Consider the following 72,089-nt stretch of genomic DNA (forward strand, 5'->3'; position numbering starts at 1 on the left):
CATCATTACAAAAAGTCATAACATAATAAGAAAATATAACAATCAAAAGGTATGACACTTGCAACCGTCACTATGCATGTGCTACTCACACTTCAAACAATTCATATAAACCAAATAGTACATCATGGGGTTTCCTATTATTTTCTCGTGCGTGCTAAGTACATCATGCACGGGGTTTCCTATTATTTTCTCGTGCGTGCTAAGTACATCATGCACGGGGTTTCCTATTATTTTCTCGTGCGTGCTAAGTACATCATGCACGGGAGTTCCTATTATTTTCTCGTATGTTTTTCCTTGGCGACATTGTTCATAAATTATAGTGCCGGCTTCAGTTCATTTAGAGTAGGTAAAAATTTCCACAATCGTAAGGAATGACTCATTCCCATCGCTAGAAGGAGGGTTTGAACCTCCGACCTTGTGGTTAACAGCCACACGCTCTAACCAACTGAGCTATTCCAGCTAATTATTTATAATAGCTCAAGCCCACCATACCCTTATAAGGAATGTTTCATCCCCTCTCCAACCAATGTTGGATCTCATAATCTACCCTCCGTGGGGGCCAACATCATCGCTGGCACACCACTTGGTGACTAACTCTAATAGCTTTTGCAATAGCTCAAACCCACCGCTAGCAAATATTGTCTGCTTTTGCCCATTACATATCGTCATCACCTAACAATTCTAAAACAAGTCTACTAGGGAGAGGTTTCCACACTCTTCTAAGGAATGCTTCGTTCCCATTTCCAGCCGCTAAAAAATATTGTCCATTTTTGCCCGTAACAAATCGTCGTCAGAATCACAGTTTTAAAACACGTAGGTAAGGTTGAGTTTCCATCCAACCCTTTGATGCCAAATTGGAGTTAATAAAGTGTAACGCCCCTAATTTTCTTTAACCTAATTAGTGACGTCACCCATGCATACATAATTCATTTCGCGGAAGCTCATCATAAATAACCTTCGAAACAAAACAAACTCTTTCGTAAACATTCAATAATCCAAAACAACCCATCTCCAAAAATAAACCTTCAATAATTGAATTTAAAAATAAATCTAAATAAAGCAATACTCAATGCTATAACTTAAAACAGTCCAAGGAAGGTAAACTTCTAAAAATATCCCATCTCCAACTTCCATGGTGTCCTCAGCTCCACCGTCAATCATACATTGGCGCCTTGCCTTTACCTAAAAAATGTAGGTAGCACGTGGCTTGAGTATTTTATGAAATACTCAGTAAGTCACCCCACTGTTGGGGTCAGGAATGCAAACACATGCAACATATGAGCGGGACCAAATTTTTCATAACATAGCCTTGGGCACTTTTCTATTCCGAGTAGGGTTGGATGTGTGGTACTCCTTCACACATGGCCCATGTACGCGTACATGGACCCACCAGGCGAGCTCATATACGTACCCCCTGGGCCTGGCTTGGTTGGGCACAACGTGTTGCACTTCGCCGGACACCACATAACAGAGAAGGGCCCGCATGATATCATTGCGAACATAAATATCGTAATTCATTCTTTCGTATCATAAAGGGGAAGAATCCCGATGCACGTGACATACATATATGCATGAGGTCCCTTAACATATCTAACATGGCATTACATAAGAATTGTTAACATATTTACGTTTCTTACATCACATGGCATCTCACATGACCTACATTACATGGCATACTACATAACATGAAAGTACACTCTAGTTGCATAAACATCTCATGACATGACTTGATAATTCTATCTATGATATCGATCAACATATTCATTGCATATAATACTAACATCTCATTCATAACTTCACATAACATAAACAGTCAAGAGTCAACATAATTCATACATCACATAACATACACAATCTACAGTCAACACAATCTATACATCACATAATCATATCACATAAATATGGTGCATGCAGGGGCCACAGGGCACGCACCATCATACAACACGTAGTAAGCTAACTCGAACAGTAAGGTCACTTACCTCGATGGTCTTGGTTGAAGTCACTCACAACGAGATAATTCCAGCGGTTAAATACGTCCTATGATAACCACATAAAAACTTAGGAACCTTTCATAACATACCCTAGCTAAACCTCATGCTATTATCAAAGTAAACCCCCGACCTAATCTGTCTTTAACATTTAGGAACCATACTGACTTCGGATGGTAAAACTAAGGTCAGAAACTGCTTCGGAAGGGCCAAAAACCTTGGAATCGATATATTATAGTCATACCTTGCCGCTAAGCCTAGTTGCTGAGCTGGCCAACTAAGCCGCCAAGTCGAGCTGCGGGAATTGACAGAACCGGGTCGATTTCGTACACGTGCGAGCCGACCCGCACTGTGTATGCGTGCGAAGCTGCCAGAGCTGCTGGGTGTGCGTCTGCGGCTCGACCCTATTCCAAAAACCTTGCCTTCCTTACCCGATTCTTCCTCCGAAGAGCAACCCCAAGGTTCCGGAGGAATGTTTGGAGAGAAAACAGTTTTCAAGGGAGGTAAAAAGTTGGGCATAGGAATATAAAAATAATCTTAAGACAATTGCATTCTAGGGTTTTAGGATAAGGAAACTCAGAGATATAGGAATGTTCACGAATCCTTCCGGGGAGATTACATTTAATTATTTATTTTATATTTAGGTAATGACTTCCTTGTTGAAAATTGCACCTTTTATAATAAATGCATAACGTAATATCTTGTCATATATGGAAATAAAAATAACAATCAACCAAATAAGGCAAAAATTGGAAGTGGTGATTTGGAACAATCCTTCGAATCCCCTCTTCCGCCTCATTGAAAATTTAAAGAGAAGATTTAGGTTAGTAGAGAATATATATAATATCTACATAGAGTGGAATTCACGTTTTTATTTTAAGTTTTGAGACTTAAAAAACAAAAAATTAAACTATTTAATTTTTACATAATATTTATTAGGTTTTTAATGGTTTTATTTTTGTATTTTAATGTTTTTATTTTCGTATACTTCTTAAAATTTATATGTATATATTTATCTTAGTTTGGGGGTATCTAACCTAAAATTTTGGAATAAACCTCTGTGAGAACAACCAAGAAAATAAAGTTGTTTCAGTTATTTACTATGTGAATAAAACGCGGAAGGTAAAATAATTATAGAAAATGAAAACATGTACGACTCCCGCGTACAACCAAGAAAATAAAGTTATTTCATTACTACATCATGAAATTCTTGTCACTAAACTATAGCTACTTATTGGCAAAGTTTTCACGATCACAACATAAAATTCTCCCTATTAAACTATGACTTAGATTATCTTTTAAATTTGTTATTAAATTACTCTAAATACTTTGAATTAAATTCTGATCCTTGATTTTGATGGGCAATATCAAGACCGTTATGAATTGGATTCAAATTATAAATCTAGGTCAAATTTTTAGAGGCATTACACCCTTAAATGAAGCAATGACCAATTTCAAGCTCTCTCCTTAAAACAAATAATAACCATTGATAAAACAATCTCAAAATGAATATTAATATCTTCCTAAACTTTCTTTAATCTCACAAGTTTATGAAACATTTGCTGGGAAAGTGTCTAAAATACAAGTGAAAGGTATCTCAAATTAAGCAGGGAGGAATGACATATCATGGATCTAAATTAAATGAGTGAAGTATTTTTCTTCAATCTGGCATGGACATTTGGATTCACGAGAATTCTCACAACTCGTCATGATTTCCATTCCTTCCACTTGGACTTCCACTGGGACTTTTGTTTTTATTTTTAACTATTACATGAACAATTTGATACACCATAAAATATATCTAATTTATTATATTATTAAAGTTTATCAATTGATGTACTTGAATGCATTTTAAATGAGTACGAGAATTAAAAAAATTTAGATTATATATCAAGTACAATCGATTACTTATTGTCTAACGACTCTAATTTTCCATTAAAAAGTAAGGTCCCTACGACATACATGTCATGATTACCAAGTGCATAAATCCTTTCAAATAATTTACTAAAACAATGTTATGGACTCAAAGATTCATAAAAAACCATTTAAACCAACAAATATCCAAATGAAAATACAATAATTTAAAATAATGCAACACACTTATCAAATCCAAGGGCTATTACATCAAATGCAAATGCAACTACCTTGACTCACTTCCATGGTCTCCACAGTGACGCCGTCATTCATACATTGTTGACTTACTTTTACCTAAAAAAGAAGTAGCACTTGACTTGAGTATTTAAAAATACTTAGTAAGTAACCCCACTATTCAGGTTAAAAAATGCAATCACATACAATCATGGTGGGATCTATCTTTTCTAAAGACATCCTGACCTTATTCTCTACTTCAAGTTCGAGTAAGGTTTTGATGTGTAGTACTTTTCTATACACGAAACACACATGCGTACATGGATCCCTTAAGTGAGCTCGTATACATACCTCATGGGTCTGATGGCAGGCTAGCGAACACTAACGTTGCCAGAAACCACAAAGGGAAAGGAGCATGCATAATATCATAGTGTACATAATAAGAAAGTGGACACACGTGTACTAATCATAACGAGAAAGTCTCTCGATGCATTTGACATGCGAAATGAATGAGGTCCTATAGTTTCGAATCATGATACATAGTTATGATGCAAATCATACATCCATTTTACTTTTCATGACATAGCATTCCTATGAGACATACATACGTATACTCGACAAATATTTTATGGTTAATATGCATGGTTTGTCAATGTCTCATAGGCAAACGTGAACATGTTAACAATAATACGCGTGGTGTAATATGTGAAGATTCAAGCATTATATATCATTCATATCGCAACGTAGATTCATAACATATATTTCATTCATATCATAACATAAAATGTAACACCCCTAAGTTTCTTAAGCTAATTAGTGTCGTCAACTCATGCCTACTTAAATCATAAATGCGGAAATTCATAATAGACATTTTTAAAATAAGGTCATGGACTTATATAATCAATTCAAAACATGAAATTCAACCGTTTTAAAGGAAAATCAAGCTTCACACAAACACCTAACAAAATTGACTGAAATCCAATATGCCTTATCATGTACTAACTTAAAGTACGTGGCTTGAGTATTTTATAAAATACTCAGTGAGTGACCCAACTATTAAAGTTTGATACGTAAACACATGCAATATATGAGTGAGACCTATCTTTTATAAACATAACATAGCCTTGGGCTATTATAGTTTGGGAAGGATTGGATGCATGGTACTTCTTCATACACGGCCTACGTCGATGCACATGGGCCCACAGGGTGGGCTTGTATCGTACCCCTGGGCTTGACTTGGTCGGGCACAACACATTATACGTCACCACATGCCACAGAAAAAAAATGCTAGCATGATAACACGGCGAACATAAATATCAAACGTACACGCCCATACTAACATAACATAATGAAAAAGTATCCCAATGCATATGATATACAAACATGCATAAGGTTCCATAATTTACATTTCATAACATAACATTTAATATCTTTCATTTCTTTTTCCTTTCATAACAGAGTTCATTTATGTAACATGTATGCATGACATCTCACAATTCATCACAAACTTTACATGTAAGATATACATTTCATTCATGACGTTTCAGTTCATTCATAAAAATAGTGTAATGGGTTTACATGCATACGTGACTTTCATAGCAATACAAAGATACATAAACATCTCATAACATAAATATAACACATATTTATGGTACAATTATAAGCCACATGACATGCACCCTCATAGATCAAACAATAGCCTAACTCAAACAATAAGGTCACTTACTTGGTTGGTCTTTGCCAAAATCATTAACAATTTGGTAGACACCTCGAAACAACAATCCAACGTCTAACTCTTACCTATTGCAATTAATATAACATGCTTAGGACCTACTAATAACTTAACTTAACTAAACATTATGATCAATTCCAATATAACTGACGAGATGCATGTCCTTTAACTAATGAGATGTATAGGCTATGACCTTCCAATGTTGTATCCACATACACTCGAACCCTTTCTTGGAGGCATCACTACAAACAATATAACCTCCTAAATCTTTAGAACGGTAAATACTGGCATCGACACTAACCTGTGCTTCAAACCTTGGAAGCTCGCTTTAAATGTCTTAGCCCACACAAATGGAACACCCATCGTAGTCTGGTGCATGAGTGGTGAAACTATATTGGCAAAATCTCGCTTTAAAGATGTATTTTGTGAATTTTTTGTATTCATACAAGAAGTCATCAATATAAATATCTAACACATTCTTTTTTTTATTTTCTCTCTCCTATTATTTGTTTTAATATAAATGTGAGATATTGTGCAATCCTAAAAAAAATATGCCAAAAAAGAACGTGCTGGTAAGGTTGAGTTTCCATCCAACCCTTCTACGCCAAATTGGAGTTAATAAAGAGTACTCGAAAACGACTTATAATTGATAATCTATATTTTATTTACCTGTCCTTGGAATGCGAGTTTTTTTTTCTTTTCTCACTATTAACTTTGTATTTATTAGAGATTTATTAACAAGTTGAGAATGACAACACTAAGTAACTGTTTAGGTCTAAATAGTCATTGATATATTAATACGTAGCACATGGGTTTCATTATTGTCTTCTTTTTATAAAAATAGAGTAAACATAAATAATTTGATTTTTTTTTACTTCGGTAATGTTACCTAGAATATTCAAATACACTTTTAAAAAATATGGATGGAAAAAACTTATTAAATAAGTATCTTTTTTCAACGTTAAATTTGTTTCAAAATAACCTTTGTGTGAACTCTATTAAAGTAGGATGGAAATGAGTGAAGGAGAATGGTTGAATAATTGTACAAATGATCTAATAAATTAATTAATAATCAAATACAGTACAAAAAAACAAAAACACAAATCATTAAGAAACATATTCTTTTTAAAGTTCATACATTTATGACACAAATCTTTATAAATTAGTGGTCCCATGGTCTAGTGGTTAGGACATTGGACTCTGAATCCAATAACCCGAGTTCAAACCTCGGTAGGACCTCTTCTACATTTCTTTCTTCTACATTTCTTTACTTAAAATTCACATACATAATAGATAAAAAGTTAGAACTACATTAGGAGATTGTCCCATGGTCTTCGCCTTGAGCATTTCTCCCCTCAATTTCTTTATGAAACTTAAAGCGCGTGGTCTTAATTTTGGAATTTGATCCTCGTCTTTGCAACTTTTTTCAAGAAAGCATAATTTTGTTTCCTTAGGCAACCTTATCTAAGATGTATTAACTCTCGATTTCTTCATTAAAAGCGCTCAACTTAATATTCGAAAGCTAAAGAAAGGGTCAATTTTGAAGAAAATGGATTGTAAGTAAGACTTCGATCCTTACTCCCAAATTTTAAACGAAAGTGATTATCTTCAATTGGACTTGCTCTGAGTCTTGTTAACCTTCGTGGTCTTCTACGGAAATATTCCTTGGAGGTTCGAAAATCGAACATGAATCCTAGTTCTCCAAAACGACTTATAATTGACAATCTTTCGAGGTTTTTTTAAGTCTTATTCATCATTGACTCCTAGTTCTCTTACTAGGGTCATCTGTTCGTTAATGAGGTATCTCAGCTATCTCCAGCTTAGGTTATTGACTCTCTTTTGACATGCTTATCTAGAATTTTCGGACTCGTATGTAAGACTGGCTCTCGGTCAAATACGGCTCGTCTACTAATTTCTCTGGCGGCCTGTTTATCTCATATACCAACGGTCAGGAGTACTCATACTCCTTGACTTAGCACACAGCGCGTTGGCCAGGAACTCCGTGGGAATTAGTAGACTATCATACTCATATAAATAAGCCATAGCTCAACAACCAATAAGCATATCTTAGAGTCATAACCTTTCCATTAACATGCATAACATACTCACAGTTACTGCATGCTTTCATACATGTATCATGTTCAACACATAGAACATTCTGACAATCATTTATATCATGCTTACATCACATGCAAGCAGTCACAATATACAATAAACACTCAATATAATCAAAGCTCATCATAACATACTAAGCTCTTAATCAGGTAAACAACATACTCACATGTTGTAAAACAAGTTAAGAACTAGTTCAAAGATCGATACGCTACTTACTTGGTTTCGAACTCCTTTTCCCCCTTGAATGTACGTTTAATAGTATTTCAACACAATTCCTTCCTATTAGACCTATATTTTATCAATTTAAACATAAGTATAGACCAATTTTGATAGGACAGGTCAAAAGGAGTCGAACGGGACAAACCGGGAGCCAAAATACCTGCTCACGCGCCCTCACGCGCCAACACAAGATCGGGGTTCGTTTCTCACGCGTCTGATCCGCGCACAGTCGCACTTCCACTCGCGGCCTCCCACGCGCCTCGCGTGTCCTTCACACGCTCGTCTTCAACCTCTCCTTCCTGCAATTTTTCCCAATCTTTTCCTTTAATACCCGTTGTGTCCCGAAGCAAAAATTTAATCTCTACAGCTCGAATTTCGTTCTGATTTCTTCTACAACTTTATAGATCTCGTAACTATGGTTCTAACAAGCCCTATTTCATAATTTATTATGCAGTATGAACCAAGATATCGAGATTTAAAGGTTTGGTGATATGGGTTTTTCGTTACCTTTGAATCACCGTCCGATTCAGCTCGTGGCCGTATCCCCTTCCTCAAAGGATTCCTCAGCAACAACCTCTCTTCCTTTACCCTCGATTGACAACCAATCTTAAGCAACCAAACTCGAATTCTCATAATTTTTCCTCCTCTGTTTTCTGGGTTTTTCCCTAATTGCTATTCTTCGTTTTTCTTCCTTTTTAAAGTCTAATCAAGGCCTAATACGCTTCCACACCCTCTACTAATCCATTCATCATTCCCACGCCTCCAGCCTACACGTCCGTCGCCCCTCATCCCCCTTTACAGCAGCTGCTTCGTTTTCATTTTTCGTTTTTTTTTTTAATTATTATTATTATTATTATTATTATTATTATTATTATTATTATTATCATTATTATTATTATTATGATTATTATTAACAAACACACAACAAATAAATACAAAATACATATTATCATTATTTTAGGTTATTACAATTCTACCCTCCTTTTAAGAACTTTCGTCCTCGAAAGTTTCCAACTCCCTAAACAAGTATGGATACTCTCGTTTAAACTCCTCATCTCTTTCCCAAGTAGCTTCACTAGCTTGCTGATTCTTCCATAAAACTTTAACAAAGGGAATATCTCTGCTACGCAAGATCTCACTTCCCGTGTTAAAATTTTCATGGGCTGTTCTTCATAGCTTAAGTCCTCCTTTAACTCCAAGTCTTCATAATGAAGAATATGCATAGGGTCTGCAACATACTTCCTCAGCATCGAAACATGAAAAACATTATGTACAACATCCAACGCTGGTGGTAATGCCAATCTATAGGCTACTGGGCCAACTCTTTCGAGGATCTCAAAAGGTCCAATAAAACGTGGGCTAAGCTTCCCCTTTTTACCGAATCGCAAAACACAACGAACTGGTGCAATCTTCAGGAACACATGATCCCCCACCTCAAACTCTAGTCCTTCCTTCTAATATCTGCATAAATCTTCTGACGACTTTCGGCGGTCAAAATTCTCTTCCTAATCTTCTGAATCGCCTCATTGGTCGTTCGTAGCAAATCTGGACCTAACAACGGTTTACTACCTACCTCCTCCCAATAAATTGGAGTTCGACAGTGCTTCAAAAGGAGCCATCTGGATGGTTGCGTGATAACTATTATTATAGGCCAATTCCACCAAATATAGGTAGGTGTCTCAACTGCCAACAAAATCAAGTACACATGCACGCAACATGTCCTCGAGAATTTGATTTAATCTCTCTGTCTATCCATCTGTCTGAGGATGGAACGCTACACTAAACTTCAGTTGTGTACCAAGGGCATCCTGAAGACTCTTCCAGAATCGAGAAGTAAACTGCGTATCCCTATCTGACACAACAGAAACTGGTACACCGTGCAACCTTACAATCTCCTTTAAATACAATTGTGCCCACTTGTCAACCGAATATGTAGACTTACCCGGTATAAAATGGGCTGTCTTAGTTAATCTATCCATAACCACCCATATCACTGTAAATCCCAATTGGGTTCTAGGTAGTCCTATAATGAAATCCATAGTCACTTCTTCCCACTTCCACTGAGGCACATTTAAAGGTTGCAATAATCCAGCTGGTTTCTGTCTAGGTGCCTTAACTTGTTGACAAGTTAAACACCTACTCACACACTCAGCAACATCTTTCTTCATCCCAGGCCACCAAAAGCATGTTTTCAAATCCCGATACATCTTTGTGGCACCTAGATGCACAGTATAGGGAGACTCATACGCCTTAGATAGAATCTTCTTCTTGATCTCTACATTGTTTGGCACACAAGTTCGGTTCTGCCACTTCAAACATCCATCACCCGTTATCAAGAAATCCTTGATTTGTTCAGTCTCAAGTTGCTTCACAACTTTTGAAAAATAAGGGTCCCTCTGTTGACCCTGAATAATTTGTTCTTACAACGTCGGACAAATAGTCATAAGAGCTAGCTGAGCTGCTGCTTTCCTGACCAACACAGCTATCTGAGCTCGTTCAAACTCCATCTGAATGTTGGGTTGTCTCGTTAGCATTGCAGATGAGTGAGCTGTCTTACGACTCAAGGCATCAGCTACCACATTAGCTTTACCAGGATGATGTAGGATCTCCACATCATAATCTTTTACCAACTCCAACCATCGACGTTGCCTCATGTTGAGCTCTTTCTGGGTGAACAGATATTTAAGACTCTTATGATCCGTATAAACTTGTATCCTCTCACCGTACAGATAATGTCTCCATATCTTCAGAGCAAACACCACAACAGCTAACTCTAAATCATGAGTTGGGTAATTGCGTTCATAATCCTTCAATTGCCGAGAGGCATAAGCAATAACTCTCCCGTTTTGCATAAGTACGCACCCCAACCCATGCTTAGAGGCATCCCTATAAATTACTAGGTTCCCAGTACCGTCAGGTACAATAAGCACTGGGGCTGACGCTAGTCTTTCCTTGAGTTCCTGAAAACTACTTTCACAAGCTCGACTCCAATCAAATTTCTTTCCTTTTCGGGTTAACTGAGTCAATGGTGCGGCAATACTTGCGAAGTCTTTAATAAAGCGCCTGTAATATCCGGCTAAACCCAGAAAACTTCTCACCTCAGTAACTGTAGTTGGTCGAGCCCGACCTATAATTACCTCCACCTTTGCTGGATCAACAGTTATACCATCATTGGATACCACATGACCAAGGAATACTACCTTTTGAAGCCAAAACTCACATTTTGAGAACTTGGTATACAATCTTTGTTTACGTAGAACCAACAAAACCTTCCTCAAATGTTCTGCATGTTCATCGTTTGTCTTGGAATAAACCAAGATATCATCAATGAACACAATGATAAAAGAATTCAGAAAGTCCTGGAATACCCGATTTATCAGCTCCATAAACACTGCAGGGGCATTAGTCAAGCCAAAGAACATCACGACAAACTCATAATGCCCATACCGAGTACGAAAAGCCGTCTTCGGTATGTCATCTTCTTTGACTCTTATCTGGTGATAACCAGAACGAAGATCAATCTTCGAAAATACCGCTGCCCCTTGAAGCTGGTCAAACAAGTCATCAATGCACGGCAAAGGATACTTATTTTTAATGGTCACCTTATTCAGCTCCCTATAGTCAATACAGAGACGGAGTGTACCGTCCTTCTTTTTCACAAACAACACTGGAGCTCTCCACGGTGACACGCTAGGTCGTATCAATCCCTGGTTCAACAACTCCTGTAATTGCAACTTCAACTCTTTCAATTCTGTGGGGGCCATCCTATAAGGAGCTTTAGAGATAGGTGTCGTCCCTGGTTCTAGTTCAATACCAAAGTTGAATTCCCGCTCTGGTGGTAAACCAGTTAACTCATCAGGGAAAACATTCAGGAATTCATTTACTACAGGTACAGTTGATACATCTGTATCCACTCGTCCCACTTCTACCACACTAGCCAGGAATGCCACAGCACCGTGACCAATCAACTTCCTAGCCTTCAAAGCAGTAATCGTCTTGGGAACACTTCCCAGCTTCGTACCCTAAAACCGGAAACTCTTTCCCATCAAGGGGTGAAAAACTATCTCCTTCTTATAACAATCGATACTGCCATGATGAGCAGATAGCCAATCCATGCCCAAAATAATATCGTAATCATACATATCTAGCACCATTAACAACACGTCTAATGGTTGGCCGGATACTTCTACTTTATTTAGTTTCACCATTTCACGGGTCATCAAAATGACTCCTGAAGGTGTAGAAACTAAAACCTCATAACCTAAAGGCTCTACTTCAAGTCAGGCTTGACAAACAAACGATGATGATATAAAAGAATGCGTTGATCCAGAATCAAATACAGTATAAGCAAAATAGCCATATATGGGTAAAGTACCTGTCACCACCGTGCTGGCATCCCCCGCTGCCTTGCTTGTCGTGGCAAAGGCTTTACCTTGAGCCTGAGGCTGTCCCCCGGCACTCGACTGACCCCCTCCTCCACCTGGAGCAGATCGCTCGAGGCGCATCACATTAGGATTCTTTGCACTACGACATACTCTGGCGAGATGACAAGTCTTACCACAGTTATAACATATCTTGTCTGCAGCATTACAAGATCCCACATGAGTTAACCCACACTTACCACAACCTGCCCTCCCTTCACCTGAGTAAGGCCGACGATCAACTCGTTGCGGTACCGTCTGCTGTTGCGAACCCGAGGATATTTGAATAAATTTTCATTTACCACTTGGTCACACCTGACTGCTAGAACCCTGATTACTCCTTGGGGTGCTAGCATCTAATTTCACCGCAGCATTATAAGCCGTAACAAAATCTTGAGAAGCATGGGCAGACACGGATCCCTGTATCTCTTGTCTAACCCTGAATAAAGAGATCTGTCTTCTCTTCCTCGGTAGCAACCATAAGAGGAACAAATCTGGATAATCGTGTGAATTTCGCCTCATATTCCTCTACTGACCTATTACCCTGTTCCAATTGCATAAAGACTTTTCGGTTTTGCAATCTCGGTAGAGCAGGATAGTATTTCTCACAAAACTTATGTCTGAAGGCTGCCCATGTGATTGGGGCTCCACCAGCCTCCATCTTCGGCTTCTTTGATTTCCACCAAAAATTGGCTGGTCCCTCTAACAAATATGTAGCACACAACACCTTATGATTCTATGGGCAGTTGTAGAATGTAAACTTTGTTTCAATACATTCCAAACACCATTCAGCTGCCTCAGGATCAGTCCCCTTCCCTCCAAACCTTGGCAGGGCAAGTTTCATGAAATCTCGTATGTACTCACTCTCCTTTGTCATACATCGTCGGCCATAAGTTACTACCCGCGATGGTGCCTCTGTCACCACAACTGTACCAGGTAGCTCTGTCAACCGTGTTGGAGGTATTACAGTCTGAACACCTACTCCTGGTGCTTCAGACACTAATGTCGTCTGGCCCGATACAGGTGCTGTTGGAGCCGCCTGGCTTCCAAGACCAGCAAGGGCTGCCTGTACCCCTTGGTCCACCCGGCTCTGCACCGCCTGATCTACTCGACTCTCAATCAATGATTGTAATGCCTCCAAAGTAATCACAACAGTCAGCTGATCTCTAGATGCCGACTGAGCAGCAGGCTCCGGAACCGCCTCTCTTGGAGCAGTTCCCTCTACAGGCTGCCCTCATTCCCCGAGTCCACATTGGACGTACCAGGGTCTAAATTCTTAAATACCACCATATCTGTCACACACATAATTAAGTGGTCATCATCAATTCTTTTAAACTTTTCATACTATTCTTTCATACAATTTAATCATACATCACTTACCTAATCGAGGCGAGATACCGCTGAGCTGGACTAAAGGAATCCATAGTGTTTATTCTAGACTATCTACAGAACCTATATTCTAGGCTCTAATACCAACTTGTAACACCCGCTCATCATCAACGCGATTAACAGGAGTTACCGTCAACAACGACAACATACTCTAACACCCAATCATAATCTCAAAATATTTCTAAAAAAAAAAAAAAACATCCAGTAAACAAAAACATTTAAAACTAGTACTTTTTAAAACTTAATACGACCAAGATAAAATCCTGACACCGAAAACATAATTACATAAACAGACCCAGACATGGATTCCCAGTAGTCTCTAGCCCGCTGGTCTCGTCCTCGGTTGGCCTGCATCATCTAAATCTGGAAAGAAAAGTTATAATAATTTTGATGAGTAATTACGTTACTCAGTAAGTAGCTAGCTTATCATTCAAGAGTTCATAACTAATCTTTCCAAGTGTTTTTAAGTTTTATTCATCATTGGCTCCTAGTTCTCTTACTAGGGTCATCTGTTCGTTAATGAGGTATCTCAGCTATCTCCATCTTAGGCTATTGACTCTCTTTTGACATGCTTATCTAGAATTTTCGGACTCGTATGTAAGACTGGCTCTCGGTCAAATACGGCCCGTCTACTAATTTCTCTGGCGGCCTGTTTATCTCATATACCAACGGTCAGGAGTACTCATACTCCCTGACTTAGCACACAGCGCGTTGGCCAGGAACTCCGCGAGAATTAGTAGACTATCATACTCATATAAATAAGCCATAGCTCAACAACCAATAAGCATTTCTTAGAGTCATAACCTTTCTATTAACAAGCATAACATACTCACAGTTACTGCATGCTTTCATACATGTATCATGTTCAACACATAGAACATTCTGACAATCATTTATATCATGCTTACATCACAGGCAAGCAGTCACAATATACAATAAACACTCAATATCATCAAAGCTCATCATAAAATACTAAGCTCTTAATTAGGTAAACAACATACTCACATGTTGTAAAACAAGTTAAGAACTAGTTCAAAGATCGATACGCTACTTACTTGGTTTCGAACTCCTTTTCCCCCTTGAATGTACGTTTAATAGTATTTCAACACAATTCCTTCCTATTAGACCTATATTTTATCAATTTCAACATAAGTATAGACCAATTTTGATAGGACAGGTCAAAAGGAGTCGAACGGAACAAACCGGGAGCCAATATACTTGCTCACGCGCCAACATAAGATCGGGGTTCGTTTCTCACGCGCCTGATCGGCGCACAGTCGCACTTCCACTCGCGGACTCCCACGCGCCTCGCGTGTTCTTCAGGCGCTCGTTTTCAACCTCTCCTTCCTGCAATTTTTCCCAATCTTTTCCTTTAATACCCGTTGTGTCCTGAAGCAAAAATTTAATCTCTACAGCTCGAATTTCGTTCTGATTTCTTCTACAACATTATAGATCTCCTAACTATGGTTCTAACAAGCCCTATTTCATAATTTATTATGCAGTATGAACGAAGATATCGAGATTTAAAAGTTTGGTGATATGGGTTTTTCGTTACCTTCGAATCACCGTCCGATTCAGCTCGTGGTCGTATCCCCTTCCTCAAAGGATTCCTCAGCAACAACCTCTCTTCCTTTACCCTCGATTGACAACCAATCTTAAGCAACCAAACTCGAATTCTCATAATTTTTCCTCCTCTATTTCCTCGGGTTTTTCCCTAATTGCTATTCTTCGTTTTTCTTCCTTTTTAAACCATAATCAAGGCCTAATACGCTTCCACACCCTCTACTAATCCATTCATCATTCCCACGCCTTCAGCCTACGCGTCCGTCGCCCCTCATCCCCCTTTACAGCAGCTGCTTGACGCAGCTGCTTCGTTTTCATTTTTTCTTTTTTGTTTTTAATTATTATTATTATTATTATTATTATTATTAACAAACACACAACAAATAAATACAAAATACATATTATCATTATTTTAGGTTATTACAATCTACACACATTCTTTTTTTATTTTCTCTCTCCTATTATTTGTTTTATATTATTTGTTTTAATATAAATGTGAGATATTGTGCAATCCTATTGTGCAATCCTAAAAAAAATATGCCAATTAAGAACGTGCTGGTAAGGTTGAGTTTCCATCCAACCCTTCCACGCCAAATTGGAGTTAATAAAGAGTACTCGAAAACGACTTATAATTGACAATCTATATTTTATTTACATGTCCTTAGAATGCGAGTTGTTTTTTCTTTTCTCACTATTAACTTTGTATTTATTAGAGATTGTATTAACAAATTGAGAATGACAAAACTAAGTAACTGTTTAGATCTAAATAGTCATTGATATATTAATACGTAGCACATGGGTTTCATTATTGTCTTCTTTTTATAAAAATAGAGTAAACATAAATAATTTGATTTTTTTTTTTACTTCGGTATTGTTACCTAGTTCAAATAAACTTTTAAAAAATATGGATGGGAAAAACTTATTAAATAATTATCTTTTTTTAACGTTCAATTTGTTTCAAAATAACATTTGTGTGAACTCTATTAAAGTAGGATGGAAATGAGTGAAGAAGAATGGTTGAATAATTGTACAAATGATCTAATAAATTAATTAATTTTATTGCATTGAAACCCTATCAAATACATAACTAATAACTAAAAACAAAGACACAAATCATTTTCAAAATTTAGAGATGTACCAGAAACAAATAAGATACTATTATTCTTTTCAAAGTTCATACATTTATGACACACAAATCTTTACAAATTAGTGGTCCCATGGTCTAGTGGTTATGACAATAACCTGAGTTCAAATCTCGGTGGGACCTCTTCTACAATTCTTTACTTTAAAATTCAAATACATAATAGATAAAAATTTAGAACTTGTTTTCAAAATTTAGAACTTGTTTAGAGAAAAGTTAGAACTTGTTTAGAGAATCGATTCACATACATAATAGATAAAAATTTAGAACTTGTTTAGAGAAAAGTTAGAACTTGTTTAGAGAATCAATACAACGATATAAATTTCAGAAATTTATAAGACACAAATTTTATGAACATCTATGGTCCCATGGTCTATGGATACAAAGATGAAAGTAATGATACATTAGGAGATTGTCCCATGGTCTTCGCCTTGGGCATTTCTCCCCTCGATTTCTTTATGAAACTTAAAGATGGTGATGTCTTAAAGCGCGTGGTCTTAATTTTGGAATTTGATCCTCCGTCTGCAACTTATTCAAGAAAGCAGAATTTTGTTTCCTTAGGCAACCTTATCTAAGACGTATTAACTCTCGATTTCTTCATTAAAAGCGCTCAACTTAATATTCTAAAGCTAAAGAAAGGGTCAATTTTGAAGAAAATGGATTGTAAGTAAGACTTCGATCCTTACTCCCAAATTTTAAACGAAAAATAATTTTCTTCAATTGGACTTGCTCTGAGTCTTGTTAACCTTCGTGGTCTTCTACGGAAATATTCCTTAGAGGTTCGAAAATCGAACATGATAGGTTTCTAGAAAAATTTGCATATAGCCTCTTATTTAATTTTCGAGCTTCAACCATCTTCCTTTAAAGACGGACCGAATTGAGAAGTTGTGTTTGAGGCACCTTCAACACTTTATTTCATCACCAAACTTGTGGGTAGTCTCATTCAAAAGCAGGTTTGAAGGAAAATGGTTGACTATGGCTCTCAAATTTGGAAGAAATCCTGCGAGTAAGGAACCCAAAATCTTAGAGGCTATAACAACTCACAGTTGAAGGCTCGACTTAGCTCGATTCTTGCTCCAAACGAAAGCTCCTACTTCAGGCTTTATAGAGAGAGCTTAAATCGACGTTAAAAACTTCTAGATTGTCGTGAATTTGAGATTGAATTTTATAAAATTTATGCCAAACATATTTTCTCTAATTAGTGGGGAAGTGATCTCCATTTTAAATTTGGTCGTTGGATTCGATGAGTTGTGTCTCTTCTACAACATACTTAGAAGGCCATTTGAATATGTCATGATTCAAAGATTTTATACAAAGTTACGAGGCCATTGGAATATGTCTAGATTTAACCAAGATTTGGGGTGGTAAATGTCCAACATACCCCTATAAGAATTCTAAAATGTTTTCAAGATTACAAAAAACCTCAATTGTTAAATAAACTTTTTAAGAGACCCATTTATGACCTTAAGGGTAAGTATTTAAGATCATATGAGAAAATTAGAGCGTGTTTGACGTATGAACTTAAGAAAAATGATGAAACAACCCTTAAAAACCTTTTATAAGAATCAAGGTTTGTTATGAATATCAAATGACAAGATGTGTATGTGAAACAATTCTTAAGTATCTCAAGTTTTACTACATATAATAACATTTATTATGCTTATGCAATATCAGTCTTAAATGAGAGTTTTATTAAGTCACTCCATAGAGTTACAAAGAAATTTGAGGAAATAACACCTTTTTTTTTTTTTTTAAGTTGTTTATGTACAAATAGTAAGAGGAAGCTTTGAGGTTGTATGAGCAAAGTGGTCAATGATTAGATACTTTAGCAAGATTTGGAGTATGTGACTTAAAAGATAAAGTAATACATATAGACTAATCAAGTCATGATCAGTTAAAGGAAGAAACCAAATCACGAGGAAGAAATTAGGAAGGTTTGGATTAAGGTTGAATGTTATATCTAAGTTATTCCAACATTAATACCAATACGAGATCCGAGCCTTGAATCTACTTGATTTTTTTTAGATTATGGCCAGGACAACTTGGTAGAGTTAAGGTAGACCGAGCCATAGACACATGAGCTACTAAGTCAGGACTTCACACTCCTTAACATTTGTTTTAGAGAGCAATAGCTCAAGTCATTAAGAGGAAAGAATGGGCCCACACGACGATATATTTTACATTAAGAGCTGATCTAGATAGTTATTAAAAAGAAAAAAAAAAAAAAACATGCATACATGTAGAAACAAGGGTTCCCTCAAGCATATGAACCAAGAAGGCAAGGTTAAAAGGTTTTCTAGGAGTTCGACATAGTTGTGTGAGATAGAGTGATGTTGTTGGGCTCACTAATTTCCCATAGCTTAAGTAATTTCCCATAGATATTGAACAAGGTTTCTAGACTTGTTTTATAAGTGTTCATATTGATTAGAGGAGGCTAATCAGAGACAAAAAAGATAACAAGATAAGCCCTTAAGCCAACTTGATACCTCTATATAAAGAGGTCGGATTGTGAGATCCCACAATAGTTGGAGAGGGGAACATTCTTTATGAGGGTGTGAAAATTTCTCTATGTGTTTTAAAAGCGTAAGGTAATCCCAAAAATCAAAAGAAGAAAATATCTGCTAGCGATGAGCTTGGGCTATTACAATGTGCAAAGCCACGAGCACATGTCATCATACAACACACAATTATAACCAAATGATGGTAAGTTCACTTACTTGGTTAGCCTAAGCTGAAGCTACTACGACCATTTGACGTTAGCTTAATGCTGGCCTTTAAATTTTAATTTTGCCTAAGAAGTCCCACAATCATAAATTAAAATTCTACTATGGAAATTAACTCACCCATAAAGTAATTTAAACTTACTCATAAGTATATAAACTAACTAAACCTAACTGTGCATTAATAATATAAACTTGATTCCAAAAATTTAACTAGCCAAGAGGTAGTCATACTAATTAAAGCTTCTGAAAAATTAAAAGAAGAAAGGGTCCGAGCGTATCAAACCCAAGCCGGATTAGCCAAAATATTGACCTAGAGCTATAAAAATATGTATTCTTCGACTGACTTTAAACCGTTCAAGTGGGCTTATAAAATGAAGTGATGGACCTCCCTTTTACCGTTGGACAATACCATTAATTCTCTTAATAATATCTTTTCATGATACGGGGTTACAACACTACGAACTTTAAAAATAATATCTTAAAATTGGAAAGTTTTGAAGTTTTATTATGCATAAAATTATGTAACCTAAACTCGATTGGCTAGATTAGGAGCTACAGCAGGTTTGAAACTTGCATGGTCAATTTCATTAATTCTCAATAATGATATATTTAATGATATTAGATTTAAAAGATAATCACTTATAGTTTTAAGTTTATTATGCATAAAATTATGTAAGCGAAACTTGATTGACTGAATGAGGAGCTACTGATCTACAATGTGCATAAAGCCTATGGCCTATTAGCTCAGTTGGTTAGACCGCCATGCTAATAATGTGAAGGTCACTGGTTTCACACCTGCATGGGCCAATTTCATTTCTTCTTAATAATATCTTTTCATGATACGGGGTTACAACATTACGAACTTTAAAGATAATGACTTAAAGTTTTAAGTTTATTATGCATAAAATTATGTAACCTAAACTCGATCTACAATGTACATAAAACCTATGGCATATTAGCTCAGTTTGTTAGAGCGTCGTACTAATAACGCAAAGGTCGTAGGTTTGACACTTGCATTGGCCAGTTTCATTAATTTTTAATAATATCTTTTCATGATACGAGTTAAAACACTACGAACTTTATAAGATAATGACTTTTATAAGTTTATTATGCATAAAGTTATGTAAACGAAACTCGATTTACTGGTTTAGGAACCAACGATCTATAATGTGCATAAAACCTATGCCCTATTAGCTTAGTTGGTTAATTGTCGTGTTAATAACGTGAAGGTCGTAGGTTTGACAATTACATAGGCAAAAAAATTTCATTAATTCTTAATAATATCTTTTCATGATACGGGGTTACAAAACTACGAACTTTAAACCGACGTGACCTGCGAGGTAACCTTTCACAATTTTTCTTTAGATTTGAGTCGTGATATGTTCGTCTATGAAGGATGAAATTTTGAATTTTTCTTTAGATCTGAGCCGTGATATGTTATTCTATGAAGGATGAAATTTTGAGGATTTCTGAGAGAGGAACGAAATTTTTTTAGATCTGAGACGTGATATGTTCGTCTATGAAGGATGAAATTTTGAATTTTTCTTTAGATCTGAGCCGTGATATGTTATTCTATGAAGGATGAAATTTTGAGGATTTTTTAGAGTCCTTTCAGGAACAAGAAGGAGGTAAATGAGGATTTTTGGGAGTCCTTTCAAATTTTGAGGATTTCTGATAGCCCTTTCCGGAACAAGAACAACTTTTGAGGATTCCTGAGAAATTTTGAAGATTTCTGAGAGTCCTTTCAGGAACAAGAACGACGTAAAAGAGGATTTCTGGTAGTCCTTTCAAATTTTGAGGATTTCTAAGATTCCTGTATTTCTGGGAGTCCTTTCAAATTTGAGGATTTATGAGAGTTCTTTTAGGAACAAGAAGGAGGTAAATGAGGATTTCTGAGAGTCCTTTCATAAACAAGAAGGAGGTAAATGAGGATTTCAGATTTTTGGGGTCCTTTCAAATTTTGAGGATTTCTGAGAGTCCTTTCAGGAACAAGAACAAATTTTAACGATTTATGAGAGTCCTTCCAGGAACAAGAAGGAGGTAAATGAGGATTCGATTTCTGAGAGTCCTTTCAGGAATTTTGAGATTTTTTTAGAGTCCTTTCAGGTATTTTTGGGATTTTTTAGAGTCCTTTCAGGAAGAGGTAAATGAGGATTTCTTGGGATGAAATTTGAGGATTTCTGAGAGTCCTTTCAAGAACAAGAAGGAGGTAAATGAGGATTCCTGGGAGTCCTTTCAGGAACAAGAAGAAGGTAAATTACTTTCACAATTTTTCTTTAGATCTAAGTCGTTCGATATGTTCTTCTATGAAGGATGAAATTCAAGTCTTTTCAGGAACAAGGAGGTAAATGACTTTCACAATTTTGCTTTAAATATGAGCCGTTCGATATGTTCTTCTATGAAGGATGAAATTAGAGGATTTCTGAGAGTGATTTCAGGAACAAGAAGGAGGTAAATGAATTGACTTTGAAGGCCAAATTTAGTATTGCGACTGTCAGTAGAGAAAATATTTCGGCAAGCCACATGTCAACTTGCGGGACGGAAAGTGCATCAGACAACCGGAAAGCCGCGTGTCAGACAGCCTAAGGGACACGTATTGACAATTGGGTGGAATAACGCATAAGGCACGTTGTAAAGTGACGCGTCTCCACTCGATATGCGACACATAGTAGCTCTTCTGACCCATGCCCACGTCTAACCCAGTTTGACTCGAAGGATGTTCGACCCGATCTGCATGGTGCAACGCTTCAATGTAAAGAATTTCACTTCCTAGCGCGCACCTCCGATTTTGAACCAACGACTCATCAGCAGCTAACCTCTCTTTCTCCACACCTTCTTCAATTCTCTTCACAATCTCAGAAATCCTTCCCGTTCTCTTCCTTGTCCTATTTGAGATAGAAGAACTCTCACTCAGCTCCGCCACTTCCTTCTCTAACCTCTAAATCTCCATTTCTAAAAGCTTTCTTTTCCTTTTCAATCTCTACTTTCTCCTTTAAAAGGCGCCCGTTCAGCGATTTCAACGTCTACAACTGAGACTTCTCCACAGATTTATCCACGGCAGATTTTGGTTGTTGCTCTAAATCTCTGTTCTCCTTTTGATGATCTGGAAGTTTCTTTGTCTCGTTCGCCGATCGCGTGTTCAATCAAGATTCCTTCTTCGATTTTCTCGTCTCCGATATCTTGATTTTGCCAAATCTGTTGCGTATCCCCTCGTTTCCAACGGCTTCCACTGCCTCACAACTACCGCCATCGTCTTTTGCTCTGCCGTGTTCTTTCGCTTTCAGATCTTCATTTTGAGCCATCAAGAGAAGACCTTCGTTTGTTGCGTCATCCAAGGCTAGGTTGATTTTTTCTTCCACCTTTTTATCAGCTCGACAATCTTTTACAAAATGCCCCTCTGCCACAATTGTAACATTTGTCGGAGTTACAATCGTTTGCATAGTGACCATATTTGTGACATTTGTAGCACTGAATGTTGGAGTAAATTGATCGGCCGTCTCTTCCTCGACTGCGTCCTCTTCCAAGCCAATTTTCTTGGCTCGACTGTCCCTTCTTCTTATAGTATCCTTCATGACTGCTGCCTTGACCACCATGACCAGTTTTACTACTTTCACGGCCAAAACCTCTACCTTCAAAATTTTGAGAGTAGAGTACATTTTCATATTTGATTGACACCTTGGTTTGAAGTGCTTGATCGAGTGTTTACTCCTTCTTCTTCTTACGTTGCTCGTGTGCCTCGAGAGAACCGGCTAGCTCATCGGCTGTGAACGTCGCTAGGTCCTTTAACTCTTCTATCGCGCATACAACATTCTCAAAGTTGTTGGTTAATGACCTTAAAATCTATTCCAAAACCCGCGTCTCGGCTAACATTTCTCCATTTCGGTTGAGTTGGTTTACAACAGTTTGTACATGCGTGATGTAGTCAGATATACTTTCTGACTCCTTCATCTTCATGCTCTCCAACTTGCCAAGAAGAGTTTGGAGACGCACTTGCTTGACTCGGTCGATTCCTTTGAACACTTTTCCTAGAGTGTCCCACACTTCTTTTGAAGTAGTTGCACTAGCAAGCTTCTCAAAGCCCGACTCGTCAACGACTCGGAACAACATGTATAGTGCCCCTTATCCTTTTATCGCACCTCTTTTAACGCCTTGTTTCGTGCCGCTGTATAACCCGTGGTATCTTTTGGTTCTTCTAACCCTCCTTCGACAACCTCCCATGCATCTTGAGAACCGAGAAAACCTTTCATATGAATGCTCCAATTCTCGTAGTTTGTCTTCGTTAGTTGCGGTAGTGGCATTTGACCCGTCACATTCACCATTGGTTTGATACAAATTTGTTATAGAAAACTCATAAATTTGTGAAATAAATCTCACACACACTAACGATAGAAGGAGACAAATAACACTTTGTTTATCTCGAAAAACAATCTTCTATTGCTTCTCTGTTTCTTTTCTTTTTTTCTCTACTCTGCTTTATGGTTTTACCATAGTAATAACAAATGTATTTATAAGGTCTTCTAAAACTATAGTAATAACAAATGTATTTATAAGGTCTTCTAAAACTAAATATAGACATCGAGATGCCACTGTTCCTAACCCATAAAAAGTCATTGTTCCTGTAAAGATTCTTGGCCTTTCATCTTCAATACTCTTGGCCTTTTCATCTAAGACTGACTCATGGATTTAAAGCCCACTAAAATTCTCCATGGGGAATCCGATCCCTGCCACTTCCTTGAGATGAATCCCTTACCCTGATCCCCACACAAATAAATAGAGAATTTCGTGGAAATGGAGAATGAAATAGATGGTGGGGATGATGACAGGGAATGGACATTGCTACCTGTGGCCCCTGCACATGTCGTGTTTTATGATTGTATGACATATACTATGTTATGTATATGCTATGATATACAATACTTTGGCTAATTACGTATCACCATCAGCCTCACGATTTTAAAATATGTCTACTAGGATGAGGTATCCACAACCTTAAAGAAAATGCTTGGTTCCCCTCTCCAATTGCTAGCAGATATTGTTTTTTTTTTCCTGTTACTTATCGTTGTATGTCTACAAGTTTTAAAACGCGTCTATTAGGGAGAGCTTTCTACATCCTTATAAGGAATGCTTCATTCCCCTCTCCAACCAATGTTAGATCTCAAAATAAATAGTCAAGATGGCCGAGTGGTCTAAGGCTTTGTACTCAAGTTTTGGTCTTTGTGAGAGCGTGTGGGTTCAAATCCCACTTTTGACAACTTTATATTAACTATTACCGTAAGTTTTTTCTATACTTAGAGTAGGCTTATGTAATCTTATATTCTCACAAATTGCTAGTTTAATCTCTCCACTTTTGATTTTTTATTAAATGATTAGTCTGTCAAATTGCTAATATTCTCACAAATTGCTAGTTTAATCTCTCCACTTTTGATTTTTTATTAAATGATTAGTCTGTCAAATTGCTAATACTTACACCGTAAGTTTTTTCTATACTTGGAGTAGGCATATGTAATCTTATATTCTCACTTTGTCAAATTGCTAGTTTAATCTCTCCACTTTTGATTTTTTATTAAATGATTAGTCTGTCAAATTGCTAGTTAAGAATTTAAAGGCATACCTACTTGGTCTGGCAGGGAGTCCTCCTAAGCTAGGCCATAGAGGCTCTGATACTACTCTGTAAGGATCAGGCTGTCGCGATTATTCTAAAAGACGGGTAAATGTTTTGTGAAATAAACAAAGAAATTTTAAAAAACTATATTTACATAATATCGTTTATACATAAGTATTTTAAAAACACAACGTACTAGTTAAAACACAAAATAAAGAATGGGCACAAAACATTTTAAAACAAGAGGGTTGAGGACAACGAGTGAGGTTTGTCTATGGCACCTGCTTCAGAGTCCGCTCCCGACCTCGACCAACTCCTGATTACCTAAAAAAAATGGAGAATAAAGAATGAGACAAAGACTCTGTAAGTAGTCTTGTAGGCTCTTAATCGTGTCCTTAATATTCTAGGGTACCACATTCTTTGTTGTTGTCTTGTTCTGGTTCTTGTTATTGTTGTAAGTACTTAAGTTCTCCAGTTCTTGTTCTTGAGTTGGGGTTCTTATCTTGATTATCCTGAGGACCTTGGTCCCTGGATTATGAAACGTTGGTTATCCTTTAAGGGCCTTAGTACATGGTTCTTGGTTCTGGTCCTTAGAACTTGGATCTTGATCCATGTTCTAGCCCTTGATCTTTCTCTTATTCCTGGTACTTTCTTTGTTCTTGTTCTGTTCTTGATTCGTTCTCCAAGACACTCCCCCTAGGATTTACGGCACTAGCTATGCACCTAACAATCCTGTGTCCAAGTCTTTATGCGTTCCAAGCGATACAGTCTTAACCTACGTTCATGGTTTCATGAGTTCCAAGTGACGTAGTCTTAACCCGCATCTTAGGGCTTGCCCTCTGATACCGTCTGCTAACCTATGCCCAAGGCTTCATGCATTCCAAGCGGCATAGTCTGAAAACCACCATCCAAGACTTCTTGAGTTCCAAGAGATGTAGTCTAATCCTGCATCAAGGGCTTGCCCTATGATAGTCTGAACACCTACGCCCAAGCCTTCATGCTTTCCAAGCAGCGTAGTCTAAGTTATGAGCACGTTGTACCGTTGGAGGTCTTAGGAGTTTTTGATTCTTCGCCAGGGTAACTTACTATATTCTTGTTTCATCATGGCACTAGACTACTCCCCATGATAAACCATAAAGGTCATGTGGTCGGTGCATACATGAATATGGCATCCTGCAAATCTTTTGGGTACTCGTAACATGGTGCAGGGCATCCCACCTAGAAAAAGAAATCTTGGACCTCAAAAAGCATTGCTTGGTAGGAGGTCATAGGTCACTTTGGACATGATTAGACTTTTTGTGTCTAAGGACCTTGGTCCCTTATCCTTGAGTGGTACCTTGCATCTTCTTACTTGGGTAGTTGTAAAGCTTGTGTGGTATTGTTCTTGGTTCTCAATCTTGTAAGTTTCTAAGGTTCGTAATTCCTTGAGGCAGAAGTTGTAACTTTCACTTGTAACCATATGAACCCATCTTAGCATGAGTTATTCTAGAAGGTCATAGATTCCTAAGGAGTTCTTTAGAGGGTTCTAGAAGAGTCTTGATTCTTGTAGTGTTTTCTTTAGGTGTTTCTTGGGTCCTAACTTGGTTTAGGTTCCAAACTTGCTCCAATCAACTTGAAACCTCAAACATATCTTCATGTTCTTCATACTAGACCTTATAAGAAGTACGAAACCATTTGGAGCACGTATAGACCTTGGATTTTCATAAGTCGTCCTAGGGGCATTTTGGTCATTTTACCCATAATTCTTGGTTTTGCTACTTAACGTGTTCCAATAGCTTTCAAATTTTCATAAGTCATCCTAGGAGTTCATTTAGTGGGTTATTTTAATGTTACTTAAATCCTGAGCATTTTGATCGGTTCAGGGCCATAACTCACATTTCTTTTTGTTTTTCTTTCATATATCCTAAATTCAGGGTTCATATGGAGAATCAAATGGATTCCTACAAGTATTTTTTAACAAAATGTCCAAGGTAACTACTTACCTCGTCGTCGACATTTGGGATTTCCGTTCTTGAGCTTCCAGTATCCGAATTATCTCAAATTTCCTTCCGCACCATAAAGATTTTCGTGAGGACCGGTCAGGAAGGAGGTTAAAATTGAGAAAACCGAGGGAAGGTCAATATATACCTATCTTTGACTTTTATTGGTCAAAGTTTGACCTTTGACTTTGGACTTCATCTACTTCATTGGTAGCTAGAAAAATCTCGATTTTTTCTTATCAGACCCCTCTGGTTTTACCTTTTTACAGCTATATATAGACATCTAATGGATTCGATTGCTCCACGAAACCTTTAGATGAAGTTTGAAGCAAGATGTAGAGACCAAGTTCATACCTTTTTGTGGTATGTAGCACAAGTTATAACCTTCCAAAGTTCGTCGGAAAATATGTTTCTCGCCAGAGTATATCTAGAAATCTTTTGTTGGGCAACCGATTATAATCCCATATGAAATATGTAGGAGTTGGTAGGAAGGAAAATGATTAACCATAGCCCTCGAATTTGTTAGAAATTCGAGAAAGAAAAACCCATAATCTAAGAGCTTCAAACTCGAGTTTTAGGAATTCTCATCACTTGATTCTTGTCTTAAAACTTTGCCCCAACTTCAGACTTTATAGGGGAAGTTTCCACTGACATTGAGAGCTCCAGAATCGTCGTGATTTGGAATTTTCTGGATAATTCGTCGAAAATATCCTCTCCGGTCAGCGAGCTACCAACTTCGAGTTTGAACTCCGACTGTTGGATTTGATAATCTTTGAACGTTCTAGATTGTATCCAAATTTAGAGAAAATCCAACGACACGATTTTGAGATTCGAAGGACTTTGTGCAGATGGTCACATGCAGAGGTTTTTATTATCAGCAGAATGGCACTTTCGTAATTATCCATATAATCAGGGTAATTTTGTAATTTCCCACTTTCATAATATTTTATTATTATTTTTCTCGTCATAATTTTCCTAAAAATTTCTTCGATCTCTTGTTGGTCATTTTTCCGTCCTTGAGCATCTTGAAATTCCCTCTAGATAAGGAATTAAATATCCGAAAATTTCCTTAAAAATTGGGAAGTGACCTTTTCGTCCTTTTCGCTTATGCTTTCATTCCCAATACTTCTCCAAAGGCCTTATTCCATACAGTTACTCATTAGGGTATAGAAATGACTTGCTTAAGACCCTTTTCCTTGCTTAATCCTCTTGATTTCTTTATTGGCTCCTTTCGGTCTTACATGTGTGGCTTTGCTTCATTTTTGGGGTGTTGCAACTTCTTACCTCGACCGACCACCAACAAACAGACGACTGGATTCCTTGGTACGACACCCTCTGTGACCACATCTTTTTGTTTCGTTTGTTCATAAATTATGTTGTCAGTTTAGGTTCATTTTGATGGTGTTACTACAACACGTACATAAGCAATTTGGATCTTAGGCACTCTAAGTACATCAATTATAGTAAATTAGCTAGCATCTTCAAAAGCATTAAAACTCAATGAGTTTGAATACTAACCTTTTATAGTTCAAATTCCTTTTTCCTCACGAACGATTTCGAACCACCACTAGTATCTTCCCTACTATTCTCCGGCCTTAGAACGAGATTGTGGAATCCGTGAGTGATGAAACTTGATAGAAATTTAGTATATGTAAACGGAGAGTTTTGAGATATTTTCTCAAAGTTTTTCAAGAAGAATTTCCTTGTACCTTGATCACTCTATTTATACAGTCATATTTGCATGTTCATGCTAATTTGAGATTACCACATTTTGACACTCAAAATTTCCCTCAAATTTGTGGGGTTTATTTGGCAAACATGCAAGTTTGGTTAAACCATATATTGACACTCAATATTCCACCAACTCAAACATGGATTTTTCCATTAGGTGAATAAACATTTTGACTTTTTTAATTTTAATTAAACAATTAATTTAAATAATTAGTTTCAAATCAAAATAATATTAAATGATTAATTAAAAAATTAATTAATATTTAACATTAAATAAAATGCCAATCCCAATCAATTCTGGCACATATTGATTATTCATAATTAAAATATTTAAATCTTATTTAAATATCTCAAATTCTATCTTTTTGTAGAATTCATAATTAAAACAAAATGAGGTTAATATATCGTATGTATTTAGCGTGTATTTCCTAATTTGAATTCGAACACTTGAAGGGTTTTGATTTAATAGAAAAGGAAATTTACTAAAACATTATAACTCAATTCAAGGGTTTTTATTCAATAGAAAAGGATAGATAATATTACCCATGAAATCTCATCGAGAATGCTTCATGATTAGAAATCACAACCTCCATAATAGTATGATATTGTCCACGTTAAAATATAAGTTCTAGTTGTTTTACTTTTGGTTCTCTAAAAGGCATCACACCCTAAGCATCACACCAATGGAAATAGTAATTCTTACTTATAACAATAAGCAGTTAGGATGGCCTATTGCCTTGTTGGCTTCATTCCCCTTTCCACACCCTATTAGCTTGTTGAGTGGGCATCGTCGTATTGCCTGAAACGATTCTCACACCAGGCTTGTAGTGGGATTTATTTCAGCTATCGGTGCTACTAGAGGTGCGCAGCCTGAGGTAGCACAACTTAAGGTGCGTCCGTCCTAGTCTCTAAATCTTCACGAGGTGGGCTATCTTCACCTCCACCTCTTCCTCTACCTCTAATACAGGGTGGTCTCCTTCCTCGTCGTCCTCTTCAGTGTCCTTATGTGGCATGATTCTAAAACCAATATATAATTTTTTTTAAGTCTATATCTCCCCAACATAAATTGCATCATATCACATATAATCACAACATATAATTTAGCAAACATGACATATTCATAAAAATACAACTAGGTGGAACATAATGCTACCATAAATCATATAATTAAAGCTCAACATATTTGATACTAAATTACATCAATATTAGTAAACAAGAAAGCACATGCAATTAAAGGCATTTCTTTTTCTTATCTTATACAAGACATACCTGACGGTGACGGGACATTGATGGTGAAACCATGGAACGTGCCAAGCCTATCTCATAGGCAAGTCTACCGAATCTATAACCTAGAGCTTTGTTACCAACGGTAACGACCCTAGATTTCTATTAGCCTAAAGTTGCTACCGTCATCATATCCTATGCTCTTATACGAAATTAAACATTCAAACTTCATCTTAAAACACAAACTTCATCTTAAAATACTGTAATGGACTTACTCATTTGAAAGCATCTTTAAAACAACATAAATAAATAGTAACTAAAACAATTAAAACATCAAAGTAAAATTGCCCTATACTAACCTATGCCTAGGAAAATAAAATACTACTATTCTATGCACGTGTCATTATCTCTATTTGTAATGTCGTCATCAGTTGTATAAGGGTGTCTTGCCCTTACCTGAAATAGAAGTAGCACAAGGCTTGAGTATTTTAAGAAATACTCCTAAGTGACCCACTATTGAGGCTAGGGAATGCAAACACATGCAACTAATGATCTTAGGAACCTATTGTTAAAAATATCATAGGGGTAGCCTCCATTCCAGAAAAAATTGGATGTGTAGTACTTCCCTACACATGACTCACACGTGCGAGCATGGATCTCCAGACGGTTCGCACCCTCTGGACCCATCATAGTCGAGCTAACTGTCTGTAGCGACGTCTAGGGGTCACCAGACCCCTGAGTGTCATGCAAGGCATGATGATGATCATCATCGTAGTGTAAGCATCCGTACTCATGATCATAAATGGGAAGTAACTTGATGTATATGTACACACAAAATGCATGAGGTCCCTAGGGTTTTTCATCTTTAGAACATCTTTATGACACAACCCTATATACACTTCACATTACTCTAAGTAATATGCATGCCTTGGCCTTCATACGTTCATCATCATTAACATTGGCTAGGGTTGTATCTTAAAAAAACTCAGTCTCATAGTGCATCATGTCATTTAATACATCCACCACGTCTTCATACGGAATAATGTCATATTAATCAATCTTATAATCTTCCATCTTACATCGTCATGTTATCATGCATCATCATCATCATATCATCATGATACAACGTCATCATGTAACATCATCATATAACATAATATAACATCATACAACATCATCAAATAACATAGTCATAGTCATCACCTCATAAAATATAAAGCATAAATGACACGTGCAAGGACCACTGGGCATGTGTCGTCATAGATAAATCAAGTTGTTCGACTTAACCGATAGTAAGGCCACTTACTTGGTTGGTCTTGGCCGACATTTTCCCTAAACTCAAGTACGTTTGAATTTTGTCTCTCGAAGTTACTCCAAGTGTTGTCGGGAGTTGTTTCTGATGGTGTTAATATAACACATGCGCAAGTAATTTGGATCTTAAGCACTTTTAGAACATCCATTATAGTAAATAACTAGCATGTTCATAAGTATTAAAACTTAATGAGTTTGAATACTAACCTTTTGTAGTTCAAACTCCTTTTTCCTCACGAACCGGTTTCGAACCACCACTAGTGTCTTCTTCACTATCCTCCGGCCTTAGAACGGGATTGTGAAATCCGGTGAGTGACTAAACTTGGGTGAGATTTTGTATATATGAAGAGAGTGTTTGTGAGAGATTTTTCTCAAGGTTTTTCACCAAGAAGAAGAAGACCTTCCATGTACCATGATCACTCTATTTAAAGAGTCATGTTTGCATGTTCATGCAAATTTGAGATCACCAAATTTTGACACTCAAAATTCAACTCAAATGTTTGGGATTATGTTGCAAGCATGCATGTTTGAGTTAACCAAATTTTGACACTCAAAATTCCACTCAAACTTGTGGGGTTTATTTGGCAAGCATGCAAGTTTGGTTAAACCAAATTTTGACACCTCAAAATTTCATTGACATGGATTTTTCCATTAAATGAAGTCAACATTTTGACTTTCTTCATTTTAATTCAACAATTAATTTGAATAATTAATTTCAAATTAAAGTAACATTAAATGCTTAATTAAACTATTTAATTAATATTTAATATTAATTCAAATGTCAATCCCAATCAATTCCGACACATAATTGATTAAGATATTTAAATCTTATTTAAATATCTCAGATTCTCTCTTTTTGTTTAATTCGTAAATAAAACAAAAATGCGGTTAAATATATCGTATATACGTAGCGCATATTCCCTAATTTGAATTCGAACACTTCGAACTCACTCGTCACACTGTTCTATGGTTTAGTCCGATATGAGCTAGCATAGGGACCTAATGGACCTATAGATCATGGGCTCCAACGATCCAAGTTAACCGGTTAAACTCATTAACCTGGTTAACCAATATTCTTAAACTACTAGGACACTCCACTATAGCCTAGTAGTTGCACTCCCCTCACTATAGATATATTTCTGTCCATTTGATATAACCATGATTAGTAAGTCGATCATTCACAAGTTGTTTGTAACTAGAGTTAGGTCAATTTACCATTTTACCCCTGAAGTTACTGCTTGTTCCTTATGTCTCACTGATCCTCTAATGAACAATTGTTTGTGGTCCAACCAGTAAACCGAATCCCTCTCAGGCCAATGAGAGGGTGGGGCCCCTTGTTCAAGACCTGGAGTCAATGCTTAAGGGAACTATCTCTCTTCTATCCCTAAAAGTGGGTAGGAGTGAATTCCGTCTTGCACCCCACGTCCCCAACCATTCACCCAGTCTTACCTCTAAAATGGGAGGCCTATTGAGTCGGCGAACTAGAGCCACTCTCACCCATTCAAATCTAAGGATAATTCTGAATAAACAAGAGTTCATTGTTAGCTAAGGATTAAAACCGAGTTACCTAGATTATCGAATGAAAAGAAAATCAGTCTCAACAGTAAACGACATTATAAAGTGAGAGTGGTTTTCTTCATGGTCTGATCTTATGCAATACTCATTGCATAGGACGTCCCCACTCACATGTCTCCACATGTACAATTTAGTGATCACATTGTTTATATCATATACAAAAGTGGGCCGCATCCATAGTGTCCCCAGAATAAGGTACCCTTATCCTTATACTATAGATCATTTTGACCATATACTTGAACTTGATCCACTCTTATGTCTCTACATATAGTTCAAGTAATCATACTATAGCCAGAGTGTTCTTAGTTTAATGGATTTAGATTAATGATCGGAAAGTTCACTTTATTCAATAACAATCTTTACTGAATAAACAACAATAATAACTTTATTGAAAATAGAATATGTTTTTGTTTACAAACTATGAGTTTTTGGATATAAAACCCAACAGTTTCCTATTAAAACGTCCGTCTCACTTCGTTAGTAATTTACATTTCTAATCTAATTTAACTTGAACTTCAGAAATAAGACGTTATACTGACCTTAAATATTTATATTAGAGTCAAAATAAGCTTCGGAAGGGCAAAAAAAGTAAAGGTCGGTGTCAAAATGTCAAACCAAGCCTAATACACCAATTTTTAGCTTAGGACTCCAATAGGCTGAGCCGAAGGAGCCAGTGTATGCAACAGTGACCCTGTCGCTGAGGGACGTTGACATATGAGCAGGTTGGGAACTGGTTCAAGGTGCGGGTCTCGAATGTTCATGTGGGCACACAAGTCTGTGTAGTGGATCCGTGGGTTGGGCTGTGTTCTGTGTATTTGGGCTTGAATGTGGGTTTTTGGGCAAAGCACAGAGGAATTGGACTACTAGACGGGTTGTTGGTGGGTATCTGGTTGCTGTGTTAGGTATCTGGTTACTAGACCAAACTGGGTATGAGGTTGCTGGTATTCGAGTTTGGGTCCGAACAGGTGGACTTCGTCTTCTCCATTCATTTCTACGCATTTTCCTTTCTTCATTCCTCCGTATCAAAACTTGTTGTCTACATCTAGTTTCTTCTCCTTCTTTCTCATGGTGTTAACCGTATTTATACGTTGGATCCTATGGTCGTCATCTCGACGGTGCCTTGCATATCTTGAGTATTTTAAGAAATACTCATGAAGTAACCCCACTACTAGTAGAGGGTAATGCAAACACATGAAATCATGGTTATCATAACACATTTCATGGCCTTGGTCTCATATTCCTGTCCTAGTAGAATTTGATGTGCAGAAGTAACCCCACTACTAGTAGAGGGTAATGCAAACACATGAAATCATGGTTATCATAACACATTTCATGTCCTAGTAGAATTTGATGTGCAGAAGTAACCCCACTACTAGTAGAGGGTACCACTACTAGTAGAGGGTAATGCAAACACATGAAATCATGGTTATCATAACACATTTCATGGCCTTGGTCTCATATTCCTGTCCTAGTAGAATGGTTATCATAACACATTTCATGGCCTTGGTCTCATATTCCTGTCCTAGTAGAATTTGATGTGCAGTACTCCGCTCCCATACATGCCCATTGACTTGGGCCGCTCCCATACATGCCCATTGACTTGGGCTTCAACTAGCATACACTCATGCAGTTGGTATACCATGGAGGGAAGGGTACTCCGCCATTGACCTGGGCTTCAACTAGCATACACTCATGCAGTTGGTATACCATGGTGTATACAATATCGCGTATCATAACATTATTGTGAACAATCAAAAGGAGGACACACTTGCAACCGTCACCAAGTATGAGCCGCTCACACTTCAAACAATTCACCTTCAGTTAATATGGTGTAGTGTAGGTAGACTTATTCCCATCGCTAAAAGGAGGGTTTGAACCTCTGACCTTGTGGTTAACAGCCACATGCTCTAACCAACTAAGCTATTCCAACTAATTATTCGTAATAGCTCAAGCCCACTACACTCTTATAAGCAATGTTTCATCCCCTCTCTAACCAATGTTGGATCTCTAACCAACTAAACTATTCCAACAAATTATCAATATTAGCCTAGATATTGTCAACTTTGACTCATTCCATATCGTCGTCGACCTCACGGTTTTAAAACACATCTAATAGTAAGAGATTTCCACATGCTTATAAGAAATGTTTCATCTCCTCCCCAACTGATGTGGGATTTTACAATCCACCCCCTTGTGTTTTCAGCAACCTCGTTGGCACACCACTCGATGACTAGCTTTAATACAATTTGTTACAAACCAAGCCCACCTCTTTCAGATATTGTCTACTTTTGCTAATTACGTATCATCATCAGCCTCTCGATTTTAAAATATGTCTACTAGAAAGAGATATCCACAACCTTATAGGAAATGTTTGGTTCTCCTCTCCAATTGCTAGCAAATATTGTTTGTTTTGGCCTATTACGTATCGTCGTAAGTTTAAATGTTTTAAAACGCGTATTTTAGGGAGAGGTTTCCACACCCTTATAAGGAATGCATCATTCCGCTCTCCAACCAATGTTAGGGCTCACAATAAATAGTTAGGATGGCTAAGTGGTTGAAGGCATTAGGAGTCAAGTTTTGGTCCTTGTGAGAGTGCGTGGGTTGAAATCCCACTTTGGACAACTTACTTAGAAAGGTTTTCTTTTATAAAGTGCTATTCTTTTATTAAATTGATTCAAAATTTCTATTCAAAAGATGTTTTCCACTTCCTTAAGGAATGAATTCATTCATATTAGCATAACCTCCGACCTTGTTGTTAAAGCCCACACGCTCTAACAGACTACTGAGCTATTCTAGCTAATCATTTGTAATAGCTCAAGCCCCGACCTTGTTGTTAAAGCCCACACGCTCTAACCAACTGAGTTATTCTAGCTAATCATTTGTAATAGCTCAAGCCCAGACCTTGTTGTTAAAGCCCACACGCTCTAACCAACTGAGTTATTCTAGCTAATCATTTGTAATAGCTCAAGCCCAGACCTTGTTGTTAAAGCCCACACGCTCTAACCAACTGAGCTATTCTAGCTAATCATTTGTAATAGCTCAAGCCCAGACCTTGTTGTTAAAGCCCACACGCTCTAACCAACTGATCTATTATAGCTAATCATTTGTAATAGCTCAAGCCCAGCATCAGTAAATATTTTCAGCCTTGGCTCTTATGTATTACTGTCAACTTCACAGTTTTAAAAGCATCTATTACGGAGTGGTTTCCACATCCTTATGAGGGATGTTTCTTCCCCTCTCCAACCTATGTTCGATCACACAATCCATCCACTAACAAATATTGTCCGATTTTGTCCATTACGTATCACCATCAACCGAACAATTCTAAAATGAGTCTACTAGGGAGAGGTTTCCACGTCCTTATAAGGAATATTTCGTTCCCTTTTCCAATCGCTAAAAAATATTGTCCATTTTTTTCCATTATATATTGCCGTCAAAATCATTTTAAATCACGCCTACCGGAGAGATGTTTAAAGACTTATAAGTTATACTTCATTCCCCTCTCCAACGAATGCGGGATCAAAGGGTGTGCGTTCAAATCCCACTTCTGACAACTCAAATAAAGGTAAAATAAAAATACAATCTTATCATTATTGAAATCAATTGAACTCACTAGAGATTTAAAATGGCCACGACGTGATTTTCTAAGCTTCTACAAAAGTTAGTATTGTTCAAGTTTACCCTTACGCCTGAATCTCAAGGACACTCTGATTTTCTGTACTACCTGAGTGCATAGCAAAAGATGAGTTGTGAGCCTTTGTCAATATCTCGTTCCTTAATTCCCCCACTAGGCCCTCTATTAACTGACTCATAATTACCTATATTAAAAAAAATCAGCTTTAAAAAGGTAAAAAACGTAAAGGTTGGTGTCAAAAATGTCAAATCGAGCCAAATATGTCATTTTTTAGCCTAGAATTCCGAGAAGCTGAGCCGAAGGGGCCGGTGTATGCAATAGTGATCCTGTCGTTGAGGGACATTGACACATGAGCAAGTCGCGAAGTGGGTCGAGGCACGGGTCTTGAATGTTCATGCCCCTCTGCCACAATTGTAACATTTGTCGGAGTTACCATCGTTCGCATAGTGACCATATTTGTGACATTTGTAGCACTGAATGTTGGAGTAAATTGATCGGCCCCCTCTTCCTCGACTGCGTCCTCTTCCACGCCAATTTTCTTGACTCAACTATCTCTTCTTCTTATAGTATCCTTCATGACTGCTGCCTTGACCACCATGACCATTTTTAATACTTTCATTGACACAACCTCTACCTTCAAAATTTTGAGAGTAGAGTATCTTTTCATCTTTGATTGACGCCTTGGTTTGAAGTGCTTGGTCGAGTGTTTCCTCCTTCTTCTTCTTACGTTGTTCGTGTGCCTCGAGAGAACCGGCTAGCTCACCGACTGTGAACGTCGCTAGGTCATTTGACTCTTCTATCGCGCATACAAGATTCTCAAAGTTGTTGGTTAATGAGCTTAAAATCTTCTCCAAAACCCGCATCTCGGCTAATATTTCTCCATGCCGGTTGAGTTGCTTTACCACAGTTTGTACATGCATGATGTAGTCAGATACATTTTCTGACTTCTTCATCTTCATGCTCTGCTCTCCAACTTGCCACGAAGAGTTTGGAAACGCACTTGCTTGACTCGGTCGATTACTTTGAACACTTTTCCTAAAATGTTCCAGGCTTCTTTTGAAGTAGTTGCACTGGCAAGCTTCTCAAAGCCCGACTCGCCAACGGCTCGGAACAACTTGTACAGTGCCTCCTTATTCTTTGATCGCACCTCTTTTAATGTCTTGTTTCATGTCGCTGTATAACCCATGGTATCTTTTGGTTCTTTTAACCCTTCTTCGACCACCTCCCATGCATCTTGAGAACCGAGAAGAGCTTTCATATGAATGCTCCAATTCTCATATTTTGTCTTCGTTAGTCGCGATAGCAGCATTTGACCCGTCACATTCGCCATTGGCGTGATACCAATTAGTTAAAGAAAACTCACAAATTTGTGAAATAAATCTCACACACACTAACGATAGAAGACGACAAAGAACACTCTGTTCCTCTGTTTTTTTTTTTTTTTCTCTGCTCTGCTTTACTGTTTTACATTAGAAATAATAAATGTATTTATAAGGTCTCCTAAAACTAAATATAGACATCAGAATGCCACTAAAAATGTATTTAATATAGACATCAAAATGCCATGTATTTATAAGGTCTTCTAAAACTAAATATAGACATGAGAATGCCCCCACTACAAATGTATTTATAAGGTCTTCTAAAACTAAATATAGACATAAGAATGCAACTATTTCCTAACCTAGACATCAGAATGCCGCCCCTACAATTGTCATCAGAATGCCGCCACTACAAATGTATTTACAAGGTCCTCTAAAACAAAATATAGACATCAAAATGCCAGGGTTCTAACCTATAAAACGTTACTGTACATCAGAATGTCGCCACTACAAATGTATTTATGAGGTTTTTCCAAACTAAATATAGACATCAGAATGCCACTGTTTCCTAACCTAGACATTAGAATGCCGCCACTACAAATGTATTTATAAGGTCTTCTGAATCTAAATATAGACATAAGAATGCCACGATTTGCTATGTATTTATAAGGTCTTCTAAAACTAAATATAGCATGAGAATGCCACTGTTTACGTCACTGTTCCTAGACATCAGCATGTTACTGCTTCGTAACCCATAAAACGTCACTGTTCCTAGACATCAGAATGCCACTGTTTCCTAACCCATAAAAAATCAGAATGCCACTGGTTACGTCACTGTTCCTAGACATCAGAATGCCACTGTTTCCTAACATATAAAACGTCACTGTTCCTAGACATCAGAATACCACTGTTTCCTAACCCATAAAACCATCAGAATGCCACTGTTTCCTAACCCATAAAACGTCACACTGTTTCCTCACCCATAAAACGTCACACTGTTTCCTCACCCATAAAACGTCACACTGTTTCCTCACCCATAAAACGCGTCACTGTTCCTAAAACGTCACACTGTTTCCTCACCCCAATCGTAAGTATTAACTCATTCCCATCGCTAGAAGGAGGGTTTGAACCTCCAACCTTGTGGTTAACAGCCACACGCTCTAACCAACTGAGCTATTCCAGCTAATTATTTCTATTAGCTCAAGCCCACCATACCCTTAGAAGGAATGTTTCATCCACTCTCCAACCAATGTTGGATCTCATAATCTACCCTCCTTGGGGCCCAGTATCCTCGCTGGCACACCACTTGGTGACTAACTCTGATAGCTTTTGTAATAGCCCAAATGCACCGCTAGCAAATATTGTCTGCATTTGCCCATTACGTATCGTCATCACCTCACAATTCTAAAACGAGTCTACTAGTGAGAGGTTTCCACACTCTTCTAAGGAATGCTTCGTTCCCATTTCCAGCCGCTAAAAAATATTGTCCAATTTGTCCGTACCAAATCGTCATCAGAATCACAGTTTTAAAACACGCTACGAGAGAGATGTTTACGGACACTTATAAGTTATTCTTCATTCTCCTCTCAAACCAATGCGGGATAAGAGGGCGTGGGTTCAAATCCCACTTCTAACAACTCACATAAAGGTAAAATTAAAATACAATAGCATATAATTATTGAAATCAATTCAACTCCCTCGAGATTTAAAATTGTCATGACATGATTTTCCAAGCATCTAATAAAGTTAGTGTTCTTCAAGTTTACCCTTACGCCCCAATCTCAAGGACATTGTGATTTTTTGTATGGGTGCATAGCAAATCGTGAGTTGTGAGCAAACTCAATCCTTTCCACGGCGTAGGATCTAAGCCAAACCGCTACACCGCTCTTTTTACGAGTTCAAGAGCAAACTCAATTCTTTCCACGGTGCAGGATCAAACCGATACAAGTATTTGAGTTTAATAATAACACACTACAACTCTCTCAAATAGTAGATTTACAATTTGGGATACTCACAACTATTTCCTCACAATACAATAATAATCCCTCTCAAGAATAAGATGAAAAGAAATAAACTTGTAAGCTTGGAGAGAGCAACAAACAATGGAGACTTTAAACAAATGAGGATTGGAGAATGTACGTAAATTGTGTATTTTAAAATGTGGGAAAGATGAGTTTACATAGAGGAGAAAAGTGGCAAAATGTAGGATTGAATATTGACCATTGGATTGTGTTAGGAATAATGGAAGGTGGAGATTAAAAGTAAATAAATAAGAAAATTTTCTAAATTCATTTATTTCAAAATTTTAATATAATAGTAATATAATATAATAATAATAAAAAGTTAGTGAGTAACGGTCAAATGAAATTCAAAATTTATTATAAATATAATAATATAATAATAATAAAAACTATGTGAGTAACCACCAAAATTTTAAAATATAATAATATATTAATATAATATAGTAATAATAAAAATCGATGGGAGTAACGGTTAGATTCAAATTTATATTTTGGAAAAATAACTTTATTTAAAAATATAGTAATAAAAAAACTCCACCATTTGTTACTCTCCCAAAATCATAAATGTCATACTTTGATATATTTTGATTTGTCCATCATTTTGATTTTGCTGCCACATCATCACGTCGGGTATGTTGTCTCGACTGTAATTTCTTCGTTTTAGCTCTGATTTGAGTAATTGAAAAGTCGTTGAAATTGTTATTTCCAACCTTATAGTGTGGACAGTTCCAAATACTGAAAATAGTTCATAATTAAAAAGTAGGTTTGTTATCATCAAAACATCAATTAATTGATTGAAATTAATTAAAGTGAGATGAAGGGCCAGAAAGCCAACATCCTAACCCATAAAACGTCACTGTTCCTAGACATCAGAATGCCATTGTTTCCTAACCCATAAAATGTCACTGTTCCTAGACATCAGAATGCCACTGTTTCCTAACCCATAAAACGTCACTGTTCCTAGACATCAGAATGCCACTATTTCAGAATGCCACTATTTCGAACATCAGAATGCCACTGTTTCCTAACCCATAAAACGTCACTGTTCCTAGACATCAGAATGCCACTATTTCCATACAACAAATTATAGTGTCGGCTTCAGTCTCATTCCCATCGCTAGAAGGAATGCCACGTCAAACTGTTTCCTCACCCATAAAACGTCACTCATTCCCATCGCTAGAAGGAATGCCACGTCAAACTGTTTCCTCACCCATAAAACGTCACAGTTCCCCGACATCAGAATGCCACTATTTCCTTACAACAAATTATAGTGTCGGCTTCAGTTCATTTAAAGTAGGTAAAAATTTCCACAATCGTAAGTATTGACTCATTCCCATCGCTAGAAGGAGGGTTTGAACCTCCGACCTTGTGGTTAACAGCCACACGCTCTAACCAACTGAGCTATTCCAGCTAATTATTTGTAATAGCTCAAGCCCACCATACCCTTATAAGGAATGTTTCATCCCCTCTCCAACCAATGTTGGATCTCATAATCCACCCTCCTTGGGGCCCAGTATCCTCGCTGGCACCACCACTTGGTGACTAACTCTGATAGCTTTTGTAATAACCCAGACCCACCGCTAGAAAATATTGTCCGCATTTGTCCATTACGAGTCTACTAGGGAGAGGTTTCCACACTCTTCTAAGGAATGCTTCATTCCCATTTCCAGCCGCTAAAAAATATTGTCCAATTTTGCCCGTAACAAATCGTCATCAGAATCACAGTTTTAAAACACGCTACGAGAGAGATGTTTACGGACACTTATAAGTTATTCTTCATTCTCATCTCAAACCAATGCGAGATAAGAGGGCGTGGGTTCAAATCCCACTTCTAACAACTCACATAAAGGTAAAATTAAAATACAATAGCATATCATTATTGAAATCAATTCAACTCCGTGGAGATTTAAAATTGTCATGACATGATTTTCCAAGCATCTAATAAAGTTAGTGTTCTTCAAGTTTACCCTTACGCCCCAATCTCAAGGACACTGATTTTCTGTATCGCGTGGGTGCATAGCAAATAGTGAGTTTTGAGCCTCCATCAATATCTCCTTAATTCCTCATTTTCTCTCTCCTATTTTTTGTTTTTATGTAAATGTGAGTTATTGTGAGGTTCTAAAAAAATATGCCAAAAAAAGAACACACAGGTAAGGTTGAGTTTCCATTCAACCCTTTGATGCCAAATTGGAGTTAATAAAGAGTACTCCAAAACTGCTTATAATCAACCGTTACAATTTATTTTACTGAATTTAACACTATATGTTTGAATTAAGTCTCATTTTCAGGAGAAGAGGACGATATAAATCTTTATTCGAAAACAAATCGCAACACAATGGAAGAAAAGAAGATCATGCAAATTCTCAAGTCTTTTGTTGTTTGTGTTTTCGTTTTGGCCTTGCCTACAAACTCAAACAATATAATTGTTGTAAGTCTATTTACTTTTTTTAGGTAGTTTATTTTTATTGTATCAAGAATACGAGTAAAAATCCATATAATAAATTGGGTAAAAAATTAATTAGAATTTCAAAATTGTGAAACTAAAAACGGAAAAATTCAATAAAATTTTTGGTTTTTAGTTTGAAAGATATTTCTATAAGAAAGTTTGAATTGATGGATCAATGGTTGATGGATCAATGGAAGAATTGAAAATATAAGGGCTCATTTTGTAAAGTGGGATGTGGTGATTTGGAATAATACTTCAAATCCAAATCCACCTCTTCAGCCTCATTGCAAATCTAAAGACCGAAGATTTAGGTTAGTAGAGAATACATATATATCTATATACCGTGGAATTCACGTTTTTATTTTAAGTTTTGAAATTTAAAAAACATAATATTATGTATTAGGTTTTTAATGGTTTTATTTTCGTATTTTAATGTTTTTTTATTTTCGTATACTTCTTAAAATTTATATGTATATATTTATGTTAGTTTGGACGTATCTAATCTAAAACTTTGGATTGGCTATGGACTTAGGCGTGCATATCGTCAATCCAAGAACCCAATTCAATTGGGACTTTAAGGAATTTTTTTTTTTTCAAACGACATTGTTTTGGTGTGACTTTGAGAGCAAATTAGGGCATGCTTCATTCAATGTTTTCTAGTAAGAAAAGGGAACATGGCTTTTTGATCCATGGGGTAATGATCCTCTTTAGTAGATGAAAATGTCGCATCTTTATTGCTTTTGTGGAATAAACCTTTGTGAGAACAACCAAGAAAGTAAAGTTGTTTCAGTTATTTACTATGTGAATAAAACGCGAAAGGTAAAATAATTATAGAAAATGAAAACAAGTACGACTCCGGCCTAGATGAGAGTAAAACTATTGTGGTGGCTAGGATTTGGGCTCAAATCTCCATTGCTACACATGAAATTCTTGCCACTAAACTATAGCTACTTATTGGCCAAGTTTTCACGACCACAACATAAAATTCTCACCATTAAACTACGACTACTTGAGATTATCTTTTAAATTTGTTATTAAATTACTCTAAATACTTTGTATTAAATTTTGGTCCTTGATTTTGATGGACAATAACAAGACGGTAAACCCTTAAATGAAGCAATGACCAATTTCAAGCTCTCTCGGTAAAACTAATAATAACCATTGATATAACAATCTAAAAATGAATGTTAATGTCTTCCTAAACTTTATTTTAATCCCACAAGTTTATGAAACATTTGCTGGGAAAGTGTCTAAAATATAAGTGAAAGGTATCTCAAATTAAGGAGGGAGAAATGACATATCATGGATCTAAATTAAATGAGTGAAGTATTTTTCTTCAATCTGGCATGGACAATTGGATTCATGAGAATTCTCACATGATTTTCATTCCTTCCACCGGGACTTTTGTTTTTATTTTTAACTATTACATAAACAATTTGATACACCATAAAATATATCTAATTTATTATATCATTAAAGTTTATCAATTGATGTACTTTGCATTTTAAGTGAGTACGAGAATTAAAAAAATTTAGATTATATTTCGAGTACAATCGATTACTTATTGTCTAACGACTCTAATTTTCCATTAAAAAATAAGGTCCCTACAACATGCATGTCACGATTACCAAGTGCAGAAATCCTTTAAAATAATTTACTAAAACAATGCTATGGACTCAACGATTCATAAAAAACCATTTAAACCAACAAATATCGAAATCAAAATACAATAATTTAAAATAATGCAACACACTTATCAAATCTAAGGGCTACTACATCAAATGCAAATGCAACTACCTTGACTTCACTTCCATGGTCTCCGCAGTGACACCGTCATTCATACATTGTTGGCTTACCTTTACCTAAAAAAGAAGTAGCACGTGACTTGAGTATTTAAAAATACTTAGTAAGTAACCCCACTATTGAGGTTAAAAAATGCAATCACATACAATCATGGTGGGATCTATCTTTTCTTAAGACATCCTGACCTTATTCTCTACTTCAAGTTCGAGTAAGGTTTGATGTGTAGTACTTTTCTATACATGAAACACACATGCGCACATGGGTTCATTAAGTGAGCTCGTATACATACCTCATGGGTCTGATGACAGGCTAGCGAACACTAACGTTGCCAAAAACCACAAAGGGAAAGGAGCATGAATAATATCATAGTGTACATAATAAGAAAGTGTACACATGTGTACTAATCATAACGAGAAAGTCTCTCGATGTATTTGACATGCGAAATGAATGAGGTCCTATAGTTTCGAATCATGATACATAGTTATGATGCAAATCATAAATCCATTTTATTTTTCATGACATAGCATTCCTATGAGACACACATACGTATACTGGACAAATATTTTATGGTTAATATACATGGTTTATCAATGTTTCATAGGCACAACGTGAACATGTTAACAAAATACGCGTGGTGTAATATGTGAAGGTTCAAGCATTATATATCATTCATATCGCAACGTAGATTCATAACATATATTTCATTCATATCATAACATAAAATGTAACACCCCTAAGTTTCTTAAGCTAATTAGTGACGTCAACTCATGCCTGCTTAAATCATAAATGCGGAAATTCATAATAGACATTTTTAAAATGAGGTCATGGACTTACATAATCAATTCAAAACATGAATTTCAACAGTTTTAAAGGAAATCAAGCTTCACACAAACACCTAACAAAATTGACTGAAATCCAATATGTCCTATCATGTACTAACTTAAAATTCAAGACATTCAAAACATTCAACTGCCCTATTATTGTCTATTATAACTTCCATGGCCTGCCCAACGTTCACCTTCATTAGTTCATAGGATCTTTACCTTTACCGGAGAGATTAAGTTAGTATGTGGCTTGAGTATTTTATAAAATACTCAGTAAGTGACCCAACTATTGGAGTTTGATACGTAAACACATGCAATAAATGAGTGAGACCTATCTTTTATAAACATAACATAGCCTTGGGCTCTTGTAGTTTCGGGAAGGATTGGATGCATGGTACTTCTTCATACATGACCTACGTCCATGCACACGGGCCCACAGGTTTATCCACAGCAGATTTTGGTTGTTCCTCTAAATCTTTGTTCTCTATCTAATGATCTGGAAGTTTCTTTGGCTCGTTCGCCGATTGCGTGTTCAATCCAGATTCCTTCTTCGATTTTCTCATCTCCGATATCGTGATTTTTTCAAATCCGCTATGTATCACCTCATTTCCAATGGCTTTCACCACCTCACAACTACCGCCATCGTATTTTGCTCCGTCGTGTTCTTTCGCTTTCAGATCTTCATTTTGAGCCATCAAGAGAAGACCTTCGTTTCTTGCGTCATCCAAGGCTAGGTTGATTGTTTCTTCCACCTTTTTATCGGCTCGACAATCTTTTGCATATTGCCCCTCTACCAAATTTTACAATTGTTCGCATAGTGACCATATTTGTGACATTTGTAGCACTGAATGTTGGAGTAAATTGATCGACCGCCTGTTCCTCGACTGCGTCCTTTTCCACGCCAATTTGCTTGGCTCAACTGTCCCTTCTTCTTATAGTATCCTTCATGACTGCTGCCTTGACCACCATGACCATTTTTACTACTTTCACGGCCAAAACCTATACCTTCAAAATTTTGGGAGTAGAGTACCTTTTCATCTTTGATTGACGCCTTGGTTTGAAGTGCTTGGTCGAGTGTTTCCTCCTTCTTCTTCTTACGTTGTTCGTGTGCCTCGAGAGAACCGGCTAGCTCACCGACTGTGAACGTCGCTAGGTCATTTGACTCTTCTATCGCGCATACAAGATTCTCAAAGTTGTTGGTTAATGAGCTTAAAATCTTCTCCAAAACTCGCATCTCGGCTAATATTTCTCCATGCCGGTTGAGTTGGTTTACCACAGTTTGTACATGCGTGATGTAGTCAGATACACCTTCTGACTCCATCATCTTCATGCTCTCCTACTTGCAACGAAGAGTTTGGAGACGCACTTGCTTGACTCGGTCAATTCCTTTGAACACTTTTCCTAAAGTGTCCCACAGCTCTTTTGAAGTAGTTGCACTGGCAAGCTTCTCAAAGCCCGACTCGTCAACGACTCAGAACAACATGTATAGTGCCCCCTTATCCTTTGATCGCACCTCATTTAACGCCTTGTTTCGTGTCGCTGTATAACTCGTGATATCTTTTGGTTCTTCTAACCCTTCTTCTACCACCTCCCGTGCATCTTGAGAACCGAGAAAAGCTTTCATATGAATGCTCCAATTCTCGTAGTTTGTCTTCGTTAGTCGCTGTAGCGGCATTTGACCCGTCACATTCGCCATTGGCTTGATACAAATTTATTAAAGAAAACTCATAAATTTGTGAAATAAATCTCACACACACTAACGATAGAAGGAGACAAAGTCATAAAAAGTCATTGTTCCTGTAACATTCTTGGCCTTTCATCTCCAACACTCTTTGGTCTTTTCTTCTAAGACTGACTCTTGGATTTAAAACCCACTAAAATTCTCTATGGGGAATCCGATCCCTGCCGCTTCCTTGCGATGAATCCCTTACCCTGATCCCCACACAAATAAATAGAGAGTTTCGTGGAAATGGAGAATGAAATAGATGGTGGGGATGATGACAGGGAATGGACATCGCTAGATGTGGCCCTTTCACATGTCGTGTTTTATGATTGTATGACATATACTATGTTATGTATATGCTATGATATACGATATGTTGCATACAAGTTACGCTATGATATCATATACACTATTCTAGGACTATGAGACATTAGAAAATCATGTATTGTTAATTATGAAAAATATGAAATGAATCTTATATCTCATAGGAACACTATGCTAGGAATAGATTGGAGGTATGACTAGCGCCATGAATATATGTCATTCTTTAATGTTATGGGACCTCATGCATTTTGTATACCACGTGCATCGAGATACTTCTATATTATGTTTAGTACACCCTATGCCTATGTATTGTTAATCATGAACAATATGACAAGAATCAAGTATGTATGTCTCATAGGAACGTTATGTCGTGTTTTAATGTTAGGGATCTCATGTATTTTATATGGGAGGTGCATCGGGATACTCCCCATTATGATTAGTACAGACATACCTTATAATATTTATGTTCCTTATGATATTATGCGGGTCTTTTCCCTTTATGGTATTTGGTAGTGTGAGTGTGCACAAGCTCGACGAGGCAGACCCACAGAGTACTCTTATACCAACCCACCTGGTGGTCAATGAGCATATTCATGGGTCGTGTGTAGGGAAGTACAACATATTCAACTTTGCTCGGATTGAAACGAAAAACCCAAGCCCATGCCATAATGTATTTGTGAAAGGATAGGTCCCACTATATTACATGTAATTCATATTCCGACCCTAACAATGGGATTACTTACTGAGTATTTATTAAAGTACTCAAACCACATGCTACTCTTATGTTAAAGTAAAGGTAAATACCCATTTATGGATGACAACGTTGCGTTGAAGGCCAAGGAACCAAATTTAGGGCAGTTGCATTCATGTTATTTTGAATGATCCTTAGGTTTGATCAGGGCATTGCTTTATTTTTATTTAAACTAATGTTATCTATTTTCCACTATGTTGTTCATAAGCGTTTAGGCAATAGTTTGGAACAAGAATCGAGCTCCCAATAGTAGGCAATAAGGGTTTAGATTTTGGGTCTCCTACTATCAAATTTCTTCCAAATTCGAGAGCAATTCTACACCATTTCGATTCAAACTTGTTCTTACAATGATGAAAGTGCCTTGAAATCATTCCCCCAATCCAATTCGTTATTGAAGAGCTTCAAGGAAAACTCAAAATTTAAATCCGAGGATACACGAGAATACGTCAAGCAAGGACGATCCCAATTGTACCTCCAAGGAATGTTTCCATAGAAGACAACCAAGGGAAATAACCTCAAGAACAAGCCTAATTGAAGAAAATCCGTTTTGCGCTCAAATTAGGGGTAAGTTTCAAAATCCTATCTACGGTCTCTTTTCCTTCAAATTAAGGATTCCTTCAGCTTGAGAGCAATAAGTTACTTGTACTCCATTTTTACCAACTATGAAGCCAAGAAAGTTAACTTTTTCCATGCAAAAACTACCCTTATTAAAATTAGCATAAAGTTTCTCTTTCCTAGGCACAATCAAAACTTACCTAACATGCTTCACATGCTCATACAAAGTCTTTGATTCATTAAGCGCATAAATGTACTAGGAGCATTAGTTAACCCAGAAGGCATAACAAGTCATTCATACAATCCAACCTTAGTCTTGAAAGCTCTTTTCCATTCATCTTCTATATGCCCTCTCAATTCTTTTTGGTGCTAAAATTTCTCTACCCCTTCTTCTGACTCTTCCTCTCCCACCCCTAGGACTATGTCCCGCTAAAAGAGTGACATTGTCATCTTCTTCATTTTCAACTTCTTCATTCGAGAGTACTTCCCTCCCTTGAAGATTACCTAAGGCTATTTCAATTCACTCCATCCTGTTTCTCGATGTACTAATAACTTGATTTGAACGAGTAATAGTTTTGACTTGTGCTTCTCTCCACCTAGCTTCATTGATCTCCCCTCCATTTCCTTCATCTTGGTTCATGATTGTACAAACAATAGTTAAATATGTTTAGGATCTCACATACACAACTCACTAATTTTACACTCAGGGACACTTGTGTTTATTACACACAAAGGTAGGCTATTTGGGAAAGTGACTAAATTATGATCAACGTACGCTAATACATGGATAAAACAAGTCTTATAATAGCAAGCTATTCAATGAAATCAAGATAAGTTAATTATGAAATAACAGCAAAATAAAAACAAAGAAAGAAGGGCACAAATATATTTTTGGATTGAATGGGAGATTGAAGAAAAAAGAATTTGAAAGAGAATGGTGGTGTAGATTTGAGAACAACTAACTTTCCGTCTTCTAAAATACTAGAAAATTTAGAAGTTATCTTAAGTCTAAATGATGAGGAAAAAAAATATATCAAACACAAATATTCCAGATTTAGATGGAATAAGAAGGAGGTGAATAGCAGATTATTTGATCTTGAAATAAAGATATAAATGGTCTAAAATAAATGGTAAGGACCATTTATAATGAACAAATATGATAAGGATTTCTTTTTTTGTTTTTTTTTTTTCAACGTCTACATATGATCTTCAAAAAGAAAATAAGAACAAGGTCAAAAGATGATGAAAAAGATGGAAATGACAGCAAGAAATAAATGAACAGATTTGAAGAAAAGAAAAACATAAACGAATAAACAAGAGATAAAATCAATTCTAGAATAGGCCACATAGATGCAAACTAGGCTCTGATACCAAATTGATTAAGCAACCCTAATCCTCAACCCAACCATCCAAGTTTAGTTGAACCAAAAACACTTGAAAGAAATTAACTAATTCGTCCAAGCTTTTGTTTTTGTATTTTTTTTTTTTGTATTTTTTTTTCTTTCGTAATTTTTGGTCTTCTTGTTAGATATTCGGCCACTATTCTCAAGTGGCAAGTCATCTGATCTTTCAGGAGTCATATATGTCATATAGTCATATATTGCATATTCGCCAACTCACCTATTGCAACTTGAATCATAGTAGGGGAAATGGTAAGATCATAACTAAATTACCTGATTTCTAGTATGCTTAGAAAAGTTAAACTGCATGGCACCAATGGTCGGGAATAGCTTAGATAAGCTAAATAGGGCACAAAGATAATAACTCAATTTTAAAAACTTCAAAGCACAACTATAATAACTCAATTTTCAAGGCTTCAAATCATTTTTCATGGTACTGACAAAGAAAAAAATTGATAAAAATTGATAAAAATTGTTATGAGATTCGAAAAATAAGGACAGCTACTCGTAACACATAGAACTAACGTGACAAAGAAAAAAATTGATAAAAATTGGAACGAGATTCGAAAACTAAGGACAACAACTCGTAACACATAGAACTGACGGCTCGAGACGACCCTACTCTGTGACCTTAACTAACCATTAGTGATCCCCCAAAAAGGAAAAGTAATATATAGTGCAACTAAATAAGTAACCTACTTGTAGGCGGTAATCGAATCCTTGGTCGAGCAAGTTGCCACAGGTTTTTCTCTATGTTATAGAAAGTTCAGGTGTAGATTATATGTAACGACCCTAGTTTTCTAGGGACCTAGAGTCACTAGAATATGCATGATGCAACTACTTTATGCAAAAATATTTTTTTCATTATGTTTTTGTATCCAAGGTACCTCCTAAAAAGAACTCAACATTATTATTAAAGATGCTAAATTAAGACTATGTAACAATGTTAGGAATAACGAACCTTCATAATTACATGACATTGTCCACTTTGGTTGAAGGGATAAACTTTTCCACATACTAAAATGGAATGATTCATTACCATTGCTAAAAAGAGAGCTTGAACCTCCCCAACCTTATCGTTAACAATCATACGCTCTAACCAACTAAACTATTCCAACAAATTATAAGTATTAGCCTAGATATTGTCTACTTTGGCTAGTTACATATCGTCGTCAACCGCACGGTTTTAAATCGTGTCTAATAGTGAGAGATTTCCACATGCTTATAAGAAATGTTTCATCCCCTCCCCAACCGATGTGGGATTTCACAATCCACCCCCTTGTGTTCCCAGTAATCTCGTTGGCACACCACCCGATGACTAGCTCTAATAAAATTTGTTACAGACCAAGCTCACCTCTATTAGATATTGTCTACTTTGGCTAATTACATATCACGATCAGCCTCATGATTTTAAAATATGTCTACTAGGATGAGGTATCCACAACCTTAAAGAAAATGCTTGGTTCCCCTCTCCAATTGCTAGCAGATATTGTTTCTTTTGTTCATTCTTGATTTCTTTGATACTTGTTCTTAATACACATTTCAGAGTCCATATCACAAATGTTTAACTTAATAAATTACTTGGAGTAGGCATACAAAACACACACAAGTATTAGTGTTTAGAGTGATTTTTGAAACCATTACAAACACTAAAGACAATATGCAATCTTATATTCTCACTCTGTCAAATTGCAAGTTTAATCTCTCCATTATTTATTTTTTAGTAAACGATAAGTCTGTCAAAAACGATAAGTCTGTCAAATTGCTAGTTAAGAGTTTAAAGGCATACTTGGTCTCGGTAGGGAGTCCTCCTAAGCTAGGCCATAAAGAAACCTTGGGCTCTGATACCACTCTGTAAGGATCGGGCTATCGCGATGGTTCTAAAAGACGGGTAAATTTTTCGTGAAATAAACAAAAGAATTTAAAAAATTATATTTACATAATATCAAAATAAAATCTATACATAAGTATTTAAAAACACAACATACTAGTTAAAACACAAAATAAGGAATGGGAACAAAACATTTTAAAACAAAAGGGTTGAGAACAACGAGTGAGGTTTGTCTATGGCACCTGCTTCAGAGTCCGCTCCCGACCTCGACCAACTCCTTATTACCTAAAAAAAATGGAGAATAAAGAAGGAGACAAAGACTCTGTAAGTAGCCTACTTGTAGGCTCTTAATCGTGTCCTTAATATTCTAGGTACCACATTCTTTGTTTTTGTCTTGTTCTTGTTATTGTTGTAAGTACTTAAGTTCTCCAATTCTTGTTCTTGAGTTGGGGTTCTTATCTTGATTATCCTGAGGACCTTGGTCCCTGGATTATGAAACGTTGGTTATCCTTTAAGGGCCTTAGTACATGGTTCTTGTCCTTAGAACTTGGATCTTGATCCATGTTCTAGACCTTGATCTTTCTCTTGTTCCTGATACTTTCTTTGTTCTTGTTCTGTTCTTGATTCGTTCTCCAAGACACTCCCCCTAGGATTTATGGCACTAGCTATGCACCTAACAATCCTGTGTCCAAGGCTTCATGCGTTCCAAGTAATACAATCTTAATCTACGTTCATGACTTCATGAGTTCCAAGTGACGTAGTCTTAACCCGCATCATCTTAGGGCTTGCCCGATGATACCGTCAGCTAACCTATGCCCAAGGCTTCATGCATTCCAAGCGGTATAGTCGGAAAACCAACATCCAAGACTTCTTAAGTTTCAAGAGATGTAGTCTAATCCTGCATCAAGAGCTTTCCCTATGATATAGTCTGAAACCCTATGCTCAAGGCTTCATGCGTTCCAAGCAGCGTAGTCTAAGTCATGAGCACGTTGTACCGTGGGAGGTCTTAGGAGTTTTTGATTCTTGGCTCGGGTAACTTACTATCTTCTTGTTCCATCATGGCCCTAGACTACTCCCCATGATAAACCATAAAGGTCATGTGGTTGGTGCATACATGAACATGGCATCCTGCAAATCTTTTGGGTACCCGTAACATGGTGCAGGGCATCTCTTCTAGGCGAGAGAAATGAGACCAATCATGATATTCTTCAAAGGAAACATGGTGCAGAGCATTCCATCTAGAAGAAGAAATCTTGGGCCTCAAAAAGCATTGCTTGGTGGGTTGTCATAGGTCATTCTGGACATGATTAGACGTTTTGTGTCTGAGGACCTTGGTCCCTTATCCTTCAGTGGTACCTTGCATCTTCTTACTTGGGTAGTTGTAAATCTTGTGTGGTATTGTTCTTGGTTCTCAATCTTGTAAGTTTCTAAGGTTTGTAATTCCTTAAAGCATAAGTTGTAACTTGCATTTGTAACCATATGAACCCATCTTAGCATGAGTTGTTCTAGAAGTTCATAAATTCCTAGGGAGTTCTTTAAAGAGTTCTAGAAGAGTCTTGATTCTTGTGGTGTTTCCTTTAGGTGTTTCTTGGGTCCTAACTTGGTTTAGGTTCCAAACTTGCTCCAATCAACTTGAAACCTCAAACATATCTTCATGTCCTTCATAATAGATCTTATAAGAAGTACGAAACCATTTGTAGCACGTACAAACCTTGGAGTTTCATAAGTCGTCCTAGGGGCATTTTGGTCATTTTACCCATAATTCTTGGTTTTGCTACTTAACGTGTTCCAATAGCTTTCAAATTTTTATAAGTCGTCCTAGGAGTTCATTTAGTGGGTTATTTTAATGTTACTTAAATCTTGAGCATTTTGATCATTTGAGGTCCTTAACTCACCATTCTTTTTGTTTTTCTTTCATATATCCTAAATTCATACTTATTTTAGCATTCATATGGAAAATCTAATGGATTCCTACAAGTATTTTTTAACAAAACGTCCAAGGTCACTACTTACCTCGTCGTCGACATTTGAGATTTCAGTTCTTGAGCTTCCAGTATCCGAATTATCTCAAATGTCCTTCCACAGACTCCTTAGTTTGTTTCTCGAACCATAAAGATTTACGTGAGAATCGGTCTGGAAGGAGGTTAAAATTGAGAAAACCGAGGGAAGGTCAACATATACCTATCTTTGAATTTTATTGGTCAAAGTTTGACCTTTGACTTTGGACTTCATCTTCTTCATTGGTAGCTAAAAAATCTCGATTTTTTCTTATCAGACCCCTCTGGTTTTACCTTTTTATAGCTATATATAGACATATAATGGATTCAATTTCTCCACGAAACCTTTAGATGAAGTTTCAAGCAAGAAGTAGAGACCAAGTTCATACCTTTTTGTTGTCTGTAGCACAAGTTATAACCTTCCAAAGTTCGTCGGAAAATATGTTTCTCGTCGGAGTATATCTAGAAACCTTTTGTTGGGCAACCGATTATAAAACTTTTCAGTGCCTGATTCCTTCACGAAACTTGTTGTAAATCCCATATGAAATATGTAGGAGTTGGTAGGAAGGAAAATGATTAACCATAGCCCTCGAATTTGGAAGAAATTCGAGAAAGAAAAACCCATAATCTAAGAGCTTCAAACTCGAGTTTTAGGAATTCTCATCACTCGATTCTTATCTTAAAACTTTGCCCCAACTTCAGACTTTATAGGGGAAGCTTCCACCGACATTGAGAGCTCCAAAATCGTCGTGATTTTGAATTTTCTGGATAATTTGTCGGAAATATCCTCTCTGATCACGAGCTACCAACTTTGAGTTTGAATTCCGACTGTTGGATTTGATGATCTTTGAACGTTCTAGATTGTATCCAAATTTGGAGAAAATCCAACAACACGATTTCGAGATTGGAAGGACTTTGTGCCGATGGTCACATGCAGAGGTTTTTATTTTCAGCAGAATGGCACTTTCGTAATTATCCATATCATCAGGGTAATTTTGTAATTTGCCACTTTCAGAATATTTTATTATTATTTTTCTCCAAAAATTCATAATCTTCCTAAAAATTTCTTCATCTCTGTCATTTTCCTGTCCTGGAGCATCTTGAAATTCCCTCTAGATAAGGAATTAAATATCCAGAAATTTCCTTAAAAATTGGAAAGTGACTTTTTTTTGTCCTTTTCGCTTACACTTTCATTCCCAATACTTCTCCAAAGGCCTTATTCCTTACAGTAACTTGTTAGGGTATAGAAATGACTTGCTTAAGACCCTTTTCCTTGCTTAATCCTTTTAATTTCTTTATTGGATCCTTTCAGACTTACATGGTTGGCTTTGCTTCATTTTTATGGTGTTGCAGCTTCTTACCTCGAACCTACTACCAACAAGCAAGTAAAAAAGAAATGTAGAAATTAAAAATAAATAGACGACTGGATTCCTTGGGACACACCCTCTGTGACCTCATAGTTCTCGAGCAGCGCTTCTTACCTTGACCAATAGTCAACAAACAATTAAAAACTAAATGTAGAAATTCAAAATAAACAGACACGACTTGAAGCCTTGGGAAAATCCCCGTTGTTACCGCATAGTTCTCGAGCAATGCTTCTATAACACCTGTTAATCGACTACTCCATTCACATGAGTTACCACTAACATAGATATTTTGCTTCAAAAATCGGTCATAAAACAAAAAATTTCATACATGACAAGTAAAACATGTGAATCAAGTATATTTTACAACACAAAATAATCAAAGTAAGTTTTCAACAATAAAAGCACATGTACTTAAAACAGGATCAGAAAAGGATTCCTTATTGTCTCGAGCCTGCTGGTCTTGTCTTCGATTGGCCTGCAACTTCTTATTTGGCCAAAAAAGTTAAAATAATCTTGATGAGTAATTAATTTACTCAATAAATAGCTAACTTGTCATTCACAAGTTTATTACTTATCTTTCCAGTTGTTCTTAAGTTTTATTCTCCATGAATTCCTAGTTTCTTTTAGGATCATTTGTAAGTTAGTAACGTATTTCAACTACCTCTCGCTTAGGTTACTTCTATATGGTTATTTAGAATTTTAGGACTCGTATGTAAGACTCACTCTCAATAAATTACAGTCCGTCTACTAGTTTCTTTAGCAGCATGTAACATCATATATACCAAAGGTCAGGAATACTCATTGTTCCTAACTTAGCACACACCGCGTCGGTCAGGAACTCTGCGAGGATTAGTAGACTACAATACTCATATTCTAAATCTTCCGATAATTTGTTTCGCGATAAATGGAAATGCAGTAAAGATGAGAATCAATATTTGGTTTACCATGGTTAGAAGAAATATCTCTCTGAAAGCACAAAATTTTATGGACAAGGTCAACTAAATTTACAAGCATCGAAAGAAATTGATAGGTTTTCCGACGCTTGCTTATTTTGTTAGCCAATGTATGCTACGTGACAAAATTTAGTGCATCTAGAGATATTTTTGCCCGCCATAATCTACCTTTGATGCCTCCAAAGCCCCCCATCTCCCTTATATTTCTTCTTCCCCATTTGCTTCCCTACTTCTTCATTGGCACCCTCTTTCTTCCATTTTGTGTGTTTTTCTCGTAGTGAATGGCTATTCATTTTCGGTGTTTGAGGGAACTTGCTACTTTTTGGGTTTTCTCTCTTTTTAAATATCTTTTTGTTTCGTTTGTTCATGAATTATGTTGTCAGTTTAGGTTCATTTTGATGGTGTTACTATAGCACGTGCGAAACCAATTTGGATCTTAGGCACTCTAAGTACATCAATTATAGTAAATTAGCTAGCATTTTCAAAAGCATTAAAACTCAATGAGTTTGAATACTAACCTTTTGTAGTTCAAATTCCTTTTTACTCACGAACGATTTTGAACCACCACTAGTGTCTTCCCTACTATTCTCTGGCCTTAGAACGAGATTGTGGAATCCGGTCAGTAATGAAACTTGATAGGAATTTAGTATATGTAAACGGAGAGTTTTGAGAGTTTTTCTCAAAGTTTTTCCACAAGAATTTCCTTGTATCTTGATTACTCTATTCATAGAGTTATATTTTCATGTTCATGCTAATTTGAGATTACCAAATTTTGCCACTAAAAATTCCACTCAAATTTATGGGATTATGTAGCATGCAAGTTTGAGTTAACCAAATTTTGACCCTCAAAATTCCACTCGAATTTGTGGGGTTTATTCGGCAAACATGCATGTTTGGTTAAACCAAATTTTGACACTCAAAATTCCACTCAAATTTGTGGGATTATGTGGCAAACATGCAAGTTTGGTTAAACCATATATTGACACTCAATATTCCACAAACTCAAACCTGGATTTTTCCATTAGGTGAATAAACATTTTGACTTTTTTAATTTTAATTCAACAATTAATTTAAATAATTAATTTCAAATCAAAACAATATTAAATCATTAATTAAAAAATTAATTAATATTTAACATTAAATAAAATGTCAATCCCAATCTACTCGGGCACATATTGATTATTAATCACTATTCATAATTAAAACATTTAAATCTTATTTAAATATCTCCACTACTCTCTTTTTGTTCAATTCATAATTAAAACAAAATGTATTCCTTAATTTGAATTCAAACACTTGAAGGGTTTTGATTTAATAGAAAAGGAAAATTACTAAAACATTATAACTCAATTCATGGGTTTTGATTCAATAGAAAAGGATAGATACATTACCCATGAAATCTCATCGAGAATGCTTCATGATTAGAAATCACGAACCTCCATAATAGTATGATTCAATAGTATGATATTGTCCACGTTAAAAAATAAGTTCTAGTATGAATTTGGATTAATGATCGTAACATTCACTTTATTCAACAACAATCTTTACTGAATAAACATCAATAATAACTTTATTGAAAACAAAATATGTTTTTGTTTACGGACTATGAGTTTTAGGACATAAAACCCAACACATTTGGGGTATGCCCAAACAAAAAGGTACTGTCAATATACTTCAAACACCTTAAAAGGGATACCTAAAAATAATTCGGCTCAAAGTTTCATTTACATTTTATTTCAACGACCCGAAGCTACCCCTAAAAATTACTAAAACATTATAACTAAATTCATGGGTTTTGATCCAACAGAAAAGGTTGGATGATAATATTACCTATGAAATGTCATCGAGAATGCTTGATTAAGACTAAGTAACAATGTTAGAAAACTCAAAGATACCCCGAAAATGAACTAAAAAATTATAATTCACTAGAAGGGTTTTGAGTTAATAAAAAAGGAAAATTACTAAAACATTATAACTGGTTTTGATTCAATAGAAAAGGATAGACAAAATTTCCCATGAAATCTCATCGAGAATGCTTGATGATTAGAAATCACGAACCTCCATAATAGTATGATATTGTCCACGTTAAAAAATAAGTTCTAGTTATTTTACTTTTGGTTCTCTAAAAGGCATCACATCTAAGCATCACACCAATGGAAATAGTAATTCTTACTTATAACAATAAGCAGTTAGGATGGCCTATTGGCTTGTTGGCTTCATTCCCCTTTCCACACCCTATTGGCTTGTTGAGTGGGCATCGTCGTATTGCCTGAAATGATTCTCACACCTGGCTTGTAGTGGGGTTTATTTCAGCTATCGGTGCTACTGGAGGTGCGCAGCCTGAGGTAGCACAACTTAAGGTGCGTCCGTCCTAGTCTCTAAACCTTCACGAGGTGGGCTATTTTAAGAAATACTCCTAAGTGACCCACTATTGAGGCTAGGGAATGCAAACACATGCAACTAATGATCTTAGGAACCTATTGTTAAAAATATCATAGGGGTGGCCTTCAGTCCAGAAAAAATTGGATGTGTAGTACTTCCCTACACATGACTCACACGTGCGAGCATGGATCTTCAGACGGTTCGCACCCTCTGGACCCATCATAGTCGAGCTAACTGTCTGTAGCGACGTCTAGGGGTCAGCAGACCCCTGAGTGTCATGCAAGGCATGATGATGATGATCATCGTAGTGTAAGCATTCGTGCTCATCATCATAAATGGGTAGTAACTTGATGTATATGTACACACAAAATGCATGAGGTCCCTAGGGTTTTTCATCTTTAGAACATCTTTATGACACAACCCTATATACACTTCACATATTACTCTAAGTAAAATGCATGCCTTGGCCTTCATACGTTCATCATCATTAACATTGGCTAGGGTTGTATCTTAAAAAAACTCATCTCATAGTGCATCATGTCATTTAATACATGCACCATGTCTTCATACGGAATAATGTCATATTAATTAATCTTATAATCTTCTATCTTACATCGTCATGTTATCATGCATCATCATCATCATATCATCATGATACAACGTCATCATGTAACATCATCATATAACATAATATAACATCATATAGCATCATCAAATAACATACTCAAAGTCACCACCTCATAAAATATAAAGCATAAATGACACGTGCAAGGACCACTGGGCATATGTAGTCATAGATAAATAAAGTCGTCCGACTTAGCCGATAGTAAGGCAACTTACTTGGTTGGTCTTGGCCGACATTTTCTCTAAACTCAAGTATGTTTGAATTTTGTCTCTCGAAGTTACTCCAAGTGTTGTCGAGACTTGTTTCCTATTAAAACGTCCATCTCGCTTCGTTAGTAATTTACATTTCTAATCTAATTTAACTTGAACTTCAGAAATAAGACGTTATATTGACCTTAAATATTTCTATTAGAGTAAAAATAAGCTTTAGAAGGGCAAAAAACGTAAAGGTCGGTGTCAAAATGTCAAACCAAGCCTAATACACAATTTTTTAGCCTAGGACTCCGAGATGCCAAGCCAAAGGAGCCGGTGTATGCAACAGTGACCCTGTCGCTGAGGGACATTGACATATGAGCAGGTTGCGAACTGGTTCGAGGTGCGGGTCTCGAATGTTCATGCGGGAGCACAGGCCTGTGTAGTGGATTCGTGGGTTGGGCTGTGTTCTGTGTATTTGGGTTTGAATGTGGGTTTTTGGGCAAAGCACAGAGGAACTGGACTACTGGACTAGTTGTTGGTGGGTATCTGGTTGCTGTGTTGGGTATCTGGTTACTAGACCAAACTTGGTATGAGGTTGCTTGACTGGAATGAGGTTGCTGGTATTTGAGTTTGGGTCCGAGCAGGTGGACTTCGTCTTCTCCACTCGTTTCCACCCATTTTCCTTTCTTCATTCCTCCGTATCAAAAATTTTTGTCTACATCTAGTTTCTGTTAGGATCGCACAACAACGCACACGCTCGATCTAGATGAACACATAGAACAGGATAGGGAAAAATGCAAGGAGAACTCTAGCTAAAAGGATTTTTTTTTATTGATGACTTCACGCATGTACAGTAAGAGAGAATTACAGAGAATAGAATATACATCTCAAAGCTCTACCGGACGGGATATATATAGTTCAATTTACTATATATAGGTTTACCAGATTTAACCATCTACTATATATAGCTATTTACTATATATAGCTTTACCCGATTTAACCATCTACTATATATAGCTATTTACCATATATAGATTTACCGGATATAGCTTTACCAAATATAGCTTTACCGGATATAACCGTTGACCAAGTTATAAATAAGCATCAGGCTCCATAACCTAACAATTCTCCCACTTGGAGACTGATCTAGTCAACCAAGAATTTCATTCTCAAACGACCATGAGCATCTTCATGGTCTTCATGGCACCATATCAATTGAGGCTTTGCACAATCTCAATATTCCAACATCAACACATTTTGTCAACATGTTTGCTGGATTCTTCGCACCCTCTATCTTCTCCAAACACATCACCATCTTTCACTAACCTGCAAGTGAAATGGTATCGTTTTCTGTGTTTTCTCTTGAAATGATAGACCGGGTTCCTTCGCCAACTGTTTGACACTCTGACTATCTCTGTAAAGAATATCTTCGTGCTACTTCTTGCCCATTCTTCCAGATAGTCAGTCATCCATATCGTCTTCTTTCCAGCTTCAACTATTGCCACATACTCAATCTCAGTACAACGCATTTTTGAAGCCTAGACGTCTCATCATCCATGGCTTGCTCCTACTTGACTGTATCCTCCAACTGTAGGGCCTCATCAAAGGGCTCTGGTTCCCTTTCATCAGCAACAGATAGTGTAATGAACGTACATACATATCTTCTCAACACCAGTTCAGGTGTCACTTGCTCCACTGCTGATTACTCCGTAACAACCTCAGGAGTTTGTTGAGCATCTGCTACAAGATCACTTGGTGATTTTCTCTGCAACTCAACCTCAACTTCCACTTGCTTTGTTGTCTTGGAACCTTGCTACACATCTGGTTCCTCAGCAGTAGTCTCAGGAGTTTCTTGAGTATCTGCTACAACATCACTAGGTGAGTTTCCCTGCAACTCAAGCTCAACTCCCCCTTGTTTCATGGTATTGGAACCTTGCTCCACATCTGGTTCCTCAGCAGTAGTCTCAGGAGTTTCATGAGTATCTGCTACAACATCACTAGGTGAGATTCCCTGCAACTCAAGCTCAACTCCCACTTGCTTCGTGGTCTTGGAACCTTGCTCCACATCTGGTTCCATTTCCAACCGCACTTTCTTCAATTCTCTGGCGGTCCTTGTGAAGCTAACTCGTTTCTGCTTGCTCATAACGTAGTTCTTACAACGACCCACATCAACAGATTTCAGACCTTCTAAAACTCCTTTCACAGCCAGCCTCTTCATTCCTTTCGCGCTCATAGGTTCAAGTATATTGTGCCGTAGACTTGAATTTGAAGCACTCTCAGCAACAGTAGCTATGTTCTTACACCCTGCAGTGGTGTATAGGGTTCCAGATTTTGAGCCACGTGCTACCACCGTAGCACCCTTCATAATCTTCCATGAACCCTTCCCTAACTTTGTTGCATAACCTGTGCTGTCCAACTGACCAATAGAGATCAGGTAACTTTTGAGAGTAGGAATATATCTGACATCCTTTAATGTCCACTGATTTCATGCCGGAGTTTTTATGCAGACATCTCCTTTTTCTTTAATCTCCAAATCTTTGTTGTCGGCAAGATACACATTCTCAAAATTTTCAGACTTGAAATTCCGGAACAACTCTTTATTTGGAGACGAATGAAAAGATGCACCTGAATCCAAAATCCAGGATTCAATCGAACTGTCCGTGTTGAGGATGAGAGCATCCCCAATGTATTCTGCTGAATTTATAGAATCATCATCATCTCCAGATTTGTAATTCTGCTTCCTCTTTGGTCTTGTACAACCTGTCCGAAAGTGACCTTTTTCTCCACAATTCTAACACGTTACGTTTGGTCTATTTGGAGATTTTTCTTGGTTCTTTGATTTTGATCGCCCTTTGTTTGGGCCCTTCGGTTTACTTCTTCCCCTTCGATCAACATTGAGAGCATTGCCTGAGGAATCTCCAGTTTCTCGTTTGCGAATACTTTCGCTGAGAAATACATCTCGAATTTCACCAAACTTCAGTTTATCAGATCTTCGGGAACTGCTGATTGCGGCAACAACAGTATCCCATGTCTCGGGTAAGGATGACATCAAAATCAACGCTTTAATTTCATCTTCAAAATTAATTTCCACCGAACTCAATTGACTTATGATCATATTGAATTCATTTATATGATGAGCAACACGTCCACCTTCAGACATCTATAGATTGAACAATCTCCGCATCAAATACACCTTGTTCATAGCCGATGGTTTTTAATACATACTTGATAGCGCATTCAATAGATCTGACGTTGTCTCCTTGATAATGTTGAACGCCACGTTTCTGGATAGCGTCAACTAGATCAGCCCTAAGGCTTGTCGATCCTTGAGCTTCCACTGTTCTGTGGTCATGGTATCCGACTTCACCCCCAACAGAGGTTCGTGAAGATCTTTCTGGTACAGATAATCTTCAATCTGCATCTTCCAGAAATCGAAATCGGATCCATCGAACTTCTCAATTCCAATCTTTGAACTTTTCATCTTCACAGATCGTGCTGAATTTCACCTAGCTCTGATACCAGTTGTTAGGATCGCACAACAACGCACACGCTCGATCTAGATGAACACAAAGAACAGGATAGGGAAAAGTGCAAGGAGAACTCTTGCTAAAAGAATTTATTTTTTATTGATGACTTCACGTATGTACAATAAGAGAGAATTACAGAGAATATAAAGTACACGTCAAAGCTCTATCGGATGCGATATATATATAGTTCAATTTACTATATATAGCTTTACTAGATTTAATCATCTACTATATATAGCTATTTACTATATATAGTTTTACCCGATTTAACCATCTACTATATATAGCTATTTACTATATATAGCTTTACCCGATTTAACCATCTACTATATATAGCTATTTACCATATATAGCTTTACCAAATATAGCTTTACCGGATATAACCGTTGACCAAGCTATAAATAATCATCAGGCTCCATAACCTAACAGTTTCTTCTCCTTCTTTCTCATGGTGTTAACCGTCTTTGTACGTTGGATCCTACCCCTCTATCTCGCTAGTGTTGTGTACTTTGGATCTCATGGTCATCATCTCGACATCGTCATTTGTGCAGAGGTGCCTTGCCTTTACCTAAAAAATAAGAGCAGCGCATGTCTTGAGTATTTTATGAAATACTCATGAAGTAACCCTACTACTAGTAGAGGGTAATGCAAACACATGAAATCATGGTTATCATAAAACATCATTTCATGGCCTTGGTCTCATATTCCTGTCCGATTAGAATTTGATGTGCAGTACTTCTCTAACTTACATACACACACATTTGCTCCCAGGCGAGCTCGCATACATACCCATTGACCTGGCTTCAACTATTATCACTCATGCGGTTGGTATACCATGGAGGGAAGGGAGTGTACATAGTATTGTGGTGTATACAATATCGTATCATAACATCATTGTGAACATAAATGTCGTAAGGTACGTGTCCGTACTAATCATGACGGGGAGGTATTTCGATACACGTGAACATATAATATGATGAGATCCCAATAGTTTAAAATAATGGCATATAACTATGAATAAGGTAGTGTACAATGTAGTACCATACATTCATATCATGTCACGTTCCTCAATGGCATAACGTGTCAATATGATATTCCATAACATTATATATCTAATCCTTACAACAAGTCATAACATAATAAAGCAAATATAACACAATCAAAAGGTAGGACACTTGCAACCGTCACTAGGCATGAGCTACTCACAGTTCAAACACTTCACCTCTGATTTACCTTCAATTAATTTAGAGTAGGTACAATATCGTATCATAACATCATTGTGAACATAAATGTCGTAAGGTACGTGTCCGTACTAATCATGACGGGGAGGTATTTCGGTACACGTGAACATATAATATGATGAGATCCCAATAGTTTAAAATAATGGCATATAACTATGAATAAGGTAGTGTACAATGTAGTACCATACATTCATATCATGTCACGTTCCTCAATGGCATAACGTGTCAATATGATATTCCATAACATTATATATCTAATCCTTACAACAAGTCATAACATAATAAAGCAAATATAACACAATCAAAAGGTAGGACACTTGCAACCGTCACTAGGCATGAGCCACTCACAGTTCAAACACTTCACCTCTGATTTACCTTCAATTAATTTAGAGTAGGTACAATATCGTATCATAACATCATTGTGAACATAAATGTCGTAAGGTACGTGTCCGTACTAATCATGACGGGGTGGTATTTCGGTACACGTGAACAATATGAATGTGATCCGAATAGTTTAAAATAATGGCATATAACTATGAATAAGGAAGTGTACAATGTAGTACCATACATCCATATCATGTCACGTTCCTCAATGGCATAACGTGTCAATATGATATTCCATAACATTATATATCTCATCCTTACAACAAGTCATAACATAATAAAGCAAATATAAAACAATCAAAAGGTAGGACACTTGCAACCGTCACTAGGCATGAACCGCTCACACTTCAAACACTTCACCTCTGATTTACCTTAGATTAATTTAGAGTAGGTACAATATCGTATCATAACATCATTGTGAACATAAATGTCGTAAGGTACGTGTCCGTACTAATCATGACGGGGAGGTATTTCGGTACACGTGAACATATTATATGAATGAGATCCCAAGTTTAAAATAATGGCATATAACTATGAATAAGGTAGTGTACAATGTAGTACCATACATTCATGTCACGTTCTCAATGGCATAACGTGTCAATATGATATTTCATAACATTATATATCTAATCCTTACAACAAATCATAACATAATAAAGCAAATATAACACAATCAAAAGGTAGGACACTTGCAACCGTCACTAGGCATGAGCCGCTCACACTTCAAACACTTCACCTCTGATTTACCTTCAATTAATTTAGAGTAGGTACAATATCGTATCATAACATCATTGTCCACATTCTTCTAAGGAATGCTTTGTTCCCATTTCCAGCAACTAAAAACTATTGTCCATTTTTGCCCGTAGCAAATCGTCGTAAGAATCACAGTTTTAAAACACGCTACTAGAGAGATGTTTACAGACACTTATAAGTTATTCTTTATTCTCCTCTCAAACCAATGCAGGATTAGAGCGCGTGGGTTCAAATCCCACTTCTGACAACTCAAATAAAGGTAAAATAAAAATACAATAGCATATCATTATTGAAATCAATTGAAATCACTAGAGATTTAAAATTGTCACGACATAATTCTCCAAGCATCTAAGAAGTGTGAGCCTCCATTAATATCTTGTTGCTTAATTCCTCAATTGTTAGAATATATAGGCGTCCTTGACATAACTCTCCATCATCTTAGGATTTAAAGAAATTGTCTACTTGGCCCACTATTAACTGACTTTTTGTAACATATTCGCCAACTAATCTCAAGTTGCAAGTCATCTGATCTTCTTTGAGGAGCTATATAGTTATATATTACATATTCGCCAACTCACCTATTGCAACTTGAATCCATAGCAGGGGAAATGGTAAGAGCATAACTAAATTACCTGATTTCTGGTATGCTTAGAAGAGTTAAACTGTGAGGCACCAATGGTCGGGAATAGCTTGGATAAGCTAAATAGGGCACAACTGTAATAACTTAATTTTAAAGACTTCAAAGCACAACTATAATAACTCAATTTTCAAGACTTCAAATCATTTTTCACGATACGTCCTGAAAAAGACAAAATTTTATAAAAATTGGAACGAGATTCGAAAACTAAGGACAACAACTCGTAACACATAGAACTGACGTGACAAAGAAAAAATTTGATAAAAATTGGAACGAGATTCGAAAACTAAGGACAACAACTTGTACACATAGAATTGACGGCTCGGGACGACCCTCCTCTATGACCCTAACTAACAATTAGTGATCACCCAAAATGGAAAAGTAATATCTAGTGCAACTAAATAAGTAACCTACTTGTAGGCGGTAATCGAATACTTGATCGAGCGAGTTGCCACGGGTTTTTCTCTAGGTTATAGAAAGTTCAGGTGTAGATTATATGTAACGACCCTAGTTTTCTAGGGACCTAGAGTCACTAGAATATGCATGATGTAACTGCTTTATGCGAAAATATTTTTTACAGAATGTTTTTGTATTGAAGCTACCCCTAAAAAGAACACAATATTATTATTAAGAATGCTAGATTAAGACTATGTAACAATGTTAGGAATCACGAACCTACATAATTATATGACATTGTCCACTTTGGTTGGAGGGTTAAATTTGTCGTTAAATTTTTCCATATACTAAAATGGAATGATTCATTCCCATTGCTAAAAAGAGAGACGAACCTCCGACCTTAACGTTAACAATCATACGCTCTAACTAACTAAAATATTCCAACAAATTATGAATATTAGCCTAGATATTGTCTACTTTGACTCATTCCATATCGTCGTCAACCTCACGATTTTAAAACACGTCTAATAGTAAGAAATTTTCACATGCTTATAAGAAATGTTTCATCCCCTCCCCAACCGAGGTGGGAACCCCCTTGTGTTCCCAGCAACCTCGTTGGTACACCACCCAATGACTAGCTCTAATACAATTTGTTACAAACCAAGCCCACCTCTTTTAGATATTGTCTACTTTGGCTAATTACGTATCACCATCAGCCTCACAATTTTAAAATATGTCTACTAGGAAGAGATATTCACAACCTTATAGAAAATGTTTGGTTCCCCTCTCCAGTTGCTAGCAGATATTGTTTGTTTTGGCCTGTTACGTATCGTCCTAAGTTTAAAAGTTTTAAAACGCGTCTTTTATGGAGAGGTTTTTACACCCTTATAAGGAATGCTTCATTCCTCTCTCCAATCAATGTTAGGTCTCACAATAAATAGTTAGGATGGCTGAGTGGTCGAAGGCGTTAGGAGTCAAGTTTTGGTCCTTGTGAAAGTGCGTGGGTTAGAAATCCTACTTTAGACAACTTACTTGGAAAGGTTTTCTTTTATAAAGTGCAATTCTTTTATTAAATTGATTCAAAATTTCTGTTCAAAAGTTGTTTTCCACTACCTTAAGAATGAATTAATTCATATTAGCAGAACTTCCGACTTTGTTGTTAAGCCCACACTCTATAACTAACTGAGCTATTCTAGCTAATCATTTGTAATAGCTCAAGCCCACAATCAGTAAATATATTTAGCATTAGCTCGTTACGTATTATTGTCAACTTCACGGTTTTAAAACGCATCTATTAGGGAGTGGTTTCCACATCCTTATGAGGGATGTTTTTTCCCCTCTCCAACCTATGTTCAATCTCACAATCCATCCACTAACAAATATTGTCCGATTTTGTCCATTACGTATCACCATCAACCGAACAATTCTAAAACGAGTCTACTAGGGAGAGGTTTCCACATCCTTATAAGGAATGTTTCGTTCCCTTTTCCAACCGCTAAAAAATATTGTCCATTTTTTCCCGTTATATATCGCCGTCAGAATCATTTTAAATCACGCCTACTGGAGAGATGTTTAAAGACTCTTATAAGTTATACTTCATTCCCCTCTCCAATGGATTAGAGGGTGTGCGTTCAAATCCCACTTCTGACAACTCAAATAAAAGTAAAATAAAAATACAATCTTATCATTATTGAAATCAATTGAACTCACTAGAGATTTAAAATGGCCACGACGTGATTTTCCAATCTTCTACAAAAGTTAGTATTGTTCAAGTTTACCCTTACGCCCGAATCTCAAGGACACTCTGATTTTCTGTACTACCTGTCAAGAATGTAAAATCGAGCCAAATATGTCATTTTTTAGCCTAGAATTCCGAGAAGCTGAGCCGAAGGGGATGGTGTATGTAGTAGTGACCCTGTCGTTGAGGGACATTGACACATGAGCAGGTCACGAAGTGGGTCGAGGCACGGGTCTTCAATGTTCATGTGGGCACACAGGTTTGTGTAGTGGATCATGGGTTGGGCCGTGTTCTGTGTATTTTTGGTTTGAATGTGGCTTTTTGGGCCAAGCATAGAGGAACTAGACTACTAGACTGGTTGCTAGTGGGTATCTTATTGCATTGTTGGGCCGAAGCTTTGTATTTTAGGTTACTGAGCAAACTAGGTATGGGGTTGCTTGGCTATAATCAGGTTGCGAGTATTCGAGTTTGGGTCCGACCGGTGGACTTCATCTTCTCCACCCCTCACCTCGGTTAGGGTTGCCTATGGGTTTTGGGTCGTGAGTCGGATCTCGGGTCGGACTTCCTCTCCCTCACCCCGATTTCCAGAGAATTTTTCGGTCTCTCTCTCTCTCCTCAATCACGTCATTTTGATGTTCTTTTTCCTCCTTTTTCTTCCGTTTCCGAGTCTCCTCCTCCCCCAAATCCCGTTTATGGTGTTTGTTTGGTTCGTAAGGGCCTAACCTCTCAGATCTAAGAACGTTTAAACGAATGATATAAACGGAAGAATTTTTTACTCTTGAAGTGTAAAGTTGTCAAAACGATTCTTTTATTAACTTCCCTCGGTCGTATTAAAAGAGAAATGAATACTACTGTTGATGATCTCATGGATAAACACCGAGATTGAAGATGAAGAGTTATTGGGCTCTCGATCATGGCTACAACAAGCTTGGGTATCATATTTAAGAACGGTAGGATATCAAATCAAAACGAAGCCCTTGTAATGAACTTAATATTGTACGAGCCAATTTGCTCCAAATAAATGATTAAAATGCCAATTTTTTTAGTGGTCATGTTGGATTAGAATTTTAGAGAGCGGTAAGAAAAATGTATTTGATTTTGATTTTTTTTTTTTTCAAAAGCTTTGAAAATTCTTTAAATGGTGTGCATCAAATGACATTAAATATAGTGCTTTCTAAATAATAAGAAAAGAATCTTTAGAAAAATTACTAATTTAAAGTGTCTTTTAGGTTAACTTTTTTAGTTAAAAAAAAAAAAAAAAAACTAAGATATTTGATATTGAATATAAATAAAAAGGTTGATTAGTTTAATGTGTTAGGTTTGAATTAAAATATATTTTTTTAGACCCATAAGAGGTTAAACTTTAGTTAATTTTGCAATTATAATGGATCAAATCTTAGAAAAGAACAGGAATGAAATTTTAAAAGAAAAAGTGAACGTATAACTTTATAGTAATAAGTAAAATGGGCTAAATAAATTTGAATTGGGTTGCGTATTTTACTCGATAGAACTCATGTCAATGTATTTGAATCAAATTAACTTAAACCAACTTTGACATTTAGGATTAAGAAAAGAGTAAAAATCCATATGATAGAGAGTAGAAATAAATTGGGTAAGAAATTAAGTAGAATTTTAAAAGAGCAAACTAAAAATGGAAAAATTCAATAAAAATTCTAGTTTTTGGTTTAAAAGATATTTCTATAAATTGATGGATCAATTCAAGAATTGAAAAGCTGGCACATTTTGTAAAGCTGACTTTCCTTTTTAGTGCATGCAATTCTTAACTTAGGAAGTGGTGATTTGGAATTATCCTTCATTTCATTGACAAAGTGGGAAGGTGTGATTTGGAACCATCCTTCAAATCCACCTCTTCATACTCGTTGCAAATCAAAAGACGAAGATTTAGGTTAGTAGAGAATTTATATATATCTACATACTCATAGTGGAATCCAAGTTTTTATTTTAAGTTTTGAAATTTTAAAAACAAAAAATTAAACTATTTAATTTTTACATAATATTTATTAGGTTTTTAATGGTTTTATTTTCGTATTTTAATGTACTTCTTAAAATTTATATGTATATATTTATCTTAGTTTGGGTGTATCTAACCTAAAATTTTAGATTTGCTATGGACTTAGGCGTGCATATCGTCAATCGAGGAACCCAATTCTATTGGGACTTTAAGAAGAATTTTTTTCGAACGACATTGTTTTGGTGTGACTTTGAGAGCAAATTAGGGCATGCTTCATTCGAGGTTTTCTGGTAAGAAAAGGGAACATGACTTTCTAATCGATGGGGTAATGAAAGATGAATATGGTTGGCAGATAATAACGACTTTTCATTGTTTAATAATCATCTAAACAAATTTGAGTTCTTGCACGCATGGGAAAATGGTTGTTCTCAACCTTATTAAATAATGATCTAAGTTAGTGGATGAAAATGTCGCATCCTTATTGCTTTTGTGGAACAAACCTTTGTGAGAACAACCAAGAAAATAAAGTTGTTTTAGTTATTTACTATGTGAAAACTACTCTAAATACTCTAAATTCCGGTGGTTGATTCAAATTCACTACTCTAAATACTCTAAATTAAATTACCTTTGTGAGAACAACCAAGAAAATAAAGTTGTTTTAGTTATTTACTATGTGAAAACTACTCTAAATACTCTAAATTCAGGTGGTTGATTCAAATTCTAAATCAAGGTCAAATTCTTAGAGGCATTACACCCTTAAATGAAGCAATGATGTTACGACCCAGATCCACCGCTAGCAGATATTGTCCTCTTTAGGCTTTCCCTTTCGGGCTTCCCCTCAAGACTTTAAAACGCGTCTGCTAGGGGAAGGTTTCCACACCCTTATAAAGGGTAATTTGTTCTCCTCCCTACCAATGTGGGACATCACACATCATGACCTTATTCTCTACTTCAAGTTCGAGTAAGGTTTGATGTGTAGTACTTTTCTATACACGAAACACACATGCGCACATGGACCCATTAAGTGAGCTCGTATACATACCTCATGGGTCTGATGGCACGCTCGCGAACACTCACGTTGCCAGAAACCACAAAGGGGAAGGAGCATGCATAATATCATAGTGTACATAATCATAACGAGAAAGTCTCTCGATGCATGTGACATGTGAAATGAATGAGATCCTATAGTTTCGAATCATGATACATAGTTATGATGCAAATCATACATCCATTTTATTTTTCATGACATAGCATTCCTATGAGACATACATAGACAAATATTTTATGGATAATATACATGGTTTATCAATGTCTCATTGGCACAACTTGAACACGTTAACATAATATGCATGGTGTAATATGTGAAGGTTCAAGCATTATATATCATTCATATCGCAATGTAGATTCATAACATATATTTCATTCATATCATAACATAAAATGTAACACCCCTAAGTTTCTTAAGCTAATTAGTGACGTCAACTCATGCCTGCTTAAATCATAAATGCGGAAATTCATAATAGACATTTTTAAAATGAGGTCATGGACTTGCATAATCAATTCAAAACATGAAATTCAACCGTTTTAAAGGAAAATCAAGTTTCACACAAACACCTAACAAAATTGACTGAAATCCAATATGTCCTATCATGTACTAACTTAAAATTCAAAACATTCACCTGCCCTATTATTGTCTATTCTGACTTCCATGGCCTGCCCAACGTTCACCTTCATCAGTTCATAGGATCTTTACCTTCTCTCTTCTATTATTTGTTTTAATATAAATGTGAGATATTGTGCAGTCCTAAAAAAATATGCCAAAAAAGAACGTGCCGGTAAAGTTGAGTTTCCATCCAACCCTTCCACGCCAAATTGGAGTTAATAAAGAGTACTCCAAAACTGCTTATAATTAACACCATATCAAGTCTCATTTTCGAGAGAAGAGGACGATACAAATCTCTACTTAAAATGGGAGTTGAGATTCTCACATTGGAGAATAACTTTCGTTGTTTTTTCTTTTCTCACTATTAACTTTTTATTTATTAGAGATTGTATTAACAAGTTGAGAATTACAACACTAAGTAACTGTTTAGATCTAAATAGTCATTGATATATTAATACGTAGCAGATGGGTTTCATTATTGTCTTCTTTTTATAAAAATAGAGTAAACACAAATAATTTGATTTTTTTACTTCAGTTATGTTACCTAGAATATATTAATACGTATCTTTTTTTAAGGTTAAATTTCTTTCAAAATAACCTTTCTATGAACTCTATTAAAGTATGATGCAAATGTGTGAAGAAGAATGGTTGAATAATTGTACAAATGATCTAATAAATTAATTGATTTTATTGGGTTCAAACCCTATCAAATACAAAACTAAAAACAAAGACACAAATTATTTTCAAAATTTAGAGTTCATACATTTAAAGTTCACACAATTCTTAAAATACGATACTATTATTCTTTTTAAAGTTCACACATTTATG

The 72,089-nt window shown here is 36.5% G+C and overlaps 1 protein-coding gene, 1 long non-coding RNA gene and 4 other non-coding genes across 6 annotated transcripts; 1 reads left to right on the forward strand and 5 right to left on the reverse strand.

Annotated features, from left to right (window-relative positions):
• Positions 1 to 386: 386 nt before the first annotated feature.
• On the reverse strand, positions 387 to 460 carry TRNAN-GUU (transfer RNA asparagine (anticodon GUU)). Its single transcript has one exon. It is a non-coding gene; the product is annotated as a tRNA-Asn (tRNA).
• Positions 461 to 6,975: 6,515 nt separating this feature from the next.
• On the forward strand, positions 6,976 to 7,047 carry TRNAQ-CUG (transfer RNA glutamine (anticodon CUG)). Its single transcript has one exon. It is a non-coding gene; the product is annotated as a tRNA-Gln (tRNA).
• Positions 7,048 to 7,895: 848 nt separating this feature from the next.
• On the reverse strand, positions 7,896 to 8,935 carry LOC147788784 (uncharacterized). Its single transcript, XR_015412203.1, has 3 exons — positions 8,650 to 8,935; positions 8,303 to 8,441; positions 7,896 to 8,211 (listed from the first exon to the last, which is right to left on the reverse strand). It is a non-coding gene; the product is annotated as an uncharacterized LOC147788784 (long non-coding RNA).
• A 29,928-nt stretch (positions 8,936 to 38,863) lies between these two features.
• TRNAN-GUU (transfer RNA asparagine (anticodon GUU)) lies at positions 38,864 to 38,937 on the reverse strand. Its single transcript has one exon. It is a non-coding gene; the product is annotated as a tRNA-Asn (tRNA).
• A 2,175-nt stretch (positions 38,938 to 41,112) lies between these two features.
• TRNAN-GUU (transfer RNA asparagine (anticodon GUU)) lies at positions 41,113 to 41,186 on the reverse strand. Its single transcript has one exon. It is a non-coding gene; the product is annotated as a tRNA-Asn (tRNA).
• A 4,150-nt stretch (positions 41,187 to 45,336) lies between these two features.
• LOC147788786 (uncharacterized) lies at positions 45,337 to 46,178 on the reverse strand. The gene is made up of 2 exons (XM_087118753.1): positions 45,719 to 46,178; positions 45,337 to 45,638 (listed from the first exon to the last, which is right to left on the reverse strand). The coding sequence occupies exons 1-2, from the start codon at positions 46,176 to 46,178 to the stop codon at positions 45,337 to 45,339; spliced, it is 762 nt and encodes a 253-aa protein (XP_086974879.1).
• Between the last annotated feature and the right edge of the window lie 25,911 nt (positions 46,179 to 72,089).

This window comes from Cucurbita pepo, chromosome 16, assembly GCF_057944985.1.
Source record: "Cucurbita pepo subsp. pepo isolate OVF chromosome 16, ASM5794498v1, whole genome shotgun sequence".
Lineage (NCBI taxonomy): Eukaryota > Viridiplantae > Streptophyta > Magnoliopsida > Cucurbitales > Cucurbitaceae > Cucurbita > Cucurbita pepo.

Coding starts and splice junctions, on each gene's coding strand:
- LOC147788786 (XM_087118753.1), bottom strand. CDS start 46,178: ATGAAGATGATGGAGTCAGAAGGTGTATCTGACTACATCACGCATGTA. Junction 45,639..45,718: donor ACGCAGTCGAGGAACAGGCG/GTCGATCAATTT, acceptor AAAATTTGGTAG/AGGGGCAATATGCAAAAGAT.